The 70,396-nt window shown below is 37.3% G+C and overlaps 2 protein-coding genes across 4 annotated transcripts; one reads left to right on the top strand and one right to left on the bottom strand.

Moving 5' to 3' along the window:
* Positions 1 to 19,695: 19,695 nt before the first annotated feature.
* Positions 19,696 to 36,181, top strand: LOC122973461 (FERM domain-containing protein 7). Of its 2 annotated transcripts, XM_044341009.1 has the most exons (12): positions 19,701 to 20,162; positions 26,155 to 26,259; positions 26,364 to 26,406; positions 27,529 to 27,607; positions 27,825 to 27,922; positions 28,560 to 28,674; positions 28,776 to 28,923; positions 29,844 to 29,939; positions 30,029 to 30,192; positions 30,935 to 31,003; positions 31,223 to 31,298; positions 31,398 to 36,181. In XM_044341009.1, the coding sequence occupies exons 1-12, from the start codon at positions 20,034 to 20,036 to the stop codon at positions 32,601 to 32,603; spliced, it is 2,328 nt and encodes a 775-aa protein (XP_044196944.1). In that variant the 5' UTR covers positions 19,701 to 20,033; the 3' UTR covers positions 32,604 to 36,181. The 2 variants fall into 2 exon arrangements, 1 of the variants encoding a protein (XP_044196944.1); XR_006400024.1 differs by lacking the exons at positions 30,029 to 30,192; positions 30,935 to 31,003; positions 31,223 to 31,298; positions 31,398 to 36,181 and adding an exon at positions 29,503 to 29,584 and having other exon boundaries at positions 19,696 to 20,162; positions 29,844 to 29,923.
* A 114-nt stretch (positions 36,182 to 36,295) lies between these two features.
* On the bottom strand, positions 36,296 to 66,784 carry stk26 (serine/threonine protein kinase 26). 2 transcript variants are annotated; one of them, XM_044341010.1, is made up of 12 exons: positions 66,442 to 66,784; positions 49,740 to 49,808; positions 49,463 to 49,624; positions 49,023 to 49,079; positions 48,440 to 48,548; positions 47,032 to 47,189; positions 40,694 to 40,879; positions 39,244 to 39,386; positions 38,972 to 39,068; positions 37,710 to 37,772; positions 36,778 to 36,914; positions 36,296 to 36,514 (listed from the first exon to the last, which is right to left on the bottom strand). In XM_044341010.1, exons 1-12 carry the CDS (start codon positions 66,460 to 66,462, stop codon positions 36,499 to 36,501), a joined length of 1,218 nt encoding a protein of 405 aa, XP_044196945.1. In that variant the 5' UTR covers positions 66,463 to 66,784; the 3' UTR covers positions 36,296 to 36,498. The 2 variants fall into 2 exon arrangements, with proteins under 2 accessions (XP_044196945.1, XP_044196946.1); XM_044341011.1 differs by having other exon boundaries at positions 36,787 to 36,914.
* Positions 66,785 to 70,396: the final 3,612 nt, after the last annotated feature.

Raw genomic sequence — 70,396 nt, 5'->3', positions numbered from 1 at the left:
TGTGTGTGTGTGTGTGCGTGTGTGTGTGTGTGTGTGTGTGTGTGCAACTGTGCGTACAGGACACACAAGAAAACGCACACACGAGCATGCAAGGTGTGATTTTGCAGCGAAAAAAACACCTTAAAATTAGTTTAAAAGGAGCAAAACTCACACTTTTCTTATTCATTTCCATGTTTCCTTTCATCCCTTTCTCACCTTTTCATCTTTTTTCTCATCTTTATCTACTCTCCATCTTTTCTTTTATTCCCTCTCATCCTTTCCTTCAAACCTCCTCCTCCCTCCTTCCTCCTCTCTTTCTCTCTCTCCATCTTTCATCCTCTTCACTCTGTAAACTGTTTTGCTGATTCAGCAGCGTCGTCATTAAGATGCCTGGTAAAACAAAAAAGACACACACACACACACACGCACACACGCACACACACACTCTTACACTTTGCATCTTTAATAATCACGCACACAGCTGAAAGTGACACCATGCTGAACGAAGCTAAATACCTTAAAAGTTAATCTCAATCTCTTATTTTGAAAATGTATTCCTGATTTTAATCAAATTTCCAACAGCGTTACTGACTGGCTGTCAGATTACTGTTACCCCATGCTGTTGTAAATAAATTACCAAAGATATTTAATAAAAACACTCAATTCTTATTATGTTTGATCAGTTTAACCTGTTGTTTTTCTTTTAAAATATTTATTACAGTAAATCCACCTTTTGTTGATGTTATTTTGGTGGGAAAGTCAGAAATTCAGGACTTCTAACTTGACTGCAGATGTGGATGCTCATGGACGACTTTAATAAACTAGTTTTGTTGATTTATGTAAATGTTATTATTGTTAACTCTTAAACATGAAGTTATGTTTGTTAAGAAGTTGGAGCCCGGAGCGCCCTGGTAGTCAGATCATTACTGACCATACATAACCATCTCTCTTCCCTTTGTTTCCTGTTTGCAACTTCACTGTTTACTGTCCAATAAAAGTAAAAAATGCCACAAAAAATCTTTTTTACTGTCTTGTTTTCTCCTGTTCTTCTTCTTTAACAGCATTAAAAACAGCATTAATCACCATTTCATCATGTTCTGCTTGTACATCTTAGTGTTTTGACCAAAACGGCAGCATTAGATGTTTTTTCAAATGCTTGTTTTTTCTGAAAAGTGACCTCTTATTCTCATGAGTGTAACAACCGTCCTCTCCGAGGAGCAAAGACTGAAGTAGTGTGACGATATAGATTTGCAAATGGTTAATAGATGTAGGAGAGGATGTGAATGGTTCAACAAGTCCTCCAAATTAAAAATATGTCGCTTGTAACTAACTCTCCAGAACGACACATATATATAAGCGTTGATCCGATGCTTCTATGAGCAGAAAATCATTCGTCAGTGCAAAAATATAAACATCTTCTGATCTCCTTCACACATGAACTGCAACCTTGAACTTATCTAGGTGTCACCTGGAGGAGCTGTATGTGAGAATGCAAATGTAACGCCACTGTAAGAACTTTATTGACACTAAAGTGCCACACAGAGCAGTTTTTTAAAACGTGAAACGTCAGCTATAGAGGTTACAGGATGAACCCAGATGTGACATGATGATGAGTGTAAAACAGACATTTAAAACTTGCTTTTTCAACAAAAAAAAAAAAACACTGAAAGAAGGAATGTTTTTCTCTAAAGAGCCGCCAGTTACACAGCTCATATATTCCACCTCCTCACACTCCTGTTTTTTCTCCAATCTAACCATCAACGTCCTGGAAAGAGTGTATAAATGATTAGACATGGATAGAGGGAAAGATCGGTGGGGAATTTCTTTGACTGGAAACACCGGTGGGTTGCACCAACTGACACAAATACGATACGTAAGAAAGGAGAGAAGAAGAGAGAAAGGAAGTGAGGGAAGCAGAAGAAGAGAGAGGAAAATTATAGGAAAGAAATAAAGGTTAAAAAGTGAAATAAAGAAAGAAAGCAGAAACTGAAAATAAAGAAGTTGACCAATCAAGCATAGAGGAAAAGATGTGAAGGTGAAGAAAGAAAGGACGGAAGGAATAATTAGAAATAAATGAATAAAACAAAAAAAAATTTCAGGGTCGTAGGGAAGGAACTTTCCATAACCAAGTCTCTCAAACTGATCCTGAATCAGTTTTAACGAAGGATGTCATCACAGTCTGTCTCCACACACACACACACACACACACACACACACACCTCTTTTATCCCAAAACAATCCTGATGGAAAATGACACACACACACACACACACACCTGTGTCTCCGTGTGCAGGCCAGCAGATACTCTTTCACACACACACACACACACACACACACACACACACACAGCTGCTGCCGTGCAGAGAAGTGACAGAGCGAGACGGACAGAGAGAGCGAATGAAGGAGAGGAAGGCGGGATCAGCAGCAGAAAACTACAGATGGGAGAAAGAAGAAGAGGAGAAAATCACCTCTTCATGTGTTTTGTAGACATTACTTCCAGCTGTAAGTGTATAAATAATAATAAACAAATCAAACCTTTCATTCCATTTAAAGGACATGACTGAAGAACTGATTTACTTCCATGTATTGTATGTGTATCCAAAGCCTACGTATGAGTATGGTTGGTATCCATGTTTAAACTAGGGATGTGCAGAGTATTTGTATTTGTATCTGTATTTGTTGAGGCAGCAAAATTATTTGTATTTGTATTTGAATACAAGTGGAAAGAGGCTTAAAAATCCTGTTTTTGTTTTTATTACGCTTTTAATTTTAGAAAATTACAAGAAATGTTCATGAAGTGTTCCCTCCAACTCCGAAAGTTACGTCCAAATAAGGAAATGTGCGTCATGTAGCAGGTGGATGTGACTCCCCTCGTTGAGACCTGCTGATAGACGTAACAGCGGAGCAGAGGAGAGACACTGAGATAGAGATGTAACCGACCTGTGCACTGGTATTTAATGTTTTTTTTTCTTCCTGAAAACAAATAATTTTTAAAATATTTGTATGAAATAAATATTCGTAAAAAAACCCACTATTTGTGCTTTGCCAAATAATGTATTTGTATTCAGGCATACCCCTACTTTAAACAAGCTGTTTGGATTTCTGTAAGGTTGTGATGTCACAAATATATGCCCTAACCCTCCTGAAAGAAACAAAATATGTATTTTTTCATTTCATTTATTCAATTATGTGCACTTGTTTCTACTGCGTTTTGCTGTCTTTTATGGTCGTGCTAGCAAATTTGTCATTGCACAGCCTTCCAAAGGTTGGATAATTTACCAGCTGGTTTTACCTAGCTACAGGCTAGGCTACAATCCGTTACCTGTGGTTGGCCAAGGGTGTGCGTCACTCAGTCAGCCAATCAGAAGAGCACTGGGGGCATTGAGGGCATCAGGGTGTTGAGCAGACATAAAACAGCCTGTTCTTGGTAAAGGTCCAGAGAGAAGCTTAAGAGAGGATGTAAGACTGTTTGAAGTAAGTGTGAGACTATATTCAGATGGTTTTTGGTACTTAAAACCACAAAAATATCTATAGACTTCAGATAAAACACCAGAAAAGTGTAAAATAAGGGACCTTTAAGTTAAATACTTTGCTTACAAATACAAAACATACCAATACTTAGCTTCACGGAGAGCAATATGGTGTCATTTAAGACAATTTCTCAGAGAAATAAAATGCAAATTAAAAAAAAAGAAAGAAAGAAAGGCATGGCAAAGGTCCTGGAGGAAAAGAAGAAGAAGGAAAACAGTAGAAACAAAGACAGAAAGTGAGATGAAGACAGAATAAACAAACGCAAGATACAAGAAAAAGTAATGGAAAAAGGGACAGAGTGAAGCGTAAAAGAGCTGAGAGAATGAACAGATCAGAGTGAAGACGAGTGCATTAAGAGCGGCGGTGTCTTTTAGCTAACGTCTAATTTGTGAGATGAGAGAGACAGAGAGCTAACCAAGTGGAAAACACCATCTAAAAAACTATGATTAAACCCTTCCACTGTAATAATGAGATCTACTCCAATCCTTTTAACACCATCCTTCACACACACACACACACACACACACACACACACACACACACACACTTAAAGCTCCAATCCAGGATTTTTTAACCATATAAATTTGAGGTCAAGTCAGATCATTTTAAAGACGTGTTATTTAAATGTGAGTGTTACTGAGTCTTTGGATGTTTTCTCATCTATAGTTTGCTCTGGTCTGAATCAGTTGATGAGTTGATGAACTTGGTTTCCTCTCTGTTTGGTGTCTTTTCACAGAGAGAGAAATCCAACTGAGCCAAAATGCAGCATTACAAGCCATGAAGGAAAGTTCACTTCACTCATTGGTCAGATGTGTCTGAGGTGGGAGCAAGAACATAAACACAGGAAGGTCTTGAAGGAGGTTTACTGGCCAAATGGTGCTAGTCCAGGTCCGACCTCAATTCATTCTCTAGTTGTTGGCAAATGTTAAATTTGCTCATCTGCATCCCAATATCGATGGCCGAAGAGCAAAACCTCCTATCTGAAAAATGCACTTTTTTGAGAAAACTAATAAAAAACTTGTTGTTTTCTTCCAGAATGCTATTTGTTAAGGATACTCAGTACATAATATATCGATGGCCAAAGTGCAAAACCTCCGATCTGCAGAATTTCCCGATTGGTGGATTTCACTTTAGATGATGAGAACAAGGAAGGCTGCTCATATTCAGTCTGTCTATAAGATAATCCCGCCCTTTAGAGCATTGTTTTGTAGAACCTCTTCCAACTTGCACCAAGTGCAAAAGCTCCTATCTGCACTTTGCGAGGCATTAATATCTAGTCGGTATTGTTAACACATAATATAATAATATAGTCCAAAAACAGTGTATTATGTATTGGGTGATTATTGATGGTGTTCACATTTTAATATTATTGATAATAAACCCACAGAGAATTCAAATTCACCTTATCGCTACTTTAACAGCATTAAATTGTCCATTTTTGCTGAGCTAAGCAGTCGTGCTTCAGTGCACCCTGCTGGTGATACATAGTCATAGCACACCTGTCAAGTGGCTTTTTATGATTACTGATTACATCTTGTGTTCCTGCATTACTGACATTACTAGTTTGTTAATCCCCCCCCCTCCCAAAACTTAAACTGCAGCTCCCAAAAACAAATTTCACCAGCTGCCACTGCTTTGGATACACAACAATACTTGTAAGAGCGTTATACTTAAAGGATCCATGCAGAATATTAAATATAAATGCACTGCATTAAATGTTCCATATTAAATAAATGATGTCTCTGAGTGATATGATGGTAATAATGGGGTTTGTTGTAAAGAACCTTGAGTATTTGTTAATAAAGTGAACCTCAGTTTGGTACCAACGTTTTAAAGCAATAGCTAAAGTGTGAGAGAATCATTGCATGCATGTACAGTTTTACATGTTTTTTTAATGTGCCAACAAGTGCCAACATGCTTCACAGTTCAGCGGTTTGTGTGAAATCTGACATTATTGCACGTGAAAGCTAAACGTCTCGAAGAAGTCCCATTTTCTCAGTGTGAAATCGTCCATTTGATTCCTCTAACTGGCTTATGACTCGTCCACAGATTAGTCTTTGGTGTCTTTTCTTGTCAGCCTTGAGAGCCGCTTATGTACCAGAAAAGGAGAATAATCTCAGACGCAATATGTGAATTAATTTAAGTGTTATGCAGCTGTAATTAGGGATTTTTTTTTTTTTATCTTCACATTCGGTCTTGAATGCAGCTCTATTTTCTCAGTGTGAAATAGGCTGCTCTAAACTCCTAACTGGCTTATGACTGCTCTCCGCTGTCTCAAAGGCAAATCCTGTTTTCTGCCCTCAAAAAAAGAAAAAGATTCAACCTTTTAAATTAATGTCATTTTCTGTCCTTTCTGCTGCTGCCTGTAAATGTTTTCTTGCCGAAAACTGTTGCAGGTTGTTTGAAAGGGAAGTAGTGATACTAAACTGACCAAAAGTGGCTCTTTTTTGCATCTAGTGGTGAGTTTGCAGATTGCGACCCCTCTCCCTCCGAGTGTGTAGGAGAAACCTACGGTGGCTGCAAAGGTCCTCTCTAGAGCCAGTGTTTGGTTTGTCCATTCTGGGCTCCTGTAGAAACATGGCGGTGCAACATGGCGGGCTCCGTAGAAGAAGACCCGCTCCCTATGTAGATATAAAGGGCTCATTCTAAGGTAACAAAAAACATACTTAATGAATATTATTTTCCGTTTCTGCCAAGTCTGTTTCGCTAGATGCCTCTATATGCTACAACCTTTAAAAGTTTGAATTCTACATTGTGTACATCAACGTTTGCTAGCTTGCAGTTTTCTTCTTCACTCCCTTTGTTGGAACATTGCTGCATTTCTTGGTGCGTTATCGCCACCTGTAGGTCTTTGGAATAGCGTGAATCCGTTGGCAGGAAAATGTTCATCCTCATGTGCACAGCATATAATATTCTCTATGCTTAGACCCTCAGTTTGATTAAGGAAAAACTCCCCTAACCCAACAAATGTGGTTCTGTCCACCCATCGTTTCCAGGTTAGTGTCTGACAGGACAAAATGTGCATTGATGTCTCTCAATCAAAACAATAACAAAAGACAGAGTTTGATGATGTCATGAAGTAGCGTGGGATCATGGGAGTTGTTGTCCTCATTGTTAAACAACAACAGAGGTCTCCTCCTCTCCAGAACAAACGGACCAGGTGATTAAAACAGGTAAAAACAAAGAATAAAGCAGTTTCACGTTAAAAATCAGTGTTTGTCCAACAACATTCTGCAGACAGAAGACGTCTAGAGGGGCTCTGTGTGAGTCCAGCTGCTGCTAACGTTCGCTCAGCTCGTTTCTCTAATAGCTAGAGATCCAGATGTTGATAACTAAAAGTCATCTGGTTAAAAGATATACTTAAAGATGACCAAGATCTAAATATTTTATTTTTATTTTTGTGCGTGTATACTCTTTTGTAGACGGGTTATGACGCCATTGACAGGCGACCAAATGAAACGGACCATTTCTCTGGGTTTGAAAATTGTTGGAAACATCTGGGATAATGTAAGTACACAACTCAACAAAATATAAAACATAGGTCTAGTTGTTTTTGGACATTTTACTGTTGCTCAGCTTGTTTCTCTGATAACTTCAGATCCAGACGTCCGATGACTAAAATCCTGTATCTGGTTAAAAGATATAGTTAGCCGATCAAGATCTAGCAAGTTCATTGTAAAAATGTGTTTTAAAGCTGAATAAAAATCAATTTATGACAGAGTTTCTGGTGGACAACCACAACACTGACATATTATCTTGAGCACATTTACTCTTTGGTAGATGGGGTATGACGCCATTGACAGGAAACCAAATGAAACGGACCATTACCTTGATTAAAATTATGGATTTCTCTGGGTTTGAAAATTGTTGGAAACATTTGGGATAACTGAACAAAATATATAACATAGGTCTAGAGGTTTTTGGACATTTTACTGTTGAATAGTTAACATATTATAGCTTTAAGAGCCGGCGGCAGCTGTGAGACATCCTCTTGAAAACAGTATTTATCTGTGAAATGAGGCTTTATCCTCTCCGGATTGTTTCAGAAGTTCTCAATATGGTAGAAAATCAATCAAATCTCTTCTCAACTAAATTGGGCGTCACTGACTCCTCACTTATTTGTATTTTAGCACAGTTGATCTCACAGTAGAGGTGTTTTCATTGGTTGATCTTTAACGTTTCAGTATAGAATAGTAATTTCAGCAGCTGTACATAGTGAGCGTACATAGTGAGCGTTAGAGGCTCAGCTACAGTGCGTCTGTGAAGGTTTGACATTCATACAACAGCGTTTATCACATATGAGACCCACGTTTTCACACTTCATCCGCTCTGGAGGGTTTTTGAGAATCGCTGCTATCGGCGGTGAAGAAATCTTGTACCTTTTAATCTCTGTTGTTGTCAAAAAGCGAAACCCCTTCAAAAAAAAAAAAAAAAAAAAAAAAAAAAAAACGTTTCACACTGACTTCCATCTCCTCAGTGTGAAATGGGCTCTTCAGTCGTCTTAACTGGCTTACAGCTGTCCTCTTCTGTTTCAAAGACAAATCCTATTTTCAGCTCTCATCAGTCAAGAACAGACGCAAGGATGTCTCTGTTTCAATATCTCATTTAGCGACACACACACACACACACACACACACACACACTCACACGGGGAGCCTGTTGCTACAGCTGCATTTGGAGACAAATCCCTTTTTCTGCTTTGCCCTCTCAGACAAAAACCACTCGTCTCATTTCCTAACCCTGCCTGTTGCACAAGATAAAAGAGGACTTTGTGTGTGTGTGCATGTGTGTGTGTGTGTGTGAGATCAAGTGCCTTCATTTATGTTCTCTTTCCTCTCTTTTTTTTTTCTTTTCACCTCCTCCTCCTCTTTTCCTTTTTCCTTTTTTCTTTCTGCTTTTCACGAGGCCACACATTCGGCTTTCTGTGTTTGGACACAAAACTCAATGCGAAGCCTGTAAAGTCGATGGAAACAGGCGAACAAAGCGACGTGGACACACAGCTTTAATTTAGACGTTACCCTGCCTCGAGCGAAAGTACTGAACTTTCATGGGTAGAGTTTCAGATTGCAGGCTGCAAACTGTACAGTGTATCTGTTTAGAATATATAGAATATCAATTTAGATGTTATTGGAGGTTTATTTCCCTATTTGGTGATATGCTTTTCTACTCCTTTGCTGCATTATGATATTTTTTGTGTGTGTCTTACTTGCACAAATAAATCAAAAAAAAAAAAAACACGAAACTACTTTCTACACCAGGACAAATGTAGCGAGGGAGAAGGGAAAATGGGTAAAACAGGGTTGATTGCTTAACATATAATTTATTTATAATACACAAGAGAAACTTTCTTTTTAAAGGGGGCCATATTTTACCCTTTTTCCACAAGTTAACACACTTCCCTGGGGTCTTAATAAAATGTATCTGACATGCTTTGGTCAAAATACCACAAGGATCAAGAACCACAGCTGCTTTCTCATCCTGTCTAAACAGCCGCGGTTCAGAACGGCTGGTTCGAGTGTAAATAAACTTAGATTTTACTGTGATTTCATTGCAATAAACAGATCAAAAGGATGCCGAAATAACTGCATCATGATGTCGATTTGTAAAAAGCTTGAATTCATCCTCTTATCAGGTCTGTGTGCAAGAGGACAAGCAAACAACTGGTAAAATGTTTGTTTTTTTAATGGAGTTCGGATCAATCGGAGCTGCGATAAGCTGCTCAAAATAACGCAATCTAAAGGCACGAATACAACAGTGACGTTATTGTTTATACACATAGATATCTACATACTGTGTAACTTTAAAATTATGTAAACTCATTTAAATTGTTTATTACTGCTGACAGCAGTGTAGGTGGTAACTCCGGCTAGGTCGAGGAGCAAGATTGAAGATAAATCCACTTAATTTCAAAAGTTTAAAAAAAAAACAAAGTCCTCCAGCTGGTAAACTGCTCCGGATCAGAGCGGAATCGGGTGTTTATTCCTCCAGAAGACAGAAGCAGCAGCGGCAGCGGCGACGCAGGACTCTTCGGCTCAGCAGACTGTCAGCAAGCAGTGGCTCCCTTAGCTTAGCTTAGAATTAGCTTAGCTTTGCCCCTTGTGATGTAAGAAGGGGCATCAAATCTGAACGGCTTGTTGAGTCACATGAATACAGAGCAAGCCAGCACAAAGCAAACTGACTGGGTGGTCTTATTTCACAGCTCGTGTGTTAGTAGGATCATCAGTGACCCAAATACATTCACAATTTCAAATTGTGCCTAAAAAAAAAGCGGAGACGGCAAAAATTTGAAAAAAACTCAACTCACACAAAAAACCCATCAGTGAAGACATTTTAATTCTCCTCAAAGTTATACATGAAACAAACAGAAATGTCCATATATATATATATATATATATATATATATATATATACATATTTATATATATATATATATTTATCATGTTTTCTGTTATTTTTCCCAGTTTGAGGTTTGACTGACTATCTTTTAAATTATGAGAAAATCGTTGCACCTGCTCCTTCTGAAATGGCTTATTGGCCCCGACAGGAAAAGTCGCACCAGCAGCTGTTTATTTTGATGAACCAACTCCAAACGGATGGAAATACGCATTGATTCACGTTTCCTTTTCACTATTCTGGAAATCCTGTTAAAATTTGGTCTAAATTTAGATGAAAACTTGGGCCACCGAGGCTCGTCCACGCTCCAGGAAAGTCGTCGGATGTCGACCGAGTTATTGCTCGGCTGTGATTGGAGCATTGAGGGGAAAAGGGGGCGGGGTTTAGGGGTTGATCAATAGTTACACTGCATCTGTTGGTGGGAGCGAGTGTGAAAGAAAAAAACTCAAAAGATAGTAAAAAGAGACGTCAAATGAAAAGTGAACACATGACCTTATGTGCTCTCCATTTCTCTCTTTTTACTGCGTGTGTGTGTGTGTGTGTCTGTGTGTGTGTGTGTGTGTGTGTGTGTGTGTCTGTGTGTGTGTGTGTGTGTGTGTGCGTGTGTGTGTGTGTGTGTGTGTGTGTGTGTGTGTGTGTGAGCCTCTCGAGGCTGACGGCGAGGTGTGAAATAGAGTCGCGCTGTAAATGGATGTAATTGAAGCAGGTAATTAACCATCGAGGCTTCTCTGCATCCCTCAGTACGACTGCAGGGACGGAGGGATGGAGGGATGGAGCGGTAGAAGAAGGAACGAGAGAGAAGAGGAGGAGGAAGATGGAGAAGGAGACAAAAAAGAGGAGAAGATGTAAAGGAAAGAAGGAAGGGTGGAGAGGAGAGTACTACAGTATTTGAAAGAGGAGAAGCTGAAGGGAATGACGAATGACGAAGAAAGAGAGAGAAAGGAGGAGAAAAAGGCAAAGATTGCGAACGAATGAAGGCAGAAAGAAAGGAAAAGAGAAAGAAAGGAGGAATAAAGAAAGATGAAATGAAAGGTGAATAAGACGAAGACAGGACAAAAATAATGACAGACTGTAGGAAGACAAGAAATACAGAGAAACAAAATATGAGAGGAGAGCAAAGGGAAGGAGGGAAAGGAGAGAGAGGAGCAGGAAGAGGAGGATGGAGGGAGTGAAGAAAGGGATAGAGAGAAAGGAGACAAAGATCAAGAGCAAATGAAGGTGATAGAGAAAGAAACAAAAAGAAAAGAAGAAGACAGAAAATGTAGAAAGAGAAAAGAAAGATAGCAAAAAGACAGAAAAGAGAAAACGTAAAACCAAATGGGGGAACAGGAAAAGAAAGAAAAAAGAGAAAGAAAGATGGAAAGAACAATGGAAAGATAGACAAGGAGGATAGAAAGAAAGACATAACATCGGAAAGATAGACAGTAATACTGATAGAAAGAAAAAATAGAAAGAAAGAATGACATAAAAAAAGAGATATAAAGAAAGAAAAGTAGAAAGAAAGAAAGACAGGTAGAATGGAAAGATAGAGAGAAAAGAGAAAGAAAAAGTTGAAAAAAAGAATGATAAATAATAAAGAAATGAGAAAGAAAACATCGTAAAGATCGAAAGTAATACTGATAAAAAGAAAGAAATAATGATAGATTGAAAGAAAGAAGGAATGATGGAAAGAAAAGCAGAGAGAAAGAATGATAGATAAAGAAACGAGAAAGAAAGAAGGAAAGAAAGAAAGGTAGAGAGAAGGAATGATTGAAAGAAAGAATGACAGAACAATAAAAGAAAAGAGATAGAAAGAAAGAACATTGGAAAGAGTAATACTGATAAAAAAATAAAAAATAAAAAGAAAGAATGACAGATAGAAAAGCAGACAGAAAGAAAGGAAGGAATGATAGAGAGAAAGAAGGAATGATAGAGAGAACAGAAGGAATGATAGAGAGAAAGAAGGAATGATAGAGGGAAAGAAGGAATGATAGAGAGAAAGAAGGAATGATAGAGGGAAAGAAGGAATGATAGAGGGAACAGAAGGAATGATAGAGGGAACAGAAGGAATGATAGAGGGAACAGAAGGAATGATAGAGGGAACAGAAGGAATGATGGAGGGAACAGAAGGAATGATAGAGGGAAAGCAGGAATAATAGAGAGAAAGAAGGAATGATAGAGGGAAAGAAGGAATGATAGAGAGAACAGAAGGAATGATAGAGAGAACAGAAGGAATGATAGAGAGAACAGAAGGAATGATAGAGAGAACAGAAGGAATGATAGAGGGAAAGCAGGAATAATAGAGAGAAAGAAGGAATGATAGAGGGAAAGAAGGAATGATAGAGGGAAAGAAGGAATGATGGAGGGAAAGAAGGAATGATGGAGGGAAAGCAGGAATGATAGAGGGAAAGCAGAGAGAAAGAAGGAATGATAGAGGGAAAGCAGGAATGATAGAGGGAAAGCAGGAATGATAGAGAGAAAGAAGGAATGATGGAGGGAAAGCAGGAATGATAGAGGGAAAGCAGAGAGAAAGAAGGAATGATAGAGGGAAAGCAGGAATGATAGAGGGAAAGCAGGAATGATAGAGAGAAAGAAGGAATGATAGAGAGAAAGAAGGAATGATGGAGGGAAAGCAGGAATGATAGAGTGAAAGAAGGAATGATAGAGAGAAAGCAGGAATGATGGAGGGAAAGGCAGAGAGAAAGCAGGAACGATAGAGGGAAAGCAGAGAGAAAGGAGCAGCGTGAGCAGCTGTGTTTCCCAGCAGATAGGATCTCTGTCATCAGCTCTCTGAGTTTTCCCACATCAGCTCTGAGCTGCTGCACATTACAATCAGACCTCCATTATCTCCCATTAACAGACAGGAAACACTGCGCTGCTTCCTGATTTCTATTTTATTCCTTTTTTTTTTTTTTTTTTTTTTTTTTACCTTTTCCATGCCTTAAATGTTCATTCTGACCCGCTCGCTCGCTGCGACAACGAATGTGACACAATCAGAGATTCAGAGTTTCTCGAGGCCTGCTTCTCGCTCGGCGCAGGAAACGATCCAGACGCCGAAGGTCATCCATCACTCGTGAGGGGGAAAGAGATGCAATCACAACTTCAACTTTTTTCTTTCTTTTTTTTTTTTTTTGTAAACATTTCTTGAAAAGAAAGTTCATTGATTCACTGTTTCGTGTTAGCGGAGTGGACGTGTTGTAGTTTTTACAGCTGCGGATGGGGAATTTTTTGGATAAATTTGTTAATTGTTTAGTTTAAAATAGTCATAAATGTCTGTCAGAAGATCTTAGAAGGCGAGGTGATGTCTTCAGAAGTCTGTTAACAGCATAAAACCCAAAGATGTTTAATGTGGAATGATGGAAAACAGAGAAAATCTTCATAACTGATGCTGACGTTTCATGCTTTTTTCATGCATATTCACCGTTATGTGAATATTTGGATTTGATTGGTGGAGTCGGTGGCGATTAAACCACAGAAGAAGAAGAAGAAGATGCAAGAAGATCATTAAAAGAGCCTCAAACAGTGGAAACATGTAGAAAACATGATGGAAATGTTTGTTTTATGTATTAATTCTCCTGATCGCTCCACATATGACTCCGTTGCACTTTTTGCTTTTATCCAAGTACTTTTCAATGACAACTTTTTTTATGATATTTCGGGATTTTTACGTGACGTTAGAGCAAACCGCAGCCTTTACGGATCCTTACGTGCTTCTTCAGGTGTGCTGAATGTGGTCGTTTAGAAAGTTTTCCTACTTTCTGAATGTAAAACAACTCAAGTGAGGAGAGCGAAGCTGTTCATAGTAGCAAAGCAGCAGAAAATAAAAAATACTGTAATACTGAAATTTACTGTACAAGTAGGTTTTTCACTTCTGTTTTTGTATTTTTGTATTTACAGTCCAGCTTTGGTCTCTGCAATCAAGTCCCAAAAAATGACAGCTAGACTGACATTTCCATCAAAACGTCTCTCTTTCTGAAAGATCTATGTGACAGGATCCTTTACAAAGATTATGATGAATGAGACAGAACAAAGAATACGTCTTTATTCGGCTTCTGTGATTCCATATTTTTCCTCCAAACAATCTCTGCAGCTACGTTAATCAGTCCAAAAAGAAAAAAAAAAAACAGAAATTTTAAAGTTTCAAGTTACACAGTCCAGGTGTAAACAGCTGTTCTCTCCTCACTGGTGTTTGATTCTGAATATTGAAGATGAAGGTAAAAAATATCAAAAACACTGAGACGTGGTGTTTGTTTTGAGCAGCAGGGGCGGAGCAGGTGGGTGGAGTTTACTGACTCGGGGGACAGAGAGACTTAGGTAATAAGTCGGTGGTGACTTTAAATGGTTTCCTGTGATTGTCTAAATGTCTCTCTCGATCTCCTTCACACACACACACACACACACACACACACACACACACTCGCTGCTGCTATTTGACTTTCCATACAGTGTTTAATGGTTTGCACCTGTCCTGGTCTGTTCTGTCCAGCTTTTTCCAGTGAATCCTCCATCACAATCACCGTGCATGTGTGTGTGTGTGTGTGTGTGTGTGTGTGTGAGATAGAGATGGAGAAGAAGGTTTCTGGTTGTTAAAAATCAGAGCAAACGCTTGTGACCAGATCTCTTTTCTTTTTCCACCTCCTGTCCCCTCGATCGTCACGCTGCATCTCTTTCTTTGCTTTTTTTTTTTTTTGTATAAAATGCCAGACGGATTAAAGATTCTTCCATGTTGGATTTTCCTTAAGAGTTAAACAGATGTTAGTATCAGCATTTCATCCAGATTCACAGGTCAGAGTTCACCACATCTGACTGACCAAGTGACACAGCTTCACATCCGGAGATGATGCTCACTATTTGCTCCGCTGGTGTTTTTTTCAGTGCGAGTGGATGAGAGGAGAAGCAAATGTTCATATATATATATATATATATATATATATATATATATATATATGTACAAGAACGCCACGTCGCCTTCTGGCTTTTAAACTTGAAGAAAGTTTAAAACCACCACATCCTGCATTAAAAAAATACCCTTTTGTCTACATTTTTATTGAGTTTTATGTGAGCAGAACATGAAAAATCTGTTTTTCTGTGTCGCTCTGTCCACTAAAGTCTGCTTTCTGTCACTCATTCATGTCGCACTTTATAACATCAGTAAGATCAGGCCTTATCTGACTGAGTTGAGTGCACTTACCCTGTTTATGTCTCCGAAAACCTTGTGTGTTACTTGTAGTTTGCGGCTTTTCTCGCAGGTTTCTCCTCTTTCTACCGTGGTTTGAATTGTTCTTCGTCGCTTTGCACAAAAGCTAAATTCTGATGTGTTGATCTTTAAGGAAACTGTTGAGTTAAGTCAGAGATAATAAAACTTGAGTGTTATTTTTTTATTCTTTGTTTGCAGTTAATTTTGATTTTGTTATATAGACAAATACAGAAGTTCTCATAGAAAATAACACACCCACACACAGTTATATATATTTGCATGCACACGCTTTCACCTAAAGACACTAAAGACGAATAAATATACTTTAAATTATACTTTAAATAATCAAATATGAGCCAATGTTGAGGTTATTGAGCTTCAAAGTTTTGCCATAACCAACCTATCAGTCTGTGTTTTCATCTTAAAACCAAACTTAGCTTAAATTTCCTTCTTTTATGTCTTGATTCATGAGCAAAAAAATAAATTTAAGCTTTCTTTAACCTCCAAAAACAAGCAGAAATAAACATTTGGTTCCTTTTTTCCTTTTTCTGCTATTTTATTTTGAGGTGCAGATTTGACACACAACACATACTGAACTATATGATGAAGCTCAATCAATTTTCGGTAATTTACTATCATGAATTAGCAAATTTTTTCAAATGCAGCAGTTTGTTTACACGTGTTGAGTATTTTTTTTACAGTGTTTTTCTATCAGTCCTTCATAGTGCTGCTAGTGAGTCACATTGAACTGCAGGTACAATTTGAACCTGCAGAGTTAGAGGACGACACACTGCTGCACTGGAAAAATTATATGAGGGAAAGCTGTCAGCGTGTGTGTGTGTGTGTGTGTGTGTGTGTGTGTGTGTGTGTGTGTGTGTGTGAGTCTCAGGAGGGAGGCAGCAGCATAAAGACGCCAGATGCTACTGTGTCAGGCAGGTTAGGTGTGTGTGAGAGAGAAAGTGAGGAGGGCAGAAGGAGGGGATTGGAGACAAAGGATGGAAAAATGCAATGAAAAGTGTGTGTGTGTGTGTGTGTGTGTGTGTGTGTGGGTGTGTGGGTGTGTGGCAGATGGTGAGTAGCGAAGGAGAGAGGCAGGTTCATATTACAGTATCAAAACAACTACTCATGTTTACTGGACAAGTGTGTGTGTGTTACTGAGCCTCTTCTATCAGCTGCCATGTTTTATCCTCAGGTCTTTATCTCCATCTAGTGGTCTGAGTGTGACACTAAAAAACAAATATCACACCACAGCTCTGGATTTATACTTAAAGGGGGACATATCATGCACTTTTCGAGGTCTATATTTATATTCTGGGGCTCTACTGGAATATCTTTGCATGATTTACAGTTAAAAAAAACTCCTTATTTATCTTATAATGGCTCCTTTATGCAGCCCCTCAGTTCAGCCTCTGTGTGAAACAGGCAGTTTTAGCTCCTGTCTCTTTAAGGCCCCGCCTCCTGATGAGCCCACTCTGTTCTGATTGGTCGGCTCCAGGAAGAAGACTTCCGCTGCACTCTGGAGGCCATGTCAACAAAACATGAAACAAACTAAAATAGTAGGATTTCATGATTTCTTGTTCTTTACTTGAAATGTCATCTTCACAAGTACATCCGTGAATGTTGGAGCTGAAACCGTTCCGAAATACGAGGGCGGACGACGCAAACAACACTTAGCAACAAAGGCTAAAGAACAGAGGGCTGCAAACAAGGTGTTCAGAGCAGACTGAAGCCCTGGATTTTGACTTGCAGGGAGCATTTCTACATACTTTAACCTCAAGTTTTGGCACTTTGACCATGTTTAACATAAACATCTGACATCATAACAGTATAAAAATAACAGAAAATCACAAAAAGAATATGTCCCCTTTAAAAAATGGTCATAGTTTTCTCTTAATTTCGTCCCTCCATGTATTTCCATGAGCTGAACTCACCTTGACTATTTACAACTTAAAAACTGTTAATGTTGGGTGAAAATCCCTAAAAAAATGAAAAACAACAAACCATAATAGAGTTTAATTAAATCTCAGATCAATTTAGCAATCTAAATTTGCAAATATAAATTGTAAATTACCTAAGAATTACTTTAACCGTTACACGTAAATTCATTGTGTTAGTTACAAACACATTATGAGGCGTGTTGATTAAAATTCCAGGACACAGACCATGTTTAACATAAATATCTGACATCATAACAGTATAAAAATAACAGAAAGCCAAAAAAAGTGTAATATGTCCCATTTAAAGAGCAAACGTAGGAGTCAAGAAACTGGATCAAAATACAGTGTAGATTACAGTAATTAAGAGTTTCACAGATTAGATTGATTTTAATATGTAATACAGTCTACGATATCACTAGTAGGTGTATTTTTTTGTTAAGCAAAATGATTGAAAATCAATTGCCTAATGATATAAATGTCTAGGAAATGTATTTAATTCCACTTTAAAGCTTTAATCACCACTGTTCCTTCTTTACCACTCAAACTGTGTACTGGTGGTTCTTGACATGTGCTTTAAATGGGCATTAAGTTAAACGCAATAACAGAAATGTCAAAAAGTGATATAGTTGTTGGAATAGAAATGATTAAATGCTGGACACAGTTGCAAATTAGAGTGCCAAGAAAAATAATAACTCTAAAATCAAAATTAGAGTTAACTGAGCTCAACTGAACTCAGTTGAAAATGAGCTAAAGTGGATTTTAGAGATGCAGAAAAGCTTTCTGGATGATATCATGTCATTAAAATGTCATATAAATGTTATAATGTTATCATAAGTGTGTGTGTGTGAGTGTGTGTCAGTCAAGATGTGAAAGAAAACAGAAAATGTGGCAGTGCCTTGACCAACATTTTACATGTGTGTCATCCCAGTTTGTGTGTCCGTCTTTTACACACACACACACACACACACACACACACACACACACACACACACACACACACACACACAGTAAGTGCTCAGTCCGTGCTGGAGGCTAGAGGAAGCATTGTACTACTAGCCTACTTTAGGACAGGTCACTTCTCTAAAAGTGTCCAGCCACCGTGAAATTTATATTATTCCCATAGAGGACACACACACACACACACACACACACACACACACACACACACACACAGGATGGCATCACATATTGAGTGTATAGACTCTAACATGCCTGTTCATATAAAATTTAGTTGATTCAGTTTAGTTGATGCAAGAAACACCAAACTTCATGAAAAATGTCAACACTGATTCTAAAGTAAGAACATAATGTAAAAGCCTCATTAACACACGTTAAGCTCTTGTAGGAATGTTATCATTATATATATACATAGTAAATATATTTTTTATTCTTATAATTTCTGGTAGTGAAATGTTTCCCCACTGTGCAAAGCATACAAGAAGACTGCAGTACAGTATAGTACAGTATAATATTTAATGTAGTATAATGTAATTTAATATAGTATAGTACAGTATAGTGCAGTACAGTGCAGTACAGTATAGTATAGTACAGTATAGTACAGTACAGTGCAGTACAGTATAGTATAGTATAGTACAGTACAATGCAGTATAGTACAGTACAGTACAGTACAGTGCAGTACAGTATAGTATAGTACAGTACAGTACAGTATAGTACAAGACAGTACAGTATAGTACAGTACAGTATAGTACAATACAGTACAGTATAGTATAGTACAGTATAGTACAGTATAGTACAGTGCAGTGCAGTGCAGTACAATACAGTACAGTATAGTATAGTACAGTACAGTATAGTATAGTACAATACAGTACAGTACAGTATAGTGCAGTATAGTGCAGTATAGTGCAGTATAGTACAGTATAGTATAGTACAGTATAGTACAGTATAGTACAGTGCAGTGCAGTACAATACAGTACAGTATAGTATAGTACAGTATAGTACAGTATAGTATAGTACAATACAGTACAGTACAGTATAGTGCAGTATAGTGCAGTACAGTGCAGTGTAGTACAATACAGTATAGTACAGTATTGTATAGTACAGTATAGTACAATACAGTGCAGTACAGTACAATACAGCATAGTACAGTACAGTAGGGTATAGTACAGTATAGTATAGTACAGTACAGTACAGTATAGTACAGTATAATATAATATTATACTATATAATATAATATAGTATACTACAATATAGTATAGTACAACAGTGTTAGAAAGCAATTTAACTATTTAACTATATTTACTCAAGTACTGTACTTTAAGTACTGTACTGCAGATGAAGACATTAAAAGTATGATCACCTTATAAAAATACAACATTTTTAATACACTGATACATTTAATCGATACATAAAAAAATACAATGATGTACTGTGGCTCCTTCACTTTGGACAAAAAGTGAATAAATGTAAATATAAATATAAATGTTGAATAAAATGTCAGTAGGAGTTAAAATCAGCTTCACTTCAACTAGCTAACACTTTAAAATGCTGCTTACATGTTAATGTATCAATAATAACAATAAAATAATGAAATATACAATAATATAAGACTGACAGGGGCCATAATAACGCACAGTAAGCCTTTTACTTTTGATACTTTTAAATACATTTATGATGATAAACTATACTTTGGTGAAAGTATAGTTTATCTTGTAATAGAGTATTTCTGCAGCGTGGTATTATGACGTGTACTTGAGTAACACTGTAGCAGTATTACAGTACAGAAGCTGTATTACTGGTCCGCTCGTGTTCACCGTCTGGAAACAACGTCAGCGTGCCATTACGCATCTGGACAGCGCGCGCTCCAGCGGCAACGACAGATCCCCGGAGGAGCAGAGGAGCAGAGAGGATGATGATGGTGACGGTAGCGGTGTGGTGGTGATGATGATGAGGAGGAGGAAGAGCGCCTTCTGTGTCTTGGGAATTTGTATTTTCAGGATGATGGATGTGATGGCTCAATACTGCTGTCATTATATCTTCTGAGAGAGACAGAGAGATAGATGGGGGACCATCACCGGCGGACCCGGAGACTCGGGAGCCTCCCGATCAAGTCCCGGGTCTCCAAGGAGACGAAGCTCCGGCTGCGCGTGATCTTTCTGGATGACAGCGAGCGCACGTTCGAGGTGGAGGTAAGTTTATTAACAAAAAGGGGGAAAAACAAACTCCTTTCTCCTAAAATCCTTGCTTATATTTAAATTATTTAACCATTTTTCTTATTAACAACACAAATATATATATTCATAGTTTATCAAACATATCTCACGTTGTTTTCACATGTTCATGCTCAAATCCATATTTTAAAACCTTGATTGGGGCACTATTTCCACTAAACACTAAAAATGTTATGTGTCCACATGGCAATTATTATAATCTATAATATAATATAATCTAGACATTATACCAACATGGAGCATTCAGGATTATAAGTGACATGTTGTAAACATGTAGGCATTATTTTTGGAAAATTCTTGTATGTTGAAGTAATTTAAACATGTGACAAAAGTAGCTTTGCCAGAATTTAAAGTTAAACTTAAGTCTAGTTGGTGACTGGTTATAATTTCAATTTTAATATTAAATTTCCAAGTGTCACAACTGTAAAATTGATGCAGAATATAAACAAATCATGTCACTTTTGTGTGAGCTAGAAGGCTATATTTATTATATATTTATTATATAAAGAGTGATAAACTTCAACTGGTGCTGTCTTGGAAAATGGTTGTGTCAAACTGTCCGTGGATTTAAGCATCAATCACCGACTCACACCTCTAAGATGATGTATCTGTCAGGTGATATTTAAGTGCTAATTACTGCTGTCTCACAGCACGAAGGACTTGAATTTGTGCTTCTCAAACCATGGAAGATAGTGGGAAAGAGAGAGATGGGTGAACATATGGTAGAAGCCTCTACACATTTAATTATACTATGACAGGCTGTGGCTCTGGATATAAAAATGGATGGATGGACAAGTGATCTTAGTCCACCAGCTATTTGTAAATCGTTCACTAAATTAGCGCTTAAAGTCTTTACTTCTCTTGTCTTGCATGACTTAGCTTGTGAAGACTTTAGTAATGTTTAACTCAGCTGGAAACATCTAATCAAAAGCAATCAACTATGTAAACTGGAGTCACTGTAGCATCACAAGCTGTAACATAACGGCTGAAAATAACAGGTTTAGGAGCCAAAAAATGTATTAAACTTAACTGACAATACTTTATAAATGGAGGTATGACTTTGTTTTTATTCATGTATGCATACATACAGAAATATGTTATATGAGTGATAGAATTCACGCAGTTAAGAATGAAAGGGAAATATCAGATTATGCTAACCTAGCAGGCGCTATTTAGTAATCTAGCCTGATGATGTTATCAAAAACACTTGAACATCTAAAATCTTCCCAGTTTACATGATTATTAAACAGCATTTTAATCAAGTGATGTGTTCACCATATCTTTTTTATTCTTCACTTTTAACAGGTCATGTATGAGCAAGCTAACGTTAGTTTTGTCAGTTACCTCAAGCTAACGGCTAGCTATAAGTTATATGTGGATGTTACCTGGTAATTTTCTAATTATGTTGTTTTTGTGACATGTAATCTTCCCAGTTTACATTATTTAACAGATTTTAATGAAGTGACAGGTCAAATATGTTGGCCATAATTACCTCTTTTACTCTTCACTTTTAATGGGTCACATATTAACAAGCTAACGTCAGTTATCTCAAGCTAAGGTCTAGCTAAAAGTTAGAACTGGCAGTTACAGAGTGAAAATATTAGTTCAACATATAAACGTAAGAACAGTTTGTGCAATGCACGTTTTAATTAACAACGTGTAAATTTCCATTTATTAAAAACGTTATAACTTTTAAGTTTAATGTCTTAACAGTTGGTTCCTCAACTTTTGTCACACTTTTTTTCTGTTCAGTCAAATTAAGGAGAAGCAACCACAACAACTCACAACAAACTTCTGTACTTCTGTAACACTCTGTATTTATCATTTTATCGTTCAGGTGTAATTTTCTGACAGAAAAGTCATCAATATCAGAACTTGTCCTGGCTAAACAGTGTAAAAGTGGAGATTCCCCAAAAATCAACAGGACTGAGATCAATCCAATTTCATATCTTCCTAACAAGGGAAGACAAGTGAAAGATTCACTGTGATTGGAAGTAATGATGAAATTTTAATTAAATATCTTAATATAGTTTGAACGAAACAGACAAATACTAAATATTGTCATATTATTTTATCCAAACTGTTAGTGATATTTGCCAGTTGTGTGGTGAGTTAACAGCTGGATGTAAACTCTCTGATATCTACAGTATGAACTGCCATGTGCTCTGCTAGCAGCTACAGAAAAGCAGAGTGACGAGCTGCGTTTTCAACATGATGACGTTGCCTGCAAGGCAATCTAAAAAGAGACTCTCAATGTCTCAGTGTGTATATGTGTGTGTGTGTGTGTGTTTGTGTGTGTGTGAGGGTTGCAGTATTGTGTTTGTAAAGTAGCTCCATTTTCAATGCCCATGCTTTTTCTGTCGGTTGTCCCAGCAGCCTCCAGGACATTAGCAGCATCTTTAGAAGAGGAGGAGGAGGAGAGAGAGAGACGAAGGAAGAAATATAGAAACAATACAAGAGAGAAAGAGGATGCAAGTGGTCAAAAATAAATCCTTCCCACCCGGTGATAAATATAGTGTATTTGGTAAACAGGGGAGGTAAAACATGTGTGTGTGTTATAGAGAAAACCCACATAATTATAAAAATAGGTTTCAAGTTGCTACAGTGCATGTTTGCTCCTCTGACCCTGATTTTCTAACCTTCAGGGTGAAACCCCAATTAATGATCAGACAAGACGTGGAGAAAGAGAGAAGATGGAATGATGTAATGGGGGTTGATGTATAGACACTCAGAGCAAATAATGGAGGGGATGGAAAGACCCAAGTAAAACATATATTCAAGTGTATTTTATGGAAAGTCAAGTAAATTTTATGTATATAGCCCCAAATCACAAAATTGGCATTTACAAAAGTTTACATGTACAGCACCTTTCAACAACTTGGTTATTTAGATTGATTTATATAAGAAATAAAAGGCATGAAGACAATTAAGAATTTAATTTAGTCTAGAAGAGCCGTATGATTAACGGCCAGCGTGGGAATGTGGCGCCCGACATGAGATTTAAAAACTCCTCATATATTGTGAAAGACTGTGATGTAAAAGTTCTGCACTGCATGTTTAACATTAATTCAGTCGTATTTCTGTCCACCTGGTGAATCAACATTCACTCTTCTTTTAGCTCTGTTTTGGTCTCCACCAACTCCTGAGGGAGACATTTGTCTCTTTTAATGCTAACCTGTCTAACTTTTGCTGAACAGTGGCCACAAGAGTGGCAATTACAGGATAATGGTAAAGTGCAACAGTAGCACACAGCAACTCTATAAACTTTGCTAACGTTAGGTAACATTAGCCACCATATGCTACTGGTCACACCAGACCAGGTGAAGATGGAGCAGCAAAATCTGAGCAAGCATGTTTTTTTTATTGCTTATTTACTCAACTTTTCATTTGTAAGAGAAAAATAACTGTTATTTCTTCTTTCAAAAGTGACACAGTCTTGCTTTAACTTCTGCATGGTCCACTTTCTTCACCAGCTAGTTGCTAACGTTGTCCCTGTCAGGTGAAAACAGCTCGAAACATGATTGATGAGAGCGGAGTTTGAGGGCTTGAAAAATGAAAACAATGAGCTAAAAAACACAAAATCATGTATGTGACCCCTTTGCAAATTATATACACTGTACATATTAATTTAATCCATTTTTAATATAAATATTATTGATTAGTGCAGCTTTAAAGTGAAGTACATTTATTTAAATGAGCAAAAGCAGGATTAATAAAGCCTATAGTACGATAAAGCTACACACAATGGTACTGGATTCTTAAACTCAGTGTCACCAGAAAGTAACATCTACACTGTTGCTGTAACTTTAACATTATAGATGTAGTTAAAGGAATTTTACAACTCTGTCTTGTTTGAGACAAGTTATATTTCACCGTTGTTTCCTATCACATATTCCACAGATACATTTTCCCGTCAGCAGATTGGACATTAAAGTTGAATTCCGCTCCATTTAAACTAACTGCTCTGTTGTTCCCGTAATCATCGGTTATGCCTGTGTTCTCTTTATAATCGGTTCCAGCTGCTCTGTCCCTCCTCTTCCTCCCTCTCTCTCTCATGACGAGTTAATGAGGGACGTCCAGTGACCCCCGTCGGAGCGCTAAACACCAGCTAGCAGACAGCAAACACTAAAAAAAAACCTGGTAACGCTGCAGTGAGGGAACAATGCTCAAACACCATCTCGGTAATTAAAGAGACGAGAGACAGAAAGAGAGAGAGAAGGAGAAAGAGAGATGGATAAAAAGAGGGATGGGAGGAAGGAGAGAATGAGGGAGATGTAGGAAGAGAGAGGGGACAAAGAGGAAGAAGGAATTTAGTAATTATATATACAATATATTTCTCAAATATTTTTAAAAAGAGGGCTCTGGCATAGTATGACAACACTGAACATGATTTAATAGAGTTCACTGTCTAAAAGATAATAAAGAGACGAAAAATCCCCCACAAAGTTAAGGAAATGTAACTTTTACAGTGTGTAACAGTGTACAGGACAAAAGTGGAGGTAAAGATGTGGTAAAATTAAAAGAATGAGGAAAGGGCAACGAGGTAGAAAGAGTAGAGAAGAGAGGAGGAAAGCAAGAAAGAGAAAGAAGGAATAATATAACAGGACAGGATGGTAGAATTGTAACTTCAGAGCTTCTCTTCATCTCTCATTAGCTATAAATCACCATCTGATGAACTCTTACCTGAGAAATAAACTCCAGGTGTTTGTAAATGTCTTCCGTCCTCCCTGATCCCTTGTTTTATTACACTCTGGCCAGTAAACATGATTTTAAAAAAAATAGAGTAATGGAAGAGACAAGAACCTGAATTGAGAAATCTGAATTAAGTTGGGGGTATTTTCCTAAAAAAATCCATCTCATCAAATCATTTCAATCTATAGTTGAGTCTAACCCTAAGCCATAGAAATGAACTTGTTTATTGAGTTTGAATAATACTAGTGTTTCTGGTTATAACATCATCAATCGATAAATAACTTCAAATTTCAGAAATTTAACATTTTCAAAAATAAACTTAAGTTTTAAGTGTTTAAGTTTTCATTAGTTCATTAGTTTGTCCACCAAAGACCAATGACAGGTTTATTTTTCAACTGTAAAATGTTGTGCTGAGGTACATCATCACAAAACTTTAGAAATCAAATTTAGGAGACTTTTATCAAAAAAGTTTGTTTATGTTCAAGCAAGACTAAGACAGTCATGCTAACACCTCTGTAAGGTTGTACTTCGGTGTTTTGAGCTAAATGCTAATGTCAGCACACTACCATGCTCACAATGACAATCCTAGCATGCTAATGTTTAGCAACTATAATGTTTACCATGTTCGCCATCTTAGTTTAGCGTGTTAGCATGCTAACATCTGCTTAGCACTAAACACAAAGTACCGGTGAGGCTGATGGGAAGGTCATTAGTTTTGTATTTGTTCATAAACCAAAGTATTGGACAAATACATTTTGAACTGATGATAGCAGGACATGAAATGTTAAAGGATCACGAAAATCAGTAGGATTCATCCTCTGGGGACCATGAATGGTGGTGGACCGACCACATAGCTGCACCAAAAATCCAATATCAGTCAGGCTCTATAGACTCCAGATCTGCATGGGACTTTTTTGTGCTATGATATAATTTCTTGCTTATTCACAACAAAATCTTGATTGGAAGATGATTCTAAAATAGTGAACCAACATGCGTTTATCTAAGCGTCTAACAAAACAGGTAAAAAAATGGACTGGAGGAGTTTATTTTTAGTTTTCATTCAGAAACGATGGGCATCCAGTTCATGTGACCTATAATATTGACTACAGCATTATATAAAGTTCTTGTGAACTAAGTAACAGAGAAATTGAGCCGTAACACCAAGTGTCCCTGGACACCAGTTTTAAGTGTCTTCATTAAAAAATCCAATAATCCTTCTCACTCACTCCCTCTTTAATTCTCTCTCTCTCTCTATCAGCAAAAGGTTTTAGGTTGTGACTTCTTCAACAAAGTTTGTGGTCATCTGAAACTGCTGGAGAAAGAATACTTTGGACTGGAGTTTAGACACCACAGTGGCAACTATGTAAGAAACACAAAATCAAAGAGAATATTTTCATTTTTTCCAGATGTACAGGCACATAGAGTACCAAATTGTTTTTTATGTTGTTGTTTGGTTTTTTTTTGCAGGTGTGGTTGGAGCTACTGAAGCCGCTGACAAAACAGATTAAATGTAAGTTATACTGGATGTCAACAATTAAATGATCAGAAAGATGTTCGGATAATAGTTTAGCAAACAGAATAATGTCTTTTAAAAGTTTAAATAAAAGGGAAAGGAAAAAACAACAGTTTTTACATGTTGCTTGCTTATATTGGCTCACTTGATTGCTTGATTACCAGCAGGTGTGTGTTTAAATCAGCAATTCCTAATTAGCACTAACTGAAACAGCTGGTTCATGTTCAATATGACACCAAACAAATCCCTTCAGAAGTTGATCTGGACAGTTATTCTAACGTTTAAGGCCAATTTATATGGAAGATTTTAAATGTCTGAATGAAAACAAGACAAGCAATAAAGTGAAATACAATACACATTATTTATATTTCCTTTTTATTTATGCATTTACTGTGTCATAATTGAAGGAAAAACATGTTAAATCGCAATTATTTAGCATGACTGCAAGGAAGATAACTAGAATTGCCTTTAGGGCTGAATGCGAGTCTACAGGATAGATTAATTTTGCACAGATGTTAGTAGCTATTCTTCCTCCATTAAACCAACTGTCTGATGTACGTTAACGCTAACTAGCTAACACTAATCAGCCATCAACACTTACCAAGAATTGTACCAAGATGATCCCTCTAAGTGTTTCTTTGCAAATTTGCACCATTGGTGATGAAGCCAGAATGTCCAAAATCAAAGAAGTTATCATAGCTTATCAGCTGTGTTGCACTATGAACCTTTTGTACAAACATCTCTTTTGGAGTATAAATTCATAGTGAGTGCAGCCTTTTCTTCAAGCATTATCCTTGAGATGTTTATCCCAGTCGTCTTATTATAATTGTAGAGACCTCGGAAGTTTTACTTTGTCCATTTTGTGCTTGCAAAGCAGAAATATTGTTCTCTAGACCTAAATCATACCAGTAAGAAAACAGAGACGTTTAGAAACATAATTGGCTGTGAGTTGGTTGTGCTGGTTTTTCGCTACATGCTCTTTTCATCGAACTTCAAAAATATACTTGGTGCTTTTCCTTTCCATCTTATCTTTTATCTCTCTAACTTATTTCACCCTCTGTCCCCTGTCCTCTTCTTTCTGTGTCTGTGATCTCTCATTTCTTTTTCTTCCTCTGTTAGACTCCAATGATCTGTTCTTCAGGTTTATAGTCAAGTTCTTCCCACCAGACCCTGGACAACTTAAGAGGGGCCTCACCAGGTACCAGTCTGCATGTTTGTATGTGTTTCATTGTCATCCAGCTCTGATACGATGAAAAAAGAAAACTGCATACAGACTGAATTACAAAACTTTAAACACTGTTGACCCGAATATTTCCCTTCTAGTGGTTGTCTGCAGTAGTCGTAGCAACAAGGCACATCTGTAACCATAAATCATCTTACTGTGTGTGTGTGTGTGTGTGTGTGTGTGTGTGTAGGTATCTTTTTGCCTTACAGATAAAGCAGGACTTGTCTAACGGGAGTCTGACCTGTAATGACAACAGCGCCGCCCTGCTGGTGTCTCACATACTGCAGTGTAAGCATAAAAATACAGCACACTATTAAAGTCTACATGTCATGTCATCAAGAGGTAAATCAATAAACTAATCCCTAAATTCACCTATACAAAGTCATAATTATCATTTATTAAAGTGTATAATAGAGCTGCAACGATTAGATGAGTTAATCAATTAGTGGATCGACAGAAAATTAATTGGCAACTATTTTGAATCAAATTGTTTTATTTCTTAGGTAAAAATGCCCAATATTTGTAGTTAGTAAACTGAATGTATTTGGGTTTTGGACTGTTCTTCTGGGACTTTGGAAATTATATCAGGCATTTTTGCTATTTTCAGACATTTTATAGACAAAATGATTCATCGATTAAATTAAGAAGATAATTGGCAGATTAACGGATAGTGATCATAACTGTTAGTTGCAGCCCTAGTGTATAGTATGTAAGATATTCATGAAGTGCAAATTTAATTATCTTCAACGATTCTAGTCAATTTATGAGGCAAAAATTGCTTTACATTCACCACATATAAAGTGGTGATTTTGCCACAACAAAATGCATCTTGGGATTGTACAGAGTCAGTTTATTTAAACATTGTTTTAACAGGTAGTTTTTTTATGTGTGTGTGTGTGTGTGTGTGTGTGTGTGTGTGTTACAGCAGAGCTAGGGGACTATGATGAGGAGCTGGATTGTCACCATCTGGAGATGAAGCAGTACGTCCCCAACCAGGAATATCTTGACCATAAAATCATCAAATTCCACAAGAAACACAGGTACACACAAAAAAAAATAAATGTTTGTAGGACTGGTGTAAATTCAGATTAGGGATATGTTTGGTTGATATAAGTTTTCATTTCTCTCTCTGTCTCTGTAGAGGTGTGTCTCCAGCAGACTCGGACATCCACCTGCTGGAGGTGGCGAGGAAGCTGGACATGTATGGCATCAGGCCTCACCCAGCCCACGACGGGGAGGGGATGAGGATCAATCTGTCTGTCACACACTCTGGAGTACTGGTCTTTCAGGTATATGGTTTATGGTCTAGAACAAACACATAAATAAGGACATTAACATTTTCACATACACAAGGATTAACCTTCCACGGGGCTGGAAATGAAAAGGTCTTGCTGGAATACAGTCTAGCAGCTGTTCTTAATTACACAAACTGCATGGCTGTAGTCATTCAATCACTTTGGTACAGAGTAAAATGTAAAAAATCTCAGCAAATCAAATGGATTGCCTGGAAATTTTATACAGACATTTATTACCCAGATGATGAATTCTAAAGAATTTGGTGTCTGACCTTTCCAACATCTCAGTTATTAATCAGATGAAGCTAATGACCAAAGCTAATGACCTACTTGTTCCAATCAATATTTTAGTGTGTTTTATGTCTAATGTGAAAGGGGTCGTAGAGATGAAAGAGAATTATTACCTACATCTGCAATTCCCATCAGCTCTACAAAGATTTTTAGCATCTTTCAGCTCATTGTTTTGGTTTTAAAGTCCACAACTTTGTTGTTTTGATTCACTCTAACTGCTCTCATCAGCGCAGTTTCCAGTGAAAAAAGCTCTGATAAAGCCACTGTGCTCTACATGTCCAGCACCAAACATCAGACAGACAACATCGGTGACTTGAATGTGGAGAATGTAGCTGCTAAAGAGCGAAGAACATGTGAGACATGGGTAAAAAGGCAATTTTCTGAGGCAATAATACGTCAACATTGAGTTTACAGTTTGTTCTGCTGCCCCCAAGTGGCCAGAATCAATTAAAGCAGGTTTAAGATTGAGGGACCTGTGAAATTGTATCTAACAGGATGTTTGGTTAGAGGTTAGGTTAAACATTCCCTGTTTTTTCTAGAGAGTGACTGTTTTCTAGGATAATATGTTCAATTTTAGCCTCATATTAGGACTGAAGGACATGTTTTTTGTCTGTGTGGTCCAGGGAAACACCAAGATCAACACTTTCAGCTGGGCGAAAATCCGCAAGTTGAGCTTCAAACGCAAACACTTCCTCATCAAACTACATGACAAAGTTGGGGTGAGGTTCTCACTTGGCCTAATCTTCTGTGATTGTTGTAAACTCCTTGGAGTATTTATTAATCTACGTATTGTGTAATGCCCATCCAGCCATCGTGTAAGGACACACTGGAGTTCTGCATGGCCAGTCGGGATGTGTGTAAGTCGTTCTGGAAGACGTGTGTAGAGTACCACGCCTTCTTCAGACTGGCTGAGGAGCCGAAGACAATGCACAAAACACTGCTGTCCTGCAAGGGCTCCAGCTTCAGATACAGGTAAAACACACAAATAGACACACACAGTGCTGTGATCCACAGGTACATTCTCACCAAAAACGTTTTTTGTTGTTCAAACAATCTTTTTGGATTTGTTTATGTTTTTCCATTGACTTTGTATGCAATTTTGCAATCATTAAAATTAGTTAGTGCTCAGTCTGAACTAACAACCCAAATTTGATAAAACTATACAAAGGTAAAGCAGAGGAGGATTTTTAGCTGCAATGATCAGTCAATTGATTGTCTTGAGTCATTTTGTAAGGAAATAATGGAAAATTCTCATGTTCCAGCTTCTTTAAATGTAAATATTTTCTGGTTTCTTTAGTTCTTTGTGATAGTAAACTGAATATCTTTAGATCGTGGACTATTGGTTGAGTCAAAAACAAGACATTTTAGGTTGCAGGTTTGGAAAACAGTGATCAACGTTTTTCACTCTTCTGACATTTTATAAACTGAACAACTAATCAATTAATTGAGAAAATAAATGACAGATTAATCGATAATGGCAATGAAAAAGGGCTGCTCTCAAGTCAACACTAAAGACCAAACATGACTGATGGCTTCCTTTAACCATCCTTCAGTCTGGAGTAAAATTTTGAGATGATTAAGAGGTTCGATTGTTCTTGAAATGATGAGAACTTTGTAGGTTTGCTTTTAGTTGGAGGCTATACTGTTTCTGTAAAACCATGACAAATATGGCCACCGATGATTTTCAATGTTTTGTTAATTTAATGTGTGACAGTGGACGGACACAGAAGCAGCTACTGGAGTGCATGGGATCCCGGGAGAAGAAGCCTTTGCACTTTGAGAGGTGAGAGCAAATTCATCAACACAAGTCAAACATATCAAACCTCTCGATCAAGGTACATACACTGATTATGATGCTAAATACCACCATAAAGGACGTTAACTCTGCACTGATCCACCACAAAGCCCTAACTGTTGATCATGCTTTTGAATTTACAGTTTACTTTTTTTGTTATTGAAGGTGTGTCATTGTCTCTATTTTCCCGCTTTTCTCCCCACCCAGGACTTACTGTCAGTCAGACTATGATCCCAGACAGTGTCGATCTTCCCCAGATCTCCTCACCGATGTCTCCAAACAGGTAATAAAAACTACTATTTACAGAGAGCAGTTTAAACAGTTATTTATATATATAGAGAAAAGAACTGACACTTTGAATTTGTGTGTTTTACTTTTTCAGCTGTATGAGCACTCCCACCCGTTCCCTCGGTCGAGTCGTGCCTTGGCGGTCCACAGTCAGGACGAGCTGGACCCGCATCACCGGGGATTAGACAACATTGAAATCGAGGGAGGAGGGGCTAAACGAAGCTATTCATCTGTTGAGGTTGCCCAGAAGTCCCGCCCTCTCTCCCAAGTCACTCCCCTCTCGCCATCTTTCCACCCATTAACCCCCTCACCCAAGATAAGATCTGCCTCTACATCTGTGATGGAGGACATGAAAGGGGGACGAATTGGGGCGCAACGCCAAGCTCAACGCCTAGCTGGTGTCTATGGCAACCGTTCACGGCGCCGGCCAAACCCACAGCCACACCCAGATGCAGCGCAGCAGCTGGTTCTTCTCTACCCAAACAGCCCTGCCTACCAGTACCACCCCATCCTTCCAACATTCCCATTTGCCGGTTCCTCACCGCTCAACCGACACCCCTACTTATCAGACTACGTTGCTGTTTCTTCACTGGAGCGTTTCCCACAGTCAAGACGACAAGATTATGTGACGATGGATGGCCTACCTCGGCCGTCTTTTTACCCACTAAGCCAAGATTCGCCATCTGTCTCGCCAATCAGGAGGAACCTTCGCCCCTCAGGCGGGCTGGGTTTGACTAGGGTTTACCAGTCAGGAAGCAACAGTGCAAGGTTCTTGGGCGTTGGACGTACTGAGGCAGGGCATTACAGCGACGACTCCAGCTTTCTTCCGGGGCTGCCTCGCCGCGTGGCCAGCCAACCAGATGTTAAGTTTCACCTCTCAAGGAGTTCTAACCCCGCCTTTAACCCGGCCTCTGAATTCCGACCCCTTGGTTACTACCCCCATCTGACACGCCCCTCCAGACCCACCTACCTCCCGCTAAACTCCTCCCCTCTGCCTGATCGCCCCACTTCGCTATGCATGATCAGCGGCACTACGGGTAACTACAGCGATTCGGACCCAGAGGTTTTCTACCCATATTACTGCCCGCCACCCCCGCTAGGGAAAGTGGTACGGTCCACAGGACTAGCCAGGATGAGGTTTTCGTCTGGGAGCCTCCAGCTGGATGAGGAGGAAGAGGGGGAGGAGGAGGAGGAGGAGGCAGGAGTGAAGGGGAAGACAATGAGGGATGAAGAGGTAAAGAAAGAGGAAGAAGAAAAGGAGATGAAAGGTGCTTCGAAGGTTACTGAGGTCACACTGTAGGGAAAGAAAACATTTTACACATGAAACAGGTTCATATAAAGATCACATTAAAAATTGGCAGGTTGGCTTAAAACAAACACAAGACAATTGTGATAAATGTGATGGTTTTGTGTGTATAAGAAGTGTATTGTTTTAAGGTGTACGGGCAGATGAAATGAATAGTTTTCACCTTGTTTTAGCAAAAGAAAACTAATACTGACTGTCAATTAGTAGTCATATTACGGGTACAAACTTACAATTAATACTTGTAAAATGATATCTGCTATTATCCAAGGTCAAACAAGCTGTACCAAAATGTAACAATAGAGGTTGCCATTGCTACACCAAGAGGAAATTAAACTTTTAGTGACATTAGAAGCCTGGCAGTATGGATTAAAGCTGTCTATTGGCTGGAATAAACAACTGGTTGACTTTTAGTCCAAGATATTTGCCTTGTGAAGCAATGTCCCAAACAAAAATGTAAGATGACATACAGCCTCCTAAAAGCCAAGGTAAAGGAAAACTAAGGTCTGTTACAACTTGTGTTTTATTTCCGTAAATCCAGCCATCAGTTCCACAGTATTGTACTGACCAAAATGATTGTTCAATATTACTAAAAATTGGTCAGACAGGGCAACAAATGTCAGGTTAGCCAACCTTAGTTGGACGGAAAGTGAAGATAAGTGGTAAGATTATTACCCAATCACACAGGTTATAGACTGATGTGCTGGTTCAATTTCAACACTCTTTTCCTTTAGCAATGAGGGATTATTAATGACATGACAGGTGTGGTCACTCTCAGTTTTACCTCTAAATAAACTACATTTACAAATTGTCGACAAATTATTGATCATCTATCTTACTAGTTGGGTTTCTGGTACTGTTGGACCCATTTTTTAGCAATGCTAAAGATTTTGTCACAATGTTGGTGTATACATCATAACCAATAGAACCAATGACTGATGCTACAAAGATAAAAAACAATAAACCATAGTTTTCCTTTAATTACTAAGCCCCATTTGGCCATGTAGTGAGAATGAGGAAAGTCACTTTACTGCCACTTAAAAGAAAATTTTTATGACTTTGATACAAAGTCTTGTGTGTGATGCGTTTATAGATTTGGACAACTTATTGGATAACTTTCTGGGTAATGTAGTCGGGTAATGTTTCTGAAAATAAATGGTTCTTGTGAAATCTGTTGAAAAATGTGAATTTAAAAGACCTTTTTGGATTATAAAGGATTTGTCAATAAAGGATTATACACAGGAAGATGACTGTGGTCTGAGAGGGGTCTGGTACATTCAGAATAATTTATTACATTACTTACAATTGCATACTATTATATAATGGGTTATTTCACCCAAGCAATTAAATGATATATACAGTTATAATAAAAGTAACTGAAATCTAAATATAAGTACAGATTCTCAAAAATTACTCACAATATACCTCCAAATTTCAATTCCAAAAACAGTTTTTGACCTCCAAACTTTGTACATGTGTACTGATACCCATTGTTACTCCTGATCATTTTCCTTTCAGCAAAATAATGGAGTAAGAGAAACACCACAAATTTCTCAATCAAACTTAAATATTTATTCATAAAACTCTACGTCCCGCTACAAAAAAAGAAAAAAGAAACGAGTACATTTCTTCAAAATCTTACATCTTTCATTTTACACCCCCCCTCCTCCCCTCCCCTCCCCCAAACAAGCATTGTCGTATCCCTTATGGTAATATAAAAAGACAAAAATATACAATGACCAACTTTTATAGTGTCTTTGGTACAAACTGTCAGTAATACTCTTAATTACAGTTCCCTTTATGCACATGAAAACAATCTGTGCTACTTTTTGATGTCCCAACTCAACAATAAGTTGAGAGTTCTTAATGTTTTCCCAAACTGAATGGGTATTAAAAAACAGACTTTTCATGAGCAAGTGGAAGACCTTTGTGTGGTTGTACCTTGCTTACAGGAACATTTTCATTTTGTTCAATTGCCATCACTGAAATTATATTTCCACCAGATACTTTCTGAACTACACACTTCCCAGAAAACAATCAAATCTCGTCACCCATAGCCAATACTTAAATTACCTCCAGACTTATGTCATTGTCAAAATTTCTCCATTACTACCATTTCATTCGACCAAAAAGTTTGATGCTAATGTCTTAGCAAACACAGACATTGATTTTATTAAAATGGCAGCTGTTTGGAACACTCAAGGTGGGGAAACTTTAACATAACTAGCAATATTTAAATAAATTTGAGGATTTCATACATACAACATGGAGTAAATTAAGCTAGCTACTTTGGGGACAGCTACAACAACAACTAGATAGTAAGCTAACTGGTTAGCAAGCTACTTGTTGAGCCTAGCCAGAGCCTAGTTGCTCCCAAAAAGTAGTCAAAAAATGGGTCTTTACTCTTAAAAGTGCAGTGTGTAGGATTTAGTGGCATCTGGTGGTGAGGTTGCTGATTGCAACCAACTTGAATACCCCTCCCCTCATCCTCCCTTTCCAAGCGTGTAGGGGCACCTACAGTGGCCTCTCTAGAGCCCGTGTTTGGTTTGTCCATTCTGGGCTACTGTAGAGATATGGCGGGGCAACATGGCAGGCTCCGTGGAAGAAGACCTGCTATTTATGTAGATCTAAAGGGCTCATTCTAAGGTAATGAAAAGACAACAATTCTTATTTTCAGGTGATTATACACTAATTAAAACATACTTATGAATATTATATTCCATTCCAAGTCTGTTCTGCTAGATGCCACTAAATTCTACGCATCGGACCTTTAAGGAAAAAGTTAGACATTTTAAGAAATACGCTTTCTGGCAAAGAGTTAGATGAGAAGATACCATGTGTGTCCGTTAAACAGCTAACAGCCACTTAGCTAACCGGCTGATTTGTTTCCAACTGTTAACTGTTCAATGGGAATCTCCGGAAATAAAAAACATTTCTAAAATTCCCAAATTACTAAAATGTTCAAAAAAGTAACTTGAGTTTCCTCTCAAAATTGTTTCAGTGGTGGATTATAAATATTTATACCTTGTCTAATTTCCATTAGTAAAATCAGAGTGACAATTACAAAATTTAACCCTGAAAGCTGAAACCTTTTTGTAGTACACTTTGATGGGTAGACCCAACCTTGACTGAATTCCGTTATCAGGGAACTGTAATTTTAAAGCATTACTGAAGACAACAAAACAAATGCAATATTGGCATATTATCTGTCTCAAGTGCTACTGAACAAACATATAGACATCTACAAAGTCCAGGCAAGTCATGACACGAAACATAGCACTGCTGATGGACGAGAGCCCTCTTCTTTATATTTTTCTGTGTACGGTTTTAACAAAAACATGACGTCACCATGAAAAAGTGACATCTTCTTGTTGAAAATAACAAAGAATTAAGGCACATTAAAAGTAATTTAGAAGGTTTAGAAGGACAAAAATGGCCTGCTTTATTTTAAACATATTCAAAACTCAAGACATGATTACTTTTTTAGAGAAGTTCATGTCTCTAAACAGGAGAAATGAATCGTTTTGATTGTATTTTCAAACCTTCAGACCAAAAATGCAGCTGTTATTCGAATCCAATTTAGGGAGAAAAAGTTCTTCAACCAGCAGCAGTGATTATATATATATATATATATATTATATATATATACATATATATATATATATATATAATATATATAGTGTATATATTACATTAGTAGTGTGTGTGTGTATGTGTGTGTGTACGTGTGTGCGTGTACGTGTGTATATATGTGTATGTGTGTCAGGTGTGTGTACAGCGAGGAGACATCGCACAGCAAATCTCCTCCGTTTCCAATCGTCCAGCAGCGTCACCGTACGGAGACACAGTCTCTCTTCATTCCACGCACTTCCTTTTTCGATTTATCCACTCCTCAGTTGGTCGTGAATCTGGGGGCGAGTGACGGAAATCAGGAGAGGGAGAGAAGGAAGACATTTGGTAAACAAATGATCTGATGTAGGGAGGACATAGACATCTTAATTTCTGAACACTTACTAAGAATGAGAGAGAAAGAAATCAAGACAAAAGACGGTGAAGAATTACAGAAAAATAAAAGGAACCTAAAGAAGCTCAAGAAAACAACAGTAAGATATTAATTCTGAACAAAAGAAAGCAAAATACAAGAAGATAATTTAGAAAATGACAAACGTACTTCTGGTACCTGGCAATGATGTGTGTGACCATCCTGTCCGTGATGCCTGGACAGACGTCTTCAGCCAATCGGATGTTGCGTTCCAGCTCCTCGATGGCCAATCGCTGCTCAGAGTGCTCCTTGTGCTGCTGCTTCAACTACAGAAGAAGAAGAAGAAGAAGACAAAATAATATTTCTGCCATCTGCAACCTCTGTTTTTGCAGAAAACGAGCAATTCTGTAGGAAGATCATGACTTTTGTCTCGGTGTGTTATTGAGGACAGATGTTTTCAGTAATTTAGGGGTTTTAATAACCTGTGGAGGAGTTTATATTCTGCATTTACACACAAATTACACATGCTGAGCTTTTTCTATCCTGATTCAAATATTTTGGAGTCAAATTTCTTGAAGGACGGACCCATTTTTTTTTGTTTTTTTGAGATTCTCATATCATTCTGTAGCTTCCCAGTAATGTTCCATATGTATTCAAAACCGAAAATTAAAATTTTAGTTGAAGTACAAGGAAGGTCATCAGCGCTCTAAATTGCATCACAGCTTTTTGGGTGTTTACATTTAAACAACCCGGAAAAGAACGCAGATGGACTCGTCCTTTAAATATGATGATTTTTAGGCTGAAAACATGAATTAGTTCATATTTCCCCTCAAAATAAATCTATAATACAATCATGCAGGGAGATCAAATTTGAAGCAAGTTAAATTAATACAGACAATGTGGTGGAAAAAGAAACTACAAACTTTTTCTGGTGATCAAAAAGAAGCGACTATTCAAATGTAAACATCTCACAATTTAACTCTGAACTGCTGGTCCAAGCAAACTGCTGATCATATTTTGCAGAGTTGTTAAGGATTTCTCTTTTGTTTTTGCTGAGCACACGTGGTTTCTGTTATGCGTATCATTTGATCTTTTATACTTGCATGACTTTGTGTACTAACCTCAGTGAAGACAGGAGAGATGACTGTGGTCAGACTGGCGGACTTACTCAGCTGATCCTGACCCTGCAAAAGATAAAGAAGAGGAAGAGGAAGATATGGAGGATGAAAAGAGGAAAAACAAGGTGGGGGATTTAATTATTGCAGTTCTATATCACTAAAAACAAAACAAAATTGTACAACAGGATATCTACCATTCTAAAAGTTTCACAGAAAAAAGCTTAATTAATCAAAAATAGATTTTTTGGGATTTTTTTTTTAAATAAAGTCTTAAATTGATCATAATTTTACTTAAAGTTATTTTCAAAGACATCCCAAAACTTTTCCTAAACTGACCTTTATAATGTTAAAAAGGTCAGTGGAATAGTTTGAGTAAAGTTTACTTTGAGTCCATTTATGTTCATCTGTATTATTTATTGATTATGAGGCTGATAAAGCTCAGTGTTAATGTAAGTTTCACCACAAACTTCACAGATTTCACTAATCAGTTGTGTTACTGCAATAAAATGCATTTTGGAATAATACAAATGTAGTAATTTCTTAGACTCTTCAACTAGTCTCATCAATTATTTCTTTCATTTTCAAATAGTTCTGGTTATTCTGAAAAAGAAAATATTTGAAGCAAGTGAGAGACATAAATAGAAGTAGGACAAAAATCTACTTACATTTAAATGTAAATGTCAGTTTAAGAAAAACAAAGAAACTTGGATAAGTGAGTCTGACCTCCTCAACTGAACACTGACGCAGATGTTGTTCTGAAAACAACAATAAAACCTTTTTTTGTCCAGTAATGAAAACAACAGGTAGTTTCTGCTTCTGTTATGACACAGTCGGAGTGGATTTCACTTCCTGTTCATGTCTATGTGAAACTTACAAGACACAATCACTTCTTAAATGAACCTCGACATGTGAAATTGCGAGGAACTCCACTGTCCAGCCGGTTTGAGACTGTAAGGCGATTAAATAATACAAACAACAGAGAGGAAGAGATGCTGCCTGGCTGCAGTGAGTGTAATGACAGTGACGGAGGATAATGACAGTGAAGACATGACAGCGTCGTTGTCCCCTGCTGTTGTTATAGCCGTTCTTCAACCCTTCCCACGCTATTTCCTGTCCCCTCCTGTTTCTGGCCACATCACCCGACTGCAGCTTTACACTAATGTTCAAACAAACGAATTACTGAACAAGATCCAACCATTTTGTCAACGTTACAAGCATTTCTCTTCTCCACAAGCTGTCTCGAGAAACACATAGATGGTACTGACCGTCCCGTGGAGGACCTTCCTGCCCTCCGTCTTCTTCTTACGGACGGTGGTGAAGGACCACTCAGGAGAATCGCTGTTCTCCTTGTTACTGGACTCACTTGACACAAACACACACAAAAACAGCTTATATTACTCACCAATCACTGCACGGTGAACATATGTGTGTATTCAGACATACAACAGCAGTGTTTTCCTGTTTTAACTGGAGAGTAGAGATGTTACATCTCTTAAAACAAGCAAAGTTATTGCGAGAACAACATTAATGAAATTACCTGTCAGAGTCGTCGGAGCTGCTGTCGCTGTGCCCCTCCTCCTTCCATCTCCTGTACCTGTCAATCAACTCGCTGAGGTAGGACGTCTTCTTACAGTGTTTGACGATGAACTTGTGTTTGAGCAGCTCCTTGGCTGTGGGACGCTGCAGAGAAAGAGAGCAGAGACAGAACGTTTACTGTCTTTGGTCGACTCTTTTATAAGTAGCAGCTTCATTGAGGTTCAGAAAGAGAAAAAGATTAATAAAATAATAGAAAGAGTTGAAAAAGTGAATTATTTGCCAAGTAGCCTCATCTTAAAACAGTATCTTACAGGAAGAAAGAGAAATTGACAGAACAGAAAAGGCAGAAAGAGGGAGAGGAGCAGTTTGTCCACCAGGGGGCAGCAAGATGCAACCACAGACACACACAGTAAAGGAGAGCTGGCTTAAAATGAATGACATCAAAAACACTTATCTGACTCAAAACCGAACCAAAACGATATAAAATTACATGAATGAAAAAATGACTACCTCAACACGAGTTAACCATGTGCTTATCAGGGTGACTAACATGAAAAAACAAAGTAAAAACTTGGGAAAAATTTAAAAAATATCAATTTGAAAAGTCAAAATAAGTTAATAATGTCACTAAGAAGACTGTTTGATAATAGAAAAGTACAAAAAAATCATACATAAGTAAAATTATCAAGTAGTAATTTGTATTTAAAGTATGAAAAGTAAAGGTAAGCATGCTGCAGCAAAATGTCCCTGTGAGTTTTATTATATGTATTATTACATTATTTGTTTGTTAATATTGGTGCATCACTGTGTAGCTGCTGGAGGTGGAGCTAGTTTGAACGTCTTTATGTACACTGAGGTGGTTAAATCCAGCGGTTGAGCCGCCTCCAAAGGGTCATAAGATAAATCTGAGGGGTCTCAAATTGTTGCTGTTTTGTGAAATATTGGATAATTTGAGGTCTTTGAGCCTCAAACGGTTATTTAAATGAAACCATGTGAGAAGTTTAGAGGGGAACATCTGAAACATGACAAGGAACCCTGACTAGACTCTGCTTTGTTATGTTGTTGAATCACTGGTTTAATCATTGTAACAATATTTTCTAAGATCATCATATGTTTTTTATGTAAAATCTTACTCTCAAAAGTAACTGCTAATTACAGTAGTCAGATAAATGTAGTAAAAAGTACAATATTTACAATATTTATAAGTATAAAGTAGCATAAAATGGAAATACTCTTGTAAATTACAGATGCTTACAGTGCTTGAGCAAATGTACTTAGTTACTTTGCTTGGCAGGAAGTCTCACATGATTGATTTTTAACTATTTAAATAGCAATAAAAGCATGTAAATACCATTTGTAGGGCCTCTATCCAGCAGCAAAAATACAATAAAGTGAAAAATAAAGGTTCATTAAAGCAAATTTAGAAATTTAAGATTGAATATGTGTCTTACGAAGGCGGGGTCCTTGTTGAGGCAGGCCTCGGTGAACTCTTTGAAGCTCTTGGAGAAATCTCCCGTCAGCGTCGGAGGAGGAGACTTGGGGATGTGGAACAGAACTCGCATCGGATGCATGTCTGAATTCGGAGGTTCCCCTTTGGCGAGCTCGATGGCGGTGATGCCCAGCGACCAAATATCAGCCTGGAGAGACACACACAAACATACACACAAGCTTACGCAGCTATCCTTGTTATGGATATTGCATTGACTTCCATTCATTGTGGACAGCCTAAACCAAACGTTTTGCCTCTTTAGGACCAGGCTTTGGTCCCCATGAAGACTACTGGTCTGTGTTTATACTGGAAAAGGTCCCAAAAACACACACACACACACACGGAGTCAGAATTAAACACACTCTGGTGTAAAGTTACATTTGGCACCAACCTACATACATTTGCGTACAAGATTGGACATTTGCACCTGTTAGTACAGACAGTTAGCAATTAAACTTTATAATCTTTCCTCATGGTTTATGTTCCCTTGTTCCTTTTAACTACTGTGAAAGTACACGATGCCAGAACTTATCAAGCTAGCTAATCACTGTAAATCCAAACTGACCGCAGATGCCGTTTCTGAGGAAACAAAACCAAACTACAAACATTTACTGACAACTGTTAAAATCTACAGAAACATTTTTGGGTGGAGATTCAGTTCAAGAACACACAGTTACACCGTCTACATGATGCTAAATGCTAACCATGCTACTGGGCTGTTTGTATGGCAGTTTTACTTTTAACCAGGGCTGCAACTATCATTACTTCTGTTATTCGTTTGGTCTAAAAAGGTCAGAAAATGTCGGAAAATGTCCACCACTGTTTACAAAATGACGTCCTCAAATCAAACAGTCCAACAGATATTAAAGAAACCATAAAACATTCACAACTGAGAAGCTAAAACCAGTAAACTGCTGTATTTTTCCTAAACGATTCATAACGAGTAACTGATTATCAAAATAGTAACTTTTCTCTCAATCGACTAATTGATTAACCAAACTGTTGTTGCAAGCTCTACTTCCAAACTGGATCTGCAGTCGCTGTGTGTGGATCTGTTGTGACAGGAGGGTTTGAACAGGATTTTGGCAGCTTCTTGTGAAAGTATCAAATATCCCAATACAGTTTTTCACCAACAGATGCATTTTTAGAAGCCTGCAACTCCTGCAAAACCATTGCTCAAAACAGAAAGAAAGTGGCCAGTTTTTTAACCCAAAGTTACCTTTTTTTAAGGCAGAAAATGATTATTTTACTATTATGAATAAATATGTTATTTTTGCCATAAAGAAAATGTTGGAAAACAGTGAAAAATGATCAGGCAGCATCTTCAAATATCTTGTTTTCAAGTCTAAAACCCAAAGATATTAACTTTACACTGATATAAAACTTTCATTTAAGAAGTTGGACCCAGAATATGTCAATATGGTATTTACACTTGATTAATTAATACTTTGTTGATTGACTTATTGTGTCCGAACACGTCAGGAACAGAAGTAACGCAGCTATTTGTAGACGACAGCAAACAGTCAGAAACAGTCAGGTGGTTTGGATGAGAGTTGACTTTTTGTTTGCCTGACGGCTGTGACACCCACCAACCATATGTCAGTCTGGGCAAGAACGCGCACACACACACACACATATACACACACACACATATACACACACACACACACACACACACACACACACAATACAGTCGTAACAGAGCTGCTCAGGGTCACATTACAGGATGCTCGGTCACCATTTGACTGTTAACTCCTCAACTCTATTACTGTTACACATTGACCATATGGCAGCTTGTGGACACACATAGATAAAACACGCACGTACACACACACACACACACACCACATGTCTTCATGATGACCCGAATGTATCCTATGAAAAAAAATTTAATGTGATAGATCAAACCATCGTGCATGAAAACGTCGCACAGACAAAAACTGAAGGCAGAATCCACAAATTTGCAACAGCGTCCTTTTTTGTTGTTTTATCTAAAAGAATAGTTTGGTCCAAGCAATCAATGTGCAGAAATATTTGTCTTTATATATTTAAAGGAGCATTTTACAGAGTTGCGAGTCTTAAGGAATAGTTTGGCCTTAATTGCAGCCAGGAGATGGTTAGCTTAGCTTAGCATAAAGACTGGAACCAGGGGGAAACAGCTAGCTCTCTCCAAATGTCCATGAAACAGTCACATAACCATAAACATAAACATAACCCCCTTTAAGACCACAAATGGTTGTTTTTTTCACATTTTTTTTGTACAAAGTAAACTAAGGCTGCAACTAATGATTGTTTTTATCATTGATTAATTGAAAATGTGTCAATTTTGTCTACAAATTGACAGATAATAGGGAAAAATGCCCATTTTAATTTCTTACAGCCTTTGTTGACATCTTCAAAATGTCATGTTTGGTTCGTTCAACAGTAAAAAAAATCCAAAAGATATTCAGAATACAGTCATGCATGACATCCAAAAGCTTCAAATCCTCAAATTTGAGAAGCTTTGACAGGCAAATTTGACATTTCTGCTTTAAAAAATGTCTATAATATGTTAATTAGTGAGCTTTAGACATTGCTGCTGGTAGGTGGATTTTGTTGCTGCACTATAGGCAGTGCTAAGCTAGCCGTAGCCCCTTGTTTCCAATCTTTATGCTAAGCTAATCTTTGTTTTTAAATACACAGATAAGTGTATTTCCCAAAATGTCAAACTATTCCTTTAAGATTTAGTTCTGGTATGGTTTCAGTCACTGTTGCAGTTTCCTAAAAACACCAAACTGCATCTCCAACATCCCAAAATATCCTCTGAGATAAATATTTGAACCCACCTGTTTTATTTTGGCTAAAGTTACAGTAGAGTTTAGTCAGTTACTGTCACTTTAAGTCAAATTACTGCTTTGTTCAGTCTACAAGGTCCCCATATGAATAGTACAAATTGTACATGACATTTTATGACCTGATCTACAAATTAGCTTTGAGATCAGGAGTCAGAAACAAACCACACACACACACACACACACACACACACACACACACACACACACACACACACACACACACACACACACACACACACACAATGGCAGTCCTTATTTGTGAGCTTGTTCTAACTGCTCAGGTTACGTCTGTCATTTACGTAACCGAGCGGCGTCTGCAAACTGTCTTTGGTGTTTCAACAAGTCAGACGTTGTCTTCCTTCCCCCTCCACAGAAGACTGAAAAAACATCTTCGTCAAATTAAAAGAAAAAGCTGACAAGACAAAGGCGAATCCACCTCCCTACGACATGCTGCTTTCATTATTCTTTTAATGAGTTTTAATGATCAAAACATGTCATGAATTTAATACTTTTCTTGCTGCCTCTTACTTTTGATGAAGCAAATCCACAATCAGTTAATACAAAAAAGTAAAACATTAATCACAAATTTGTAAAAATTTATTTGGATAAAAGCTTCTGTTCTGGTTAAAAACACACAAACGTTTCTCAAGATATTTATTTTTATCGTTCTGTTTCCAGTGAAACTTTAATCTTCTTTTTTTTTTTTTCTCCGTTACGTAATAAGCCTCCAATTTTCATCTCTGACGCCCAAAAAGTGACTAATAAATTATGATTACACATATGGGAACAGAAAAGACACACACACACACACACACACACACTCACGTTTAGACTCGAGCCTTGCGGGCATTTGAGGACAAAAGTAACATTTAACATCACAGAACACACACATTGACTACACTATATCTGATTAGAGCACACAAACACACCCCAATATGAATCAACCCACGTTAAGAGTTAAAGTATACACACCCTTATGGATCTGCCAACACACCACACCACACCCCACACACACACACACACACACACACACACACACACACACACACACACACACACACACACACACACACACATTTCTCAGACATGTATTGAAACAAACAAAGAATGAACGCCGGTCAGCAGTCGTCACCTTATTATGTAATTTCATAAAAGACATTTTGTTGACTTTGTTAGCGGGTATCACATCCGATGATAAGTCTTTTAGTTGTGTGTGTGTGTGTGTGTGTGTGTGTGTGTGTGTGTGTGTGTGTGTGTTGATGGCAGCAGGTGCAGCTGTTTGGCTAATAGGCATTTCTGCTTGACGTCAAACATGCTAACAGAGGGAAAAGATTAGACGGAATCCCCCTTTAAATTACAACAACTGGACACTCTTTACATCATCGTTGAGGAAAACGGTTCGTTTAAAGTTACACGACTCGATTTAGCATCCAGTGTTTTTTCTCTATCGATATAAAGATATGATGCATGTGAGGCGGGGCTGAAGTTATTTCCATTATCAGTTCGTCTGACGTTTATTTACTGGATTAATCACTTAATATATTAATTAATACTGAAAAATGCCCTTTATTGTTTATCAGAAACCAAAGTGACGTCTTCAGATTCCTTGTTTTTTTATGACCAATATTTATATTATTGTCCTATATGACAAAGAAAAGCAGCAAATACTCACATTTAAGGAGCTAAAAGCAAAGAATGTTTGTCTTTTAGATTGAAAAGTAACTGAAATAATAAATTTATTATCAAAATAGTTGCAGATTAATTTTCTCCAAGCCGACAAATCAACTAACTGTTGCAGCTCTGTACTGAGTAAAGTATTTAAACAGAGCTGGAGCTAACTATTATTTCCATTAACAATTAATCAGTCTAATCTGATTATTTTCTCGATTATTGGACTAGTTGTTTGGTTTATATGATGTCAGAAGATGTTGAAAAATGTCCATCATTGTTTCCAAAAAGCTTGAGATGAAAATAATCACATTTGACAAGCTGGAACCAGAAAATTTTCAATTATTTTCTTAAAAAAATACTCAAAACGATGAATCAATTATCAAAATAGTTGCTGATTAAATTTGACACTTGACTAATTGATTAATCAGCTGATCGTTGCAGCTCTATAATTAGTTACAGAAAACAGCCAAAAAAAAATATCACCCGGATTCATTCAGACTTTTCTCATTTACAGTCCAGACAACAGGATGTAAGAGATGTTTCTATTAGATGCAAATAAAATCACTGTGGAAATAATGCAAACGAACTCAAAGCGAGACAACAACAAATCCACATGGCTTTGGTCGCTATGACGATATGCAAATACGGCACACAGTGTAGAAGCAACAGAGGAATCCCACAGCCATAAACTGTATGTTTGACCCAGATGAACTTTTAACAATCAATACATCTGAGAAATGAGATATTCACATACACCAAATCACTGACAATCTAATGAATGACAAAACAAGGTCTATATTTTACTACTAGTGTGTGTTTGAGGCACAAAGAGAACAATGAACGCTTTAACTTAGCAAAGTCAACAAGATATTTAACACTTCTGCCTGACAAGCCTAAAATATATGTGTACATGACAAATACCGTCCATTTTTGGAGGTTTTTCTCTAATTAATGAAACTCTGCCCAGTTGTTTTAAACTTGGAAATAAAGACAATAACAATTAAGTTATAAAAAAAACTACATATGAATGAATTAAGCCCTGAGCTCTTAGTTACGGTTGCTATGCCTGTCAACCTTTCTAATCCAGCACATGTACACAGTTTAAAAGCTTGTTAGCTTTGTTATTAGACGATAAAAACAATATTAATACCAGACTTAGTTCTTTTTGACATAACCTTGTTCAAATGTTATGTTTTAACATTTACATGACAAAGAGATTTAAAGATGAGCATGAATCTATAAGTTTTGGCTACGAAATCTCAGGTAAACTTTCCCCAAATCTGAAACAGAGCAGCTAACGTTAACCCTAAACTCAGATTTTAGTGGTTAGAAGCATCCGGGAGCAGTTTTACACCGGCTTTTCTAACATTATCTGTAACTTTGCGTAAGTTGGGATATCTCGACTTTGGTAATAGTGACGGATTACTACTGTCTGTACTTAGTTAGCAAGGTATGCTAACTTTAGCGGGATACTTTTAGCAGCTGAACACATAGTTTAATTAATCTTGTAAGCATGCCCTTGTATTTTTGGTTTTAGAAAGGGGATTAAAAAACAAAAAAAAACAACACATGACCCTCCAAATCCAAAGCCTGACAGGCCTGTCATGCCTAGTTACGGTTGCTAAGCTAAGATTGGACAATTAATGTTTTGAATGAGGGGTTTAGCAAACGGTCAATGTTTCTAAGAGCTGACGGCAAGACCGCTAACACACTTAAAAGCTATTTAGTTGCAATTTAAAGGAATGAAAGTGTTAAATGAAGGTCTGAGTGTAGTAAAATCACACAGGTATCTGACCTTAGAGTCGTAGGCAGACTGCTGGATGACTTCAGGAGCCATCCAGAATGGCGTTCCCACGAAGGTTTCCCGCTTGATCTGCGTGTCCGTAAGCTGACCGGCAACCCCGAAGTCCGCCAGCTTCACCTGACCGTGCTCCGACAGCAGGACGTTGGCAGCTAAAAGGAAATAATTGTTATCACTATTGATTCATGTGCTCATTTCTTTATATTTAAAGACATATCATGCACTTCAAGCAAATAAAGCATATGAACTTTCTGCAGGTGGAAACTGAAGACTTTAAAGCCCCTATGTGTAGATTTTTTTATGCAATTAAAGCATCTTTCAAGCTATTCTGATGGCGTAGGACATTATAAAACATCCTGTTGAAAACCGGTGCAGTCTGTGCTACTTTAAGCTCATTTATTGCGTGTGTCTTGGGTCAAATCTGCAGCCTGCCACAATGTCTTTTTCATTCTACCACCAGGAGGCGTCAAAGTCAGAAATTCTTCACATAGCAGCTGCTTTAAATGCGGGAATTTCAGCAGATTATCTTCTTATTTTCTAGGATATACAATGTTAAAAAACAGTGAAAAAATGGCAAATTGTCACATTTGAGATCAAATGTTTGGCATTTTTACTTGAAATGATTAATCCATTATCAAGATAGTAGCGGATAGAGCTGCAACGATTAGTCGATTAATCAATTAGTTGCCAAAAAATGTCCAATTTCAGTGGTTCCAGCCTATCAAATGTGAATATTTTCTGATTTCTATGATAGCAAACTGAATGTCTTTATGTTGTGGACTGTTGGTCGGGATAAAACAAGACATTTGAGGATGTCATCTCGGGTTTTGAGGAGCAGTGATCGACATTTTTCACCATTTTCTGACACTTTATAGACCAAAGAACTAATCGATTCGTGATGAAAATAATTGACAGGTTAAATCGATAATGAAAATAAAGTTGCATCCCTGATTTCACATTAAATTTCTTTCGCCTGACTAATCAATTAATTGCCCTAATGTTTGCAGCTCTATTTATTAGTCACAGGAAGTATTACTCAGTCTTTCATAACAGTGTCTGTCAGTGTCAAGTCTTAGGAAATTTACAAAAGTGCCTTCACCAAGTGGTGCTTTGGTTTTGGAAACTATAAACCTTTAACATAAAACCTGCCTTATAAACTGGAGGATGTGGGCATTTACCAGTCAGGGAGGGTCTCATGAAGGATGCTACTGAGTTGCATTGTGGGATGTGTAGTGTTTTTAGAGTTTGACCCACACAAGGGAATAAAAGTCAGGGTTCTGCTGTAGCACCTTTGTTAAAAATGGATCTTACAAATCCCCCAATTTTATGCAAGTGCCGTGCTAAATCACACAATCTAACCAGCAGGTATCAGGCACCCTGTACTGTTTAATCCCATTTGTACCTTTGATGTCTCTGTGGATCTTCTTCTCAGAGTGCAGGTAATCGAGCCCCTTCAGGATCTCCTTCAGCATGGTGGCAATCTGAGATTCGTCAAACGGACCTGCCCGCAGCTGCACACACACACAGACACACCAAATGATGACACACATACTGTATAAAACACTCGATGATATGCCCGAGGTGTTACATAAGAACTCAAACACGCCTTCAAGACAAGACTCAACAGAGAAAATGAGGCAAGAATGACTGAAAACTGATGGTACTGTAACGGTGGTATAAGATTACTCGTGTTATTCTTTACATTTAATTCATAACAGCTTTTAAATTTGTGCTTTATAGAACCACAACTTCCCTCACAACTATATAGTGAACCCAGATTTTTGATTTCTGTTTATTTATTTTGATTAAAATAAAAATATACCATGATTAAACTCCACAAAATGTACCACAATGATCAAGCCTTATTTCAAATGAAACACACTAAACTGTGAGATTAATTTTCCTTACAGTAGTAGCCACCAAACAAGTTATCCTAGATTTCACTCTTAGCAATAAATATGGTTAAAAACTGCTTTAACACTCACCAAGTCGAGCGCAGAACCTCCACCAAGATACTCCATGATGATCCATAGTTTACTGCCCTGAAAGAGAAAGAATAAGTCATTTAAGTCTGAAAGAAAAATATCTTTTAAGTCTGTTTCCTTTAAGACTTGATTTAAATGTGCTATAAATGATGAGTAATCTTAAAAAACCTTCATATAACTGTTGTTAACTTTGATGAAAGGAAAACAAAGAAATGAGAGGATGTGGAGACAATCAACATCTATCTCTGTTAGCGCTTCTCCAAATTATTCACTACATTTCCCATGAGCCCATTTCCTTCCAATCTACCCTCCCCGAACAGGATAAAAACCTTCATCTGTCACCAGAAAGTAAACATTTTAGCCCAGTTTTCCCTGGAAGAACAACCCCCTCTTCCTGTTTTTGTGCCGCAATCCAGTAAATTTCTCTCGACTTGTCTTACCTTCAGATAAGAGCCGTAGTACTTGGTGATGTACGGACTGTCGCACTGACTCAGAACTGTGATCTCCTGCTGGATGTCCTCGATCTCGTCTTCAGCCTCCTCCAGATCGATGGTCTTGATGGCGACGACGCTCTGAGTACGATTATCGATACCTTTAAACACCTGGGGGGGAAAAGATTAGAAAAGAGTCAAAAAACTGGGCAAAACTGGGACAAAAAAGATCAAAAATCAGTTTCTCAATGCAGTAAAAATCTACAGATTATCTACAAACACTCACCTCTCCAAAGGATCCTTTACCAATCCGATCCAATTTGGTGAACAACTCCTCCGGATCAATCTGAGAACTCTGAGAGGAGGAGACAAGAAGAAACAGTGTTCAAATTCATACAGTAATAAAAGTCTAAAAAGTAATATATAAAACATGTGAACTGAGCTTTTCATGACTTTGGGTATTCTGCATATACAGTTGTTTAAGCTTATAGCCTCATATTGCTTTTAGCTTTCAGATTTACATGATTTTTTTCTTTATCTATCAACTGTGTGTGTATCTGTTGATAAATAAAGTTGTATTGAATTGAACTGACTTGATTATTTAACTGATCAGTAACCTAAAAATCACACTTTACAAAAATAATAGTGGAAATTTGGGTAAATCCTGAATTACTGCATTGAAAGGATCTCCACAAAAGCTTAACAAAAGCAACAAACTATGTTTCCATCACATTCCCAGTGAGAGTTCGACTCTTATTTCCTCACTCGCGAGACTTTGCAACACAGCCATGTTGTCACCACAGAGTCACGTCGCACACACACACACACACACACGCTCGAAAAAAGCCATAAAACGCAGAAGGAAACAAGCATGACAGTTAAAGATAACAGGAACTGAACACACACAGCTGCCTGACCACACACGCACATACACACACTTATCTCTGCGGGCTTTCCACTGACTTACATTCATTTCCTAAACTCGACACTGTAACTGTTGCTGCGGTGGCTGTAAAACTCAAAAGGCAGCGGCTTTACAGGAATAAACCACCTTGAAGAGTTCATAAAAGTAATATTTTCCATTTTGTGCCATTAAATTAATATGTCACATTCAGGCTGACCACAAAAATAAGCATTTTATTGACATCTAAAAAGTGACTACTGGTGGTTTTAAGTATTTGGCACCAGAGAAAAGGCCACTAGGATCATTAAAATCAAATGGGTTCTTCCTCTGGGGAGCATGAATGTGTTCAGTAAATGTCAAGTTTCTTCTGTGCAAGTGGAAATTTTAGTCTTGTAGTAGCACCAGAGAAAAGTGAACAAGTCCTTGAAATCATGAGGGACCTCTAGGGACCAATTTCATGGAAAAGTTAAAGTTAGTTTTTGAAGTAAAGTTCCTTGTCATGAACCGAAAAAGACCAAAAGACGATCACATTGCACTCCTTGAGAGCCAAACAGCGGAAATTAAGGCCTGATAACACAAGAAAGTGGCATAACATCTGCACTTTTTCACAAAATAGCGATAGTAACTTGGTGACGCAGGAGCTACCTGCAGGGAAAGTTGGTGAATTACTGTAGTTGGTGAGCTAACAGCTAACAGCTAACAGCTAACACTATAGCTCTCAAAGCTTCTTGTATTTTCTCTGTGCTGTGATGTTTACAACCTCTGGCATTTTGTTCTCAAGATTGCTCATTATTTAATTCTATAAAGAGTATCTGAAGAGGGAACAAAAAAATGCTCCTCAAGCTCACGACCACACGAACTGTCAGCTTCGTTAGCAAGCTAGTTAGCTTACATTAGAGCTGCAACAGTGTTCAGTTGATCCCAAACCAGCTCGACGACCTTATCATGGCCTTATCATGATGTGAAGCCTACCATCTTGTTCTTTTTTTCTAAAAAGGTAGTATCTGGTATGTTTTGGATCATAAACTTGCTGAAGGATGAAACCCTGATCAACTAGACTACAGGATACTGGCATGGCCCTTTTGGTCCAGGTTGCCAGTCACTCTGGATCCAACAAAAGAGCCCCAGATCCATCACACTTCCTCCTCTGTGCTTTTCCACAAACAGACGATTTTGGAAGTAATCAACTAAAGTTGGACACCTGTTCAATTTTCAAGGCTTCATTTACTTCCATTGCTGAAGAAAAGCTATGAGTTGTTACTTATTACTACATGGAAAATACCTTTTTATAACTTTGAAATACCATTTAAGGTTATTCACTGGATAGAACTGCTTACATTTCAGTAAAAACTGGAAAATTTGGGGTGACCAGTAGGCTAGTGTAAATGTACTGGAGTATAAAACAAACAGAACACCTTTTAATGTCATGAGCATCATTTTCGAAATATAGAAAATAATATGAGATATGGCAGCTGATTTGAAAAAGAGAGACCTGGGACGACTGGCGACAACCAGGGCGGCAACTAATGATTATTTTCATTACTGATTAATCTGGCGGTTATTCTCTCAATTAATCTATAAGCTTGTTGGTTCATTAGATGTAATAAAATGATTAAAAATGTTGATTACTGTTTCCCAAAGTCCAAGATGTCAAACGTCCACAACCTAAAGATCTTCAGTTTACTATCATAGAAGGAATCAGAGAATTTGGAAATTTTCTTCTTTAAAAAAATGACTCAAAATGATTAATCAATAATCAAAATAGTTGGTGATTTAATAGTTAGCAACTAATCAATTAATCATTCCAGCTCTAGCAACAACCAACTAAGTTAGATAATCATCACAACTTCAGTTGCAAACACAAAATTACGAGCTAATAATAGACGTCCTCGGATCTAACGTCACCCGTCTGACACACACAAACACACATCTGTTTAGCAGCTCCCCTCCCTGTCAGCGTCAACTGTAGAGAGAGTTTCAGTGTTTAACGTAATGCCATCATGGCCTCAACAAGCACTTGTTATGCAAGTCAGAGTAACACACGCACACACACACTAACACACAAAAACAAACAGACACAGACAGACGATGTCACTAACATTTTGTTCATAAACTCCATGAATTGTTTGGAGAACATTTAACAAGCACACTAACAGGAGCGTACGACATCCCTATGATGCTGGTTGAGTTTCCACTCTGGGCTAAAAAAGGAAACAGTCACAACACACACACACATACGCACAAGTACACACACACACACACACACACACACACAGTGTGCCCACAATGTTGCCACACCCTGTCAGCAAATACAGTGGTTACTGTCTAATGATACTTTCAGCTTGGTGCAGTGAAACCAAGAGAAAACAGATTAGAACAAGTAAAGATCAGAGACACAATGAAGAGAATACAGAGATGAAATGTAGGGGAATCACAGAGCAACAACACAATAATACAGAAGCTTGACATGACAACGCTGGTATGACTACACATAATAATAAAAAACAACAACTTGTCGTGATGTGCGACTGAAGAAAAAATGTTTTAAAATACTATAAAATTTGCTTTCACAAGGTTTTATAGACAGCTGAGATCAGAGTACAACAGCTCAGAGAGTCTGGACCTTTTTAAACACACAGAGAGCAACATGATGCTAATTAAATGCTATAAACGAACAGGAGGCTAAACAGTAATATTAAATTTACCACTGAACTCAAATAAAAACTACAAAGAAAAGGCGAAGTACAGCTACAGTTAAAATCTATAATCTGCACTCAAACCCAAATCCTAGACACCTCATAACTTTACATTATTTATATATTTGTATTGTAACTATACTCTGCTTTCCTTTATATTTATTTGATTTTCATATTTATATGTTGTGTTCATGTGCTTTGTGTTGTCTTCCTGTGTTAAACTGCTGCACAAACAACTGCACCTTTGGGATATAAATAAAGTAATTGATTCATTGATCTATTTAGCCAAAACCAGCAGTATCTGGTGCCAGTATATCAATAACTTTCACTAAAATAAGACATTATCACAGTACACGTCTATTTAAAACATATAGCGAGAGACTAAATGATCCTACAGCAAAACAACAAAAAAAACTCTGAGGAGAAACGCTAGAAAATTCATTGAAAAATCAAAATATTGAACAAAAAATAAATAAAAATAACGTTTTGCTGAAGTTGAAAAGTTGGTGTATCAAGAAAAGAGACAAATAATGTTCCATATAAATAACGTTGTCATATTTTCATCATGTTTTCCACCCTTTGAGGTTCGACTGCCGCTCTTTTATTATGGTCACCTCGTCTCGCCCTCTTCCTCTGCGATCGATTAATGGTATCACACTGGAAAATCAACGCTACCAGCTGTTGATTCCGATGCACCAAACTCTTAATATCTACAAAACGGTTTGTCAGTGGAAACACGCAGTTTAATAATTCTCATTTTCTTTCACCCTTTTTCTGGAAATTTGGTTAAAATTTCCACTTGAAAAGGAAACTTGAGACAAACCTCCTCTCAGAACAGTGTGTGTGTGTGTGTGTGTTTGACATATTGCTTATATGTTAGATATCACTTATTATCTCCTGACAGCTTTTTTACAACTCTTAATGACACTACAGCTTACTGAACGTCTTTATCATTCCTATTAGCCCACATAATCTGGTGACATCAGGCTATTGCCAGCACAGCTCCGCCTTGTCAACCACAGCAGAGGTCCAGTCAGACGCAGTTATTTAAATGACCTGCGAGGGTGTGCGTGGCCTTGAACATCTTTATGGTTCACTATTTTTGTTCACGTAATGTTTATTAGTAGCAAACACAACTTGCTATTGTCTTGTTTCCGTCTGTTTCATAATTACGGCTGAAACAATTAATCATTGACAGAAAATTTGCTGCCAACAATTATGATGACAGATTTAAAAGTTTAAGTCATTTATCACTAATTATGGACTAAAAATTTAACTCTTTAATCAAAAAAATAAACAACAAATTAAGCAAAAAATCAAAAGAATTATTAGTTGCAGCCATAATTGTAATATGAAAGGACATAAAACCAACTAAAACTGAAATTCTGTCTAAATATAGTAACATTAAAAAGTATGGAAATTATGACTCAAGTCAAGCAGTAGATTTGCAAAGAAGAAGATAACAAAACATTACACAGCAAAGCATTCTGTGTCGTCTTTTGGACACATTTTCATACTCAGTGCTGTAGACATAATGGCGCAGTATTGTGATTTGTGTTTTTATAATGAATCACAAAAGTTCAAATCTCAAAATGATGCAATATCAATACTTAGTCCCTACATTAAAGGAGCACAGCCACTAAAAAAAAATCTACTTATGATTTCCTTCTATTTCTTCTTTATGTGTGTGCGTTTGTCATCCAAGTAAAGATTTTAATACTTATGTCCATAACACAGTCACAGTTTTTAAATTCGACTTCAGCTTTGACTCTTCAATGACTATCAATGATGCAACTACTATTTGCAGTTCAACATGTGCAAATATTCTGGACATTGTGGCTCCCTTAAGAGCTAGAAAACCCAAAACCACACCTCAGCGCTGGCTAACCAATGAGGTCAGATCTCTAAAGCAGTTATGGCGTAGGACTGAATAAAGATGGACGAGTTCTAGACAGCCTGTAGACTTGGAGACTTTGAGAGTTTTGTTTGTCTTCTTTGAGGTTTAATGAAGACCTTTAATCAATCAGTGAAAACAGCCAGAGAGAAATATTATAATGACCTCATTAATAAGCATAGATCAAACCCCAAGTTCCTCTTCAACGTTGTAAGTCACACATCAAGTCCACTCCCTGCTGTTGAACCATCTGTTGATAAATGTGAACAGTTTCGATCTTTTTTCTCTGACAAAATCAAAAACATTAGAAACAATATTTCATTTGTTTGCCAGACTGTCACTGAACCCTCTCTTCCTTGCACCAACTGTACCTTAACTTCCTTTGATAAACTAACAACTGAACATGTAACTGAGACTGTTACCAAAATGAAGAAGTCCACCTGCTCTCTTGATATCATTCCTACAGATTTCCTTAAAGAAACCCTTGTCATAACTTGTCCATTTCTGGTGGATTTATTAATTTGTTATTATATAACTCCTCACTTTCATCTGACCTTGTTCCTGGTTGTTTTAAATCAGCAGTGGTACAACCTCTCCTTAAAAAAAACACACTAGACCCAGTACATTTCCGGCCAATCTCAAAACTGCCGTTCCTTGCAAAGGTCAGTAGAACATATCATTTCCTTCATGAATGGTAATGGTCTCTTTGAGAAATTTCGGTCAAGTTTTAGGGCAGGTCAAGAAACTGTACTCCTTAGGGTTTTAAAAGATCTTAGCAGCTGACTGTGGTCAACATACTGTTTTACTCCTGTGTATCCATCTGTGGCTTTTGACACTGTTGATCATAATACTTTAATTGAACGTTTTAAAAATTGAATGGTCACTTCAGGTTTGGTTTTAGATTGGTTCAATTCTTATCCTTCAGAGAGGTCGTTCTGTGTGGAAACTGGGAGTTATCAATCAGCTTCAGTGCCGCTAAAATATGGAGTTCCACAGGGATTTGTTCTCAGCCCCTTACTATTTTCCATTTACATGCTACAACTTGGTCATATTATTAAGAAACACAGTGTTAGTTACCATTTCTATGCCAATGATACACCGTTATATCTCTCCTTTGACAGAATGACACCAATCAATTAAACAACCTCCACACGTGCACTGCCGAAATCCTAGATTATTATCATAGGTCCAGATTCATCACAGAATTTCATTTCCTCCCATCTTGGTCCCCTCTCATCACACATTACTAACTCTTGCATAAACCTCAGTATTAGCTTTGATAACTACCTCAACTTCAACCAGCATATTAATTCTGTTGTCCAATCATGTTTTATCCAACTCAGAAAAAAAAAATCAGGTCTTTTATAAAAATCAGGTCTTTTTATCTGTCAGGAACTTCAAAACAGTAATTCATACATTCATTTCATCCCGGTTAGATTACTGCAATACACTCTTCTCATGCCTTCCCCAACAACACCTAAATAAACTTCAGCTTATTCAAAATGTCACAATCAGACTCATCTGACTCACATCACACTGCATATTTGTAGAGCAAAAATCTTTTATCTAAGTTCTCAGGATAACTCAAGAGAAGCACTTTTTCTCCAAAAATGATTCTAAATCCTTCAGTGGTTGAAATTCTTGAGAGTTTTTGGAGTTAACAGCATAAACACCAAAACACATAAACATGAAATAAGTAAACACAACAGACTGTACTTGGAAGAGAGATTATATAAACTTGAGAGGTTATACTTTGACCTGAAAGAAGGAAGTTAAATATTCAATGCTGGCTTAACCATTACAGACCATGTGAGCTGTTTTGTTGACATAGATAAATTCTGTATTTCTACACAGAAACGTAACACAAGACCGTCATCTCTCACAGTTAAAAAACAGTTTCAGTTAATGCTTCACTGTAGGTTAAATAATGTTTAAAAAACTGTCTGGGAACACGCAGTCTGGGAATTTTAATTTTAGCTTATCAGTTACAGCCATTCAAGGAAAATTACATGAATGCAAATAAACTGACTTTCTAGCTTTTAAAAAGGTGTTTCATGTTAATGTTTAACCAAAGCCACAATGTCAAGAGTGTGCTTTGATCATGTTGCTCATTCTGATAAATCCTTGGCAGTTTGGCCGCAAAAGTCCCAGTTCTAATTCCTCTGCCTTTAAGGAAGTCCACTGGAAAATCATTACTTAAATACACATCATGTGTGAAGCTGAGAACTCCCTGAGAAAGCTTTTTTGGAGTTTCTTCACTGTACATCCATTAACCTGAACAAATTGTTGGATAGCTAATCCAACTGGATGAAGAGTCTGAGCCATGCCAGTGTGCTGCTTAGTACATAATGGATAGGGGTGTAATGGTACGTGTATTCATCCCGAACCGTCACGGTATGGATGTTACGGTTCGGTGCGTGCAGTCGTGCAAAGAGTGACCCAAACAATTACTGTCAAAATAGTTTAATAATCCACTTAGTCCAAAGTGCAGAACAATAATTCTAGAGTACGTTTTGGCAGTGCATCACTTAGCTATAGCATGCTAATGGTTGTACGCTAGCTGGCTTAGCCAAGGTAGCCTGGTTACCCTGTAGTGTCGCTGCCATCAGATTGACAAACGAGAGACCTGTAACATTGGCGGAGTGCAACACTATTATTAAAATATGCTCCGTTATCTCCATAGTGAAATGACACAATTTCTCGCTGTCCCACTCTCACCTCTCCGTGATGGTCGGCTTCTCACTTGAAGCCGTTCAGAACAACGATCAAAACATTTGATTTCTGACTAGGTCAGACGGCATGTCATAAGAACCAGTTCTGAGAGAGAAAAATTTAGTTAAAGTATTGCAGTAAAAGTAGTGGTTTGGTCCCTCTGACTGATATATTATTATATATGACATCATTAGATTATTAATAGTGAAGCATCAGTGTTAGAGCAGCATGATACTGTCGTAGCTGCTGGAGGTGGAGCTAGTTTCGACTACTTTATTTACAGTTAGACCATAAAATGAGCATACAACAGCTATCAGCAGGTGTCCTGACTCCTTGCAGGAAACAGAAAGGTTGCTTTCTTTTTCCACTGAAGCCTACTAAAATGTTTGAGAAATAGTTTCCACTGAAGCACAAATAAACTGCCTGAGCAACAGTTTCGCTCAATGAGCTATTATTGGATGTTAGCATTTTCCAAAATAAAAGACTAAAATGTGATTTTCTACCTTTCTTTTTTTCCCTGCTTTACCAAAATCGTACAGAATTGTGACCACAAAACCGAGGTACATACCGAACCGTGAATTTTGTCTACAGTTGTGTACCCTAATTGTAAAGGTGCAAAGGTGGGGAAGTCAGCATCAGGTGGCGGAGATGCTGTGGTAAACTTAGATTTCATCTGTGCTGGCAGACAGAAAACATGACCTCTTCCATTTGGATTCAGCCACGTCACTTTTTTTGAACTGATAATCATGCAAAGATATTCTAGTAGAGCCCAAGATTAAAAATATAGACCTGGACATGTGCATGATCCGTCCCCTTTAAACGTTCAGGTTACTTGTTTGGCAACTCGACTTATATAAATAGTCACACTTTCTGTAAAAAAATACCTTTTTTAACTTTCAGAAGGTAGGTCAATTTTTCCATCCAGTAACTTTCCTGAACAATTTCAAGCCACAAGCAAAATCTTTGTCAAGTCTGTGTACTCTGTGTATAGTGTCATCAATGTTCCCAACATACGTTACAGCACATTTTATATGACGTTAGACTAAGCTTAAACAAAGACAGAAGATTTAAATATTACAGAGGAGGAACAAGAATTAACAGCAGTAAATGGACGCACACCTGAGTTTTACAGCTGTACTGTAGGTTAAATGGTGATAAGGGTAACACTGGTGATAAGAGGTGGATTGAGGTCAAAGCTGCGTAGATAGAAAGAACAAAGAGAGAGGCAGAGCTGGGTTTTAGAGGTCGGTGAACTCTGCCTGGTCCGTCAAACATGCAAACATTCAGCGGCCCAGGAAAACTTGGACAAGGCTATGGAAACAGTGTGTGTGAGGGACTAAGTGAGAAGCAGAGTAAGAGAGAGAGAGAGAGAGAGAGCGAGAGATCCATGTTTTTACTAACAAGTGGTGTCCAAATATCCAAACAAAAAAGCTGTATGAGTGTCTATGTATTATAGGTCAAAGGTCACAGCTGCTGGAGGAGGAAGTACAAACCCAGCATTCTCAAAAATGACCTTTGGAGAGACGCATCATGTGAAAATCTCGCCACGCTTTCGTATATTTCCTGTTTCTTTTAAACTAAACTCAAAAAACATGATTTGTTGAGTCATCCAACAAGTTTTCCAAACACACTGAAGGACATTAAAACTGGTTGATTTTTAAAAAGATAAACTCTTCAAACATAGCCGCAATATTTTATCGTTACTAGTGCTAATACCTGAGTTTCTGTACCTATTCCAAAAAAAATCTTTCAACACCTTAATTTACCTGAACATACAAAACACACCTGATTGGCTACTTACATGTTTACACACAGCGGTTAAAATGTAAATACACCCTGAGGCTTTATGCCAAGTAATTGCGTCAATTGATAATGATGACTGTCGTAACAATGGTGATAATGGTTGTTGTTGTTGTTGTATTTTAATTGTACACTTTGTACACTCACCGTTACAATATACTGTATGTAACTGTCTTGTGTGTCATTGGTACGTTTTTTTATGATTATCATTTCGACATGATCTTATTTTTATTCATTACTTCCTTATTTGGAGGGAGGATTATGACTCACATCAAAAAATTGGACAGTGAAGGAACCAAGAAATCCTGCAAACTTTGGATCACTTGTACTGAATGTAATTTATTAGTAAATTCAGTTATTTAGAAAATTAAGTGAGTGAGTGGAAAAATAATGATAAAAGGGGTTAGGGTTAACCCCTAGGTAACCCTAACCATAACCCTAACCTAAATAAATAAAACATTAAAGAGAGATATACCGTACAGTACAGTATATGCCAACCATTACAATGCAACTATTTCTAATATGCTAGAAAACACATGCTGAAATGAGAAATATAACAGGAACTATCTTAGTACTAAAAAAGTACCAAGTAAACAGATTAAGAATCTGGCTGAGTCAATGCTGATGTTTAAGATTTTGATACGTGATACAACAGATACATTTTGGTCAGTTCTCAAAAATACTCTGCCACCCTAATCTGGAAAACTTGCTAAGTGGTTTCCAAAGTCGCTATGAGAACCAAAACAGCTACACAATGAGCTACAAAGCTCTGTAACGCCGAGGGGAGCCACAGAGTCGCTGATAATTCTCTGTAGGTTCATCTTTATAAACATGAAATATTCAGCTCACAGTTTTCTTTGGATATTTTAGGTTCCTGTTATGATCTGAGGGTTTGACAAAAAGACAACAATCCCCTATAGACCTGAAAATAACCTCATACATCTTCCCTCTTAAATAAACAATAAAACATATGTAAACAAAACCAGTGTTCTGCTATGATTCACACCACAGAAAAACTGACTCACCAACCACAGCTAAAACTGAAGAGTGGTTGGTTGGTGGTTGCAGCTAATTAATAATCTCGCCCAGATACACACATGCAAGCGAAGCGTCTCTTTTAAGTTTCAGTCTGGAGGAGGCTGTGATTATATCAGGACGGGAGGCCTGACTGTGAGAACTGGCTCTCTGAAAAAGGTGCAGCCATAGAAAAATTACAGAGAGCAGAAGAAGAAGGACACTCCCTGGTGTTTGAACAGGGCCACCTCTCTGTCGACACGCCTGCAGATGGTTTCCACTCCGCTAAACTGTGTCCCGTACCTGTTCACATCATCAGAGTGATTCACGGCAGGAAGGTTCACAGCACAAGTGTGCAGGAAAGTTCAGCTGAAACTTAAAGAGCTGATCTCCTGAAGAACTTTAAGTTGACAAGAAAAACAGGAAGTCTTATTTTCTGTTTTTGTACATCAAGAATTGCAGCTTTTAGCACTTCAGCACTGACGCTTAAGGAAGTGAAGTTTAAAATCAAGATTCTCTGCTGTATTAAAGTTATTTTTTTTTAGCTTTCCACTCATGAAATGCCATTGAACGTCTTAACTTGGACAGAGACGAATATGACAAGGCTTTAATGGTCTTTGTCTTGATGTTGTTGTCTTCGTCAGAGAGGAAATAATAAACCTGACATAGCGCCAAACTAACAATCATTTGATAAGGTATCGTTATAAACGTGTGAATCACTCAAAGGATTTCCCTTAAAAACAATCAGCACGTCATCCATCAATTAAACAATAAAAAAATCGTATAAAATCGGCATCATATCAGTTGTAAACGACGCTGACACGGATTTTAATCGAGAGACTCAGAGGAGCAGCTGACTGAGTTTCACAACGACAAGTTCAGTTTCATTATCATTGATAAAAACATCGCATTTTTGTTTCGTTGCTTCTAAACAGTGTTTGTGTTGTTGTAGATAAAGAAAACTAAAAATAAAACAAATATCTCTGAAATGACAGTTCTGTATGAAGTAAAACGGCTTATATTTATGACCACATAGCCAAAAACCAAAGATATTAATTTAACATCATATAAATCAATTAAAAACAAAGGGCAAATCCTACTTTTTGAGAAGCTATGGTTTAAATATGGGGGATAACAAGGCATATTTTTAGGCAGTCTCTCCTGAAAGTGACTGAAATGTTTGTGTCAAGAATGTAAAAAAAAAAAAAAAGAAAGAAAGAAAGAAAGAAAGCTTGAGAGAGAAGCTCAAACCCTTCCTCCTTTCTCACCACTGCACAGCTGGCCAATGACGGTGTGAAATGGGTGCTCCTGAAAGTGGGTGTTGCCGTTCTGAAAGTTACTGCACAGCTCCACGAATGTTCAATGTCAAAGATACTGAGTTGAAGTGTTGACGTTTCATTTTTCTCTTTGTAAAAGTTTGTGTATATCTACTTTCTGAAGATCTTTCCAGCTCTCTATTTATATTCTGAGGCTTTACTGGAATTTTTGCATGATTTACAGTCCCAAAAAACTCCTTATTTATCTTGTACTGACCCTTTGTGCAGCCCCTCAGTTCAGCCTGTCTAATTTTCCTAAAAAAAAAACAATGTACAGACTCATACTAAAAATAATCGCTCTTAGTCATCACTTGTGACCCACTAGAAGTGTGTGACGCTGTATTTATCTGCCTGTATTTTCTTATTATGTTGTTCAGGATGCTTCTGGGCGTCAACAGACCTCTCTCAGACATGCTGCTCTCTCAGGATCAAATTAGTCACCAGAGGACAACTGAACAACTAAACAATAACGACACTGATCACTGAAGTGTGTTAAATTCTTCTGACATAAGTGAAAGTAGTCTGTATTTCAGGCTAGGCCGGCCGCCTCCTCCTCCGCTATAATACGCTGTGGGAATCCCTGAAAGAGTTGATACAAAGACATGTGCCCGAGGCAGCAAATGTTACAGCTGAACAATTAACTTATTATTCGAAACAGACTGTAAAAGCATTGTAAATAATGGAGTCAGCTGTCGAACTTACGTAATAGCGGTTCTATTCCGAAAATACTTGAAGCTTAATTATCTGCTTTATGTATTTTTTTTTTTTTTTTTTTTGCTAACAGGGTGTGAAAACCAGTATAAAGTGTCCGTGATAAGCTGCTAACCCACAAAAACATCAGCTGTCTGCTGCTGGTTGAGCTTTAGGAAAGATTTTCTAAGTACTGGGATTTCACAACAGCACATCCATTGATATGAGGAAGGAAAAACTGAGGCGGTTCAGAGGTCTAAAGGTACGTGTGTGTGTAACTGTGACGTCCTGGAGTCCACAGAGCTCTTCTGTCTCCAGATGCACAAATTAATACAACTAGGCAGACGTTATGTAACTGGACGGTAACTTGAAAGAGCATAAGGGTTTTCATTAAGGCATTAACAGCACTAAGGCTGCAATTATTTTATAATCTAACAGACTGTGTTAGATTGACTGATTAGTGTACAGATTTTTAAAAAAATCTACAGCTGAAACAATTATTTTCATTAGTTAAGGGTAAATAGCAGAAAACAAAAAAGTGATGCCATCAAATCTCTTTGTATTGTTGGACCAACAGTCTGAAAGCAAATTTGCCATCATATAAGACCAAAAAAGCTGCAAATACTTGCAGTTGAGATGCTGGAAGGGCAAATGTATTAGTAATCAGTTGCTTATTACACATCCACCTGATGAATTAAAGTCCAAAATTCACTCTCTTTTAGCTCTGTTTTTGGTCTCCACCAGCTCTTAAGGGAAATATCTGGCTCTTTAGCTGCTAAATGCTCTGCTATGTTCACCAGCTAATCTACAGCTAACTGTTTTATAGCCTTTTTATGCAGGACAGGTAGTGTACAGTGGGTGTTTAAAGCATTTTCAATGAAACAGCTGCCTGTTGCTGTAAAGTTGTGGGCTATAAAAACCAAAACAATGAGCTGAAAGATGCTAAAACGCTGCATAAAGCTGACAGAAGCAATCGCTCTCACTTTACAAGTCATCATTTGATTTATTGTTGATGTTGCAAGTAATGATTATTTTCATTATCAATTAATCTGTGGATTATTTTCTCAATTAATCGATTAGTCATTCTATAAAATAGTGAAAAATGTCAATCACCGTTTCCTAAAGCCCAAGATGAAACCTAAAATGTCTTTTTTTGACCCGACCAACAGTCTACAACTCAAAGATATTCATCTTACTATCATAGACGACTATTGAAACAAGGAAATATTCACATTTAAGAAGCTGAAACGAGAGAAGCTGAGTATAGTTTAATAAACAATGACTCAAAACACTTCATTGATTATCAAAATAGTTGGTAATTTTTTGACTAATGGATTGAGTAATCATTGCAGCTTTAAATTACCAGAGAATATTTAGACCAACAGACAAATAGTTGAAAATATCTATTTGATTTATAACTGAATGAAAAAACTAACTGCTAAAATATATTTTTAAATTATCTTGTAAGTTTATGTGGCGGTTAGACAAAAGAGATTTGTTTATTGTTGAAACCGTCGGGTGATTTGTACATCAACATTCCTGTCTGTCATTGTTTGTTTGCTTATGCTCCAATGCACAATCACCAATAAATTGTTCAAACTACAAAAAAAACAACTAAACTAACAACTAATGATTTAAATGATTGATATTTTTGCTGGAAAAATCATCTCAAATATAAAACTTCTGTCAATCCATAAATCAAATTGCGTCTGCGTTACACAACAACATCCCACTACGCATCATCAATCTTCTTGGCAGCTACGACACATATTCCTGTCAGCCGTTGTGTTGGAGCAGCTGCTGCCGTGTGTCAGGTGCGTGTTGTCTTAAACAGCTCGTGACACCACTTCCGCCCCCGCCCACCTGGGGACGGGAGAGCAGGCAGAGCGAACAAGCGAACGAGTGAGCGAGCTGACAGCCAGGCAGCCTACAGGTCCCACAGGTAGACACACCTGAGAGCCGGACAAACAGGAGGCAGAATGGAGGCTTATTACTCACCTTACACACCTTTTCAAGTGGCAGTGACACAGTTTATCTACTGGTTTACCTTCAATGATCCATGACAAATACAATCCTATAATATATTTTATGGGTTATCATATAAATGGTGTTAAATCAGGTGTTTGGAACAGAATAAAAGACATTAAAACAATGTAAAGCCACTATCAAGCGACACAGACACAATACTAGAGCTGGAACAAATGGTAGATTGCAACTTTTTTCATTATAAATTTATAATTTGAGTCATTTTCTGAGCAAAAATTACTAAACTATTATGGTTCCAGCTTCTCCAATGTGAGGATTTGCTGCTTTTCTCTGTTTTATATAATTATAAACTAAATATCTAGAGTTTTTGGATTAGTTGTTGGACATTACATTTTCTAATGTGTCATAGACCAAACAGTTAACTGAAAAATGAAGATGATCCTTACTTGTAGCCCTAAACAATATATGTTACCATAACAGTGTCTCTATGACACTATTATGGTAACATATATTGCAGACACACATTGGTCCCTGTGTGTATAGTCCTATTATAGCCCACATCATAAAGCAGATAACGACACTGAGCTAATAATATGTTTCATATGAATTAACAGACACACTGAGTCATTGAGGGGAATATGCTGTTACATGAATATTCAAATGACACAAAAAGTCACACAGAAAAGGCCGTTTTGGGGATACTATAAGCACCCCAAAGTGCTAAAAGGTGACTGTAAGGTTATTTAAACTCAGTATAGAGTACCAAAGTCACATTATAGTGACATCATGGGAGATTTAAATAGGTAAGGCCACAATAAACTCATTAATGAGTACCACTATCACAATAGAAGTCATTACATGTATACTAAAGGGAAATCATAAGAGATATAAACTCCATCAGGTCACTATAAATTCAAATTAGAGCACTAAAGTCTCTTTATAAGTGACTATTGGAATATTTTTAGGACGTCTTGAGATAAATAAACACCACATCAACTACAGAGTACAAAAGTCATATTATAGTGACATCATGAGAGATTTAAATGCCTACGGCCACAATAAACTCAATAAAGAGCACCAGCATCACAATAGAAGTCATTATAAGTATCTTAAAGGGATATCATGACAAATATAAACTCCACTGAGGTCACTACAAATTCAATTTAGAATAGCAAAGTCACTTTATAAGTCACTATAAGAATATTTTAACACCATATGATCACTATTAACTCAATATGGAGTACCAAAGTCACATTATAAGCCAACAGGAGTATTACAGGGACATCCTATGCAGTATAAACACCATAATAACTCAGTTTAGAGTATCAAAGTTTCATTTTAAGACTCTACAGGAATATTATAAGAACATATTGAGAGACGTAAGCACCATGTTAACTCAATATGGAGTACCAAAGTCACATTATAAGCCAATAGGAGGCTTGTAGGGACATCCAATGAGATATAAACACCATAAGATGTGTGTAAACTCAGTTAAGAGTACCAAAGTTTCATTATAAGTCTCTATAGAAATAATATAACGATATATTAAAAGATTTTAACAACATAATGTCACTATTAACTCAATACGGAGAAGCAAAGACACACGTTACAAGTCACTGAAGGAGCATTTTAATGATATTATGTGTCATAATTTCACTATAAACTCAATACAGAGCACCACAGGGACACTAAAGTCACTTTATTATGACATGTTTACGCTGCTTTAGCAACGTTACACAGACTTTTCTTCAAACTGGGTGCGGAGACCGAAGGCGGATCATTGAATTAAGTGTTCCTGGATGTTTTTTAGATCACATAAACACCGGCTAATGTGATTAAAATATATAGAAAATGGCCTGTTGTTGGACGATGCCGCCTCCACTGTTGATAAACTGGTTTAGTTTGCTCGTATGGACGCTTAAAAAACACCAAACAAAGCGTCAAACAGTCACCACCGCGTCCACCTTTACACTTACCTGCATACCAGGAACTTCCATGGTTACTTCGAAGTATGAACGCCCTTTTCCTCCTCCAGGTTTGTCTGTTTTCTTCTTCTTCTTCTTTGAGTCTAGCTTTCTTTTAATTCCTCTTTGAGCTTCACCTCCACAAGAACAACAACAACAACAAGGGGAGAAAAAAAAAACAACAAAACTTCCCCCCCTTCAAAAAAAAGCAGGTAGAAAATGTAAGAAATGGAGAAATGTATCCGATAGAAAAGGCGGTTTGTTTGCAGACAGCAGCTGCTGAAAAGAAATGAACAAACTACAAAACACACACACACACACACACGTCCTGCTGTGAGAGTCTGCAGCAAAAAAAAAAAAAAAAAAAAAGTGTTGAGCAAACGAGGAGGATGACGAGCTGGTTACTGCCCACTGCAAGGGAGGAGCGACATGTCAGCTTCATGCATGAGGATGTCTACTGCCACCTTCCGCTGTGACTGTAACACTGTCTGCTTCCTTCTTTCTACTGTATTTACTGTGTTCAAACACTGTGCACACGTGTTCATTCACAGATGATCCTGCTGCCTCTAATAATGTACAAATCTGTGGTTTAGTTTTACGCAAATCAATTTATAATGTGTTTTGTATGCAGAGGTTGAAATTAACCAAGTACATTTACTTAAGTATGGCACTTAAGTACAATTTTGAGGTACTTGTACTTTACTTAAGTGTTATCATTTAATGCTACTCTATACTTCCACTCCACTACATTTCAGAGGGAAATATTGTACTTTCTACTCCGCTACATTTATTTTACAGCTTTAGTTACTTTTCAGGTGAAGATTTGACACAATGGATAATATAACAAGCTTTTAAAATACAACACATTGTTAAAGATGAAACCAGTGGTTTCCAACCTTTTTTGGCTTTTGACGTCTTACAAAAAGCAGTGTGTAGTCGGGGTCACATTTCACATGTCTATGAGTTGTTAACAGCTCCACTAAATAGTGATTTTTCCCTCTAAACTTCTCACATGCTTTCATTTCAATAAATGTTCAAATGATCCAATATTTCAGCAAAAATCAAAGATTAGAGAAAAAGTCCAAAAAACTGAAAACTTCTTCTTTCCTCTCCCATTAATCATCTCACGACCCCTCAGATTTATCTGCTGACCCTTTGGAGGGGCCTGACCCCAAGGTTGGGAACCACTGGACAAAACTAGCTAACTGTATATAAAGTAGTTCAAATATTTGAATAGTAACATGCTGCTCTAACACTGATGCATCAGTATTAATAATCTAATGATGTCATACAGTATATAATAATACATGAGTCAGAGGGACAAAACAAATACTTCCACTTTAATACTTTAGGTACATTTTACTCCTAATACTTATGTACTTTTACTTAAGTAGATTCTTTCATGCAGGACTTTTACTTGTAATGAAGTATTTTTATATTGTTGTATTGGTACTTTTACTTAAGTAAAGGATCTGAATACGTCTCCCTCCACTGTCTGTGTGTGTTTTGCCTTTTGTTGAAGCAACAAACAGCATCAATAGCATGTGATATTGTTGTCCAATGCAATTATTATTATGTTATTTGATGTTGTGGGTACATAGAGACACAATTACTACAACATTCAGTTGTAGAAAGTGCTCTGAACTATCTCCTAACTTGCATTTTACAATTTTATCAGTCAGAATTTTTTTTTTATCATAAAGCTCCGAACACTTTAAAGTTATTACAGCAGTGTGTCGTATGAAAAAACGATGAAGCATGAGCCTTCTAATAGGCTGTGACATCTCATCTGAGATTCCACCTCCCTCTAACAGTGCGCTTTATGCCTGCAGAGAGCGAATTATTGTCCTCCTATCTCATCCATCTCGCTTACGCAAATGAGTGTCTTAATTTGGTTAGTGGCAGCGTCATGTGCACTGTAAAACCAAATAAGTTCAAAATACTCAAAACTTTTGTCTCAACTGATCACTTAAGGAAATTAACTGTAATAATTTTATGAAGTACATGTGAAATGAAAAAAATATGTTTAGTTAACTTAATTTTTTTTTTTTTTTTTTTTTTTACAATTTTATTGAATTTTTATACATGTAATTACAACAATACCAGTAGATTAAAGGGCAAACATAAGATCAAATAGCCACTGGTAAAATGGATTAGTATAAATATAATATATACAGAATGAATAATGAGAGATGTGAAAAATAAATAATAGGTTGGTGCACATACACAGGCTACTTCTTAACCTGCATACATGTTAAACACACTTACATACACTGCAGATCATCTTATGGCCTAATGAATGTGCAAAAAAAAGGAAAGAAAAAGGCCATTATTGGGACAACAAACCAGCAGTAAGTACTGTAAGTACTCAGACTTTAAAAATGTTTAATCTATCTAAACTTAAATATAATACTTGCACTTTTTAATCTTTATATACATTATATATAAAATTCAATTGATTCAACGATGCTTAATAAAGGTAAATTCTTCATCCTTAACTCAGTGAATTTAATTGTACACAACTTACAGCCTGGGGGAAGTCTACTCTAAAGGTTTTGTTGTGCTAAACTCAAACACAGATGGAAACCTAATCAATAGAATCACAACTAATCGCCTGAACGATTCACAAGATGTCAAATTTTCAGTTGTAATGCACATAAATAGGAATACAATGGCATTTCACACTGACGCACATTCCCAACATCGGGCTGAAAACAGGAAAGGCAGATTTCACACGGAGCTGAAATGATACGTTGATTGTAGGAAAATGAATCAGCATCTATTCTTCTGTTCTTCTTTTTTCTATTCTATTCTTTTTCTTTTCTGCTTTGTTTTTACTTTGTAGTTTTTTGCCTTTCTTTTTCCTTTGTTTTCCTTTGTTTTGTCTTTACTCTTTTGTTTTTTCCTTTTCCTTTTTTTTGCTTTGTTTTTTCCTTTTTTGCTTTGTTTTTGTTTCTTTTGTTTTTCCTTCCAGTAGTCTAATAGTCTACTGAAAATGATTCACTGTAGATCAAAGAGCTGCAACGGTTAGTCGATTAATTGCCATTTCCATAACAGATTCATCGTTTTGAGTAATTTTTTTAAAGAAGGAAAGTCCCTGATTTCACCTTCTCAGATGTGAATATTCTCTGGTTTCTTTAGTATTTTATGACAGTAAACAGGTCAATGCTGCAGTTTTCAGACCTCATCAGCGTGTCATGCGATCAGGTACAGTGAAGAGAGAGATTTTTCCTCAGTTGTTCTTCTCACTCTTTATTATTCCACAACTTCTTATTCCACGTTCTGTATGTTTTTTGGGACTTTTTCAACTGCTGCATACTTTGTGCTAGAAAAACCATGCAATGTGACTCCAGTGCACTTTAATATTATAAGAATAGCATTGGTGTCTTACATATATGAGGTTGTAGGTTCAATCCCACCTGAAGGAAATATTAGTCTTGGTAGAATTTCAATACTATTCAGCTTTCAGCATTCACATGTGATTTCTTCACAAATTGCATTTTCTATATCATCTAGCTATTCTATATCATAAAGGCTACATGTATGTATTTGGTAGAAGAAGCCAAAAAGGAAGAAGAGAATTTGAAAGTCAAATGAAAACATATTTGTGGCTCATGTCACCTTCACATGCAGCTCGTAAAATTGGATATCCAGGTTTTGTACTTTTGTACATTTATAAAAAGATTATTCTTTATGTCATACTTTCTCTAACTACATTTTTTTGACATACTATAAATGACATGCCAATGAAAAGCACTTTTACATCATTGTAAGAATCATCTGTCAATAAAGTAGTTTTTTTTTTCAAAGCGTTTTGGGCTTCTAATAACTTTTTCTTATAAGTGTAAAATTTCATTGTAAAATCTTCTCATCAAGACCTGTGGATTATAGCTCCACTTTGTGCTTCTTGTGTATTATCATCAACTGAGTCACAGAGCTAGACAAACATTTTTCTGAAAAATACATC

This window comes from Thunnus albacares, chromosome 22, assembly GCF_914725855.1.
Source record: "Thunnus albacares chromosome 22, fThuAlb1.1, whole genome shotgun sequence".
Classification (NCBI taxonomy): domain Eukaryota; kingdom Metazoa; phylum Chordata; class Actinopteri; order Scombriformes; family Scombridae; genus Thunnus; species Thunnus albacares.
The sequence above is the reverse complement of the archived record's forward strand: the minus strand, read 5'-3'. Positions and strand labels throughout refer to the sequence as shown.

Coding starts and splice junctions, on each gene's coding strand:
- LOC122973461 (XM_044341009.1), top strand. CDS start 20,034: ATGGGGGACCATCACCGGCGGACCCGGAGACTCGGGAGCCTCCCGATC. Junction 28,675..28,775: donor AAATTCCACAAGAAACACAG/GTACACACAAAA, acceptor CTGTCTCTGTAG/AGGTGTGTCTCCAGCAGACT. Junction 31,299..31,397: donor TCACCGATGTCTCCAAACAG/GTAATAAAAACT, acceptor TTACTTTTTCAG/CTGTATGAGCACTCCCACCC.
- stk26 (XM_044341010.1), bottom strand. CDS start 66,462: ATGGAAGTTCCTGGTATGCAG. Junction 49,809..66,441: donor TGGAAGTTCCTGGTATGCAG/GTAAGTGTAAAG, acceptor TCCTCCTCTCAG/AGTTCTCAGATTGATCCGGA. Junction 47,190..48,439: donor GATCCACAGAGACATCAAAG/GTACAAATGGGA, acceptor ATTTCCTTTTAG/CTGCCAACGTCCTGCTGTCG.